We start from the raw sequence: 71280 nt of genomic DNA on the forward strand, positions 1-71280 counted from the left end.
AGCCTGGTGTTCAAGGCCAGCGTGGACATCGCCTTTCTCTATGTGTTCCACTCATTCTACCCTAAATATATGCTCCCTCCTGTGGTCAAGTGCCACGCAGATCCATGTCCCAATATAGTGGACTGCTTCATCTCCAAGCCCTCAGAGAAGAACATCTTCACCCTCTTCATGGTAGCCACAGCGGCCGTCTGCATCCTGCTCAACCTTGTGGAGCTGATCTACCTGGTGAGCAAGAGGTGCCACGAGTGCCTGGCAGCAAGGAGAGCCCGAGCCATGTGCACAGGCCATCACCCACACGGCGCTACCTCTCCCTGCAAACAGGATGACCTCCTTTCAGGCGACCTCATCTTTCTGGCTTCAGACAGTCATCCTCCTCTCTTACCAGACCGCCCTCGAGACCACGTGAAGAAAACCATCCTGTGAGGGGCTGCCTGGACCGGGTTGGCAGGTTGGGCCTGGATGGGGAGGCTCTAGCATCTCTTACAGGTTCAACCTGAGAGTGGGGACGCTAACCCGTGAGGTGGGGGCAGGCAAGAGACAGGATTCTGACAGTCTGGAATCCAACTCCTAGTCCTCCCCTCCAGCCACCTGCCCCAGCTGGACAGCCATGGACCAGCTCCCCTCCGCTCTATAGCTCAGTTTCCTTTTCTGTAGAATGGAGATCGTGAGGGCTACTGCACAGGGCTGGAGGAAGGAGGAGGGGGCATTCATAGAAGAACACACATGTAGGCACCTTCGAGTGTGTGGCCCACTGTCAGGGCTTAATAAAAGTCAACCCGTTTGCTGATTCCAGGTGCTCTGTAGTTGTGCGGACTTTGTGACCCCCATGCATTCATTGAGTCAGTCTCTCTGCCCCTGCAAAGGGCTGCACCTGATCCAGCCTGAGGAGGGGCCTCCTCTCCTCCAGAAAGGGGGCCCTCCAGTACTCCAGGGGACATGCTACTTGCTCATGCTCCCATCGAGCCTTTATCCCCCGTGGCAAGTTTAGGCCTGTGAGTTGTCTGCAGAGAGAATGGTGCTCGGTCCTTGGGGAGCTGCATGTTGCAGTGGGAAGTCATGGACTCAGAATGCCTGCGTCAAGTCCAAGTTCCACTGCGACTCTGGGAAAGTCACTTCCGATTCTCTCCAAAATGGGTTAATAGGTATTATTAATAGGTATTATTAACCCATTTTGGAGAGAAGCGGAAGTGACTTTCCCATAGCCTGTGGGCTGTGCTGAGGACTGATGAGCTCCTGGCTGGGACAGGGTTAGCCAGCTGGAAAAGGACACATAAATGTTAATCATTGGTATTAGGAAGTGCCCGATAAATGCCTGTAGGAAACGAAGCAGAAGGCCCCTCCCTAGCTGCACAGTAAATGTCATCATCCCAGCCGGGACACAGGTCCCAGGCCACCCACCAGCATCTGCACGGTCACACTCCAGCTTCCCTGGAGGCCTTCCTCAGGACCCCAGAGGCCCCAGCCCACAGAGGACCAACAGCAACGCTGTGCCTGGCCCCGTGCCAACTGGAGCATTTCATGCTGCCAACCTGCATTCCTTGCTCCACCAGGGCTGTGGGTGCCCTGTTCTGGAAAAGTCATAGCTGACCGCTCCCAGCCCCTACACAATCCAAGAGCTTCCCCGGCTCCAGTCCCCAGAAATATCCCCATGACCAGAGTGGGATCCATTCCTGCACTAAATTAAGGTTGCCCCTTTCCACAGATGTCAGCTGCTGAGGACCGCAGAATCAGGCTTCCCAGGAAAAGGCCAGGAGAGAGGCTTAAGGACAGGGAGGTGGGGCAAGGAGGCAACGGGAAGAGGATGGGGTCAATCCCACTGGTGCTGTCCTAGGCCCAGGCATGATATCAGGCTCCTGAGCCCCACAGAGCAGTCTCACCCACATACCTGCCTGCCTGGGAGCCAGGCCCAGCCATGCCCAGCCAGGCTAGAGAGGAGGCGTGGGCCAGGAGAGAAGAGCCACAGGTGTTTGCTCTGAATATGTGCCCGGGGAAGTCCGCCCTCCTGCCTGCCCACCACAATCACTCTCGCTTGGCTCATTGGCCCAGAAAGCCCCACCCAGCAGGAGAGTGAGTAACAAAAGCTGCCTCCGGGAAGTCCTGGGGCAGACGGACAAGCCCAAGGACAAGGGAGCAGCTACTGGACCCAACAAGGGTGAGGACCAAATAGGGCAGGAGGCTAGCCAGGAAGCCAGCAGCCAGCTGAGCTGAGGATATCCAGCGGACCTCAGGCTGTGGGCTGGGCTTTAGGGAGGGAGCCAGAGTGTGGGGGTCCCTAGAGGATGCCAGGGAAGTGCCAAGGAGGAGAAGGAATGTCCTGCCTGACCTAAGGGAGGACAGAAGTCCAGGGAAGAGGAGTGATCAGGAAGAAATGGATTTCAGTTCAGTTTCACAAACATCTATTTTGTGTTCACTGGGCCAGGCTAGTGCTAGGTCCTAGGGAGACAGAGGTAAAGGGTCTGCCCTCTAGAACCTGACAGTCTGTCAAAAAAATAAGACGGGTAAATAGATTATTTGGGAACAGGCAATGCCTCTTTCTCTGAAAATGTGCCAGGCACACAATGTCTAAAGAGGCTGAGAGCAGAGTCAGGGCTTGGGGTTGGGGAAGGAGAAGGGGAGGAGGAGGGGAGGGTTGCAGGTGGGACCTGATGGGGACTCCAGACAAGGGGGTGTGGAGGTCGGAGTCCATAGGACAGGGACCTGGAAGGAAATAATGGAAATTTGGCTAGCAAAAAGCCACTAAGTGGACAGAGGAGGGGGTGCCCCTGAGAGAAAGTAAATGGGGGGTGCAGACCATGCCAGAATCAATCCTCAGTCCCTTCCCCAGTCCCTTCCTAAAGCTGGAATTGTTGGAATTCCAGAGGAACCCACTGTGGTCAGGACAGTCAGCCCTCAGGCCCTAGTACCAATACATGGGTTAGCAGGGAGGATGTCAGGTCCTCGTGATTCCAAAGCACCTCCGTTTAGTTTGGGCAGGAATGCCAGGGCTGAGAACCTTCCTGAAGCCAGAGCCAAGGAGTAAGGATGAAGATTGTTACGGGATCTACCAAGGGACTGATGTAAGCGTGCCCAGTACAGGGCCAGGCTCCCGTTGGTGTTCAGTAAAAGTGGGATGGATCTGACAACTGATAAGGATACGCTCCTACCCCTCCTGCCCTGGCCCAGCCCTGGCAGCCGACGGCAGAGCAGATCGTCCAATTCAAACCTTCCTACGACCTCTCTAGAAGTCGTGGGCTGAAACTTGGGGGAAGAGAGGTTGGCTAGCAGGTCCATGCAGGATGCTTGTCTTCACATGTATCTATTACTTTGTAGAATAAAATAGACCCTAATTCTGGAAGCTGAAGACAAAAGTGCAAGACTAGCTCTGCGACTTCCATCTGTGGAGCCTTGGGCGGGTATCTCCGGGCCTTCACTTACTCTTTGTGAAACGGGGACAAGGGCAATCCCTACCTTACCAAGTCAATGGGAGTGAGGAAATGAAGACACGGTGATTGTGAAACGCTTTTGTCAATCACACCGGCATTCAGGGTGCCCATCTCCAGGTCCCCCCACACCTCAAGGCTCCCAAGGCCTGAGTGGGTGGGTGGCACCCAGGTGTAGACCGTCCACGTGCAGTACCCAGGACACAGCCAGCATGAACTGGGCATTTCTGCAGGGCCTCCTGAGTGGCGTGAACAAGTACTCCACGGCGCTAAGTCGCATCTGGCTGTCTGTGGTCTTCATCTTTCGCGTGCTGGTGTACGTGGTGGCAGCCGAGGAGGTGTGGGACGACGAGCAGAAGGACTTTGTCTGCAACACCAAGCAGCCTGGCTGCCCCAATGTCTGCTACGACGAGTTCTTCCCTGTGTCCCACGTGCGCCTCTGGGCCCTGCAGCTCATCCTGGTCACGTGCCCCTCACTGCTCGTGGTCATGCACGTGGCCTACCGCGAGGAACGTGAGCGCAGGTACCGCCTGAAACATGGGCCCAATGCCCCTTCCCTGTATGACAACCCGAGCAAGAAGCGGGGCGGGCTGTGGTGGACGTACTTGCTAAGCCTCATCTTCAAGGCCGCCGTGGACACCGGCTTCCTCTATATTTTCCACCGCCTCTACAAGGATTACGACATGCCCCGCGTGGTGGCCTGCTCCGTGGAGCCTTGCCCCCACACTGTGGACTGTTACATCTCCCGGCCCACAGAGAAGAAGGTCTTCACCTACTTCATGGTGACCACAGCTGCCATCTGCATCCTGCTCAACCTCAGTGAGGTCTTCTACTTGGTGGGCAAGAGGTGCATGGAGATCTTCGGCCCCAGGCACCGGCGGTCTCGGCGCCGGGAGCGCCTACCTGATACGTGCCCACCATATGTCCTCTCCCAGGGAGGGCACCCTGAGGATGGGAACTCTGTCCTCATGAAGGCCGGGTCAGCCCCAATGGATGCAGGTGGGTATCCGTAACCTGCGAGATCACCAGATAGGATCACCAGGTGCCCCCCACCCCATACATGAGGCCACCCAGGAAAACAGGAAAGGGCAGTGGCATCCTTGCTATAGCAGGGTGGTGAGGAAGGTGGCTGTGGGGGCTCAGGAAGCTCACCCAGGGGTCAATGCGGGAGGTGGGGGTAGTTTGGTCCCTAGGTCCTAAGCCTCAGGGGAGGGAGGTTGATGGCTAGTGAAGATTTTGTATATGGCGATAGTGTATGTCAAACCTCTTAATAAATATGATTTTCTCAGTACTTTGCAGACCAGGTGGGGAGTTGCAGATAGGAAAACGGGGGATGGGGGGTTAGATGGACCTCAGAGAGGATGCTGAGACTACTTGGTGAGCACCTGAGCACCAGAACCTCAGATCCAGGCTCACCCATCACCCCCCAATACACACAGAGTATGCCCCCAGGATGCGGTGGGGAGTGCCCAAAAGCAGAGGCTACTCCAGGGGCCTCTGGGTTCTGCAACCAGCTGACCAAACTGGGAGGAGAGAAACCCCAGGAGACCCTGTGCCCAGCAGGAGTCGGTTCTCAATGAGCGTCCATCACAGGAATGAGTGTGGGTCAGGCCTCTCTAGCCCTGCCCAGCACAGGTCCCAAATAGGTGAGTCCCCTATGACAGTGGGAGGGGCGGAGCTGAGAGCAAGCCAGGGATGGAAGTCTGTCAAGGTGCCTAGGAGGCACATCCTCCAGGCCAGGGTCCATTGAGAGTGTCTGAGCTGACACTCTCCTGGAGTCTATGGAATTTCACGTTCTTTTTCACTGATACCACTTCCCCAAGCAACTTCATCCCATACTCCCCCACCCCACCACCACTCAGACTTCAGCAACTCCCAGAGCCACACCTCCACCCTAACATGCCTCCAAGGCCCCCAAATGCCCACTAGACAACTCCCTGGGAAGCCCCCAGGCATCTCATACTTGGCCACTCCCAAGCCGACCTCATCACCTCCTCCCTGACCTGCTTCCTGGAAGATGCCCCACCCCATCTCATACAGGGCACAGCTACTCACCCAGCTGCCCAAGCCAGGAGAAGGCCTGTCATCCTTGTCTCTCACACCCCACATCCCCACTGGCACCAAATCCCACTGACTCCAGACCCTAAATGCCACCTGAATCTGTTCTTCCTCTCCTTACAACTTCACCACCTACTGGACCTCCCTCATCTCCCCTCCACTACAGGATGGAGTGATTCATCTGTCTATGCAACTGACCATGTCATTCCTCCTGCTTTAAAAATTCTTCCACCATCGGCCGGGTGGGGTGACTCATGCCTGTAATCCCAGCACTTTGGGAGGTCAAGGCGGAAAGATCAGCTAAGGTCGGGAGTTCATGACCAGCCTGACCAACATGGAGAAACCCATCTTTACTAAAAATACAAAATTAGTCGGGGGTGGTTGTGCATGCCTGTAATCCCAGCTACTTGGGAGGCTAAGGCAGGAGAATTGCTTGAACCTGGGATGCAGAGATTGCGATGAGCCAAGATCATGCCATTGCATTCCAGCCTGGGCAACAAGAGCGAAAATCCATCTCAAAAAAAAAAAAATTATTCCACCATCACCAGCCCCATGCCCTGAACTTGGCCCCCGCTGACCTCCCCACCTCATTCGAGTTTCCTCCCTCCTTTCTACCTGCCAATAATATCAAAGGGCTCGTAGGTCCTCCAGGCAGACACATCACATGGTGTCATTCTTCGTGCCTTTGTCACGAGATTCCCTCTGGCTAGAATGCCCTTCCCACCTCCTCTGGTGACCCTCCCTTGAACCTCTAGGACAACTTTACCCATCTCTCCAAGTACCAGCCTCGCTTGTTCCTCTGCCATTCTCCCCAAATTGGAATTGTCACCTCCCCTGAGTGTCTTCCTCTCAGTCTGTGAGCCCTTTATGGGCAGGTCACTGAGTCATCCAGGTCCCTGTTGCCTTCAATAAATGTTTGTGAGATGAGTAGTCTGTGAGCTGCTTTGGGGAAGGAACCCCGTCTCCTTTATCTGAATCTTCCACCACACCTAGCCTGCGGAGTTCAGCAAAGCATCTGTTTGTTCGTTTTGTTTTTGTTGTTGCTTTAACTAGAGCTAGCATAAAGGTCTCACCTTTAGGTAAGCAAATTTGGATCTAGAAAGGGGAAGAGACCCTTCCAGCCCACACAGATCTGCTGAGGCTGTCAGGAGCTGTGTCCCCTGTGGTCCACAGGTAGCCTCCATGCCCACGCCTGATTATGACATAAGATCGAAGTCACCCATCTTTAGGGCAGGCTCCCTGGAAGCAGAGCCAGAGGCAGGGGTTTGCGTGCATGTGAAGGAAGGAGCAAGAGGAGTGGGGGAGGGAGGGGCTAGGCTGAGCAGGGATGGAGACTCAGGGAGATGCAGCCTTGGCCCAGTCCCTGTGGGATGAGGGGCTTCAGATCGTAAGTCTCACCAGAGTTCAGTCCATCATTACGTCAAGCACCCCCAGTGGCAGGAGGGCTGACAGGAAGGGGTAGGTGGCTCTGACTCAGTCAAAATCAACTCTTCAGGGCAGCCATAAGCCATAATCAGCCAATATTCACAGTAGCTGGGGAATGGATGTCCCCCAGTAAAGAGGACATGGGCAGGGCACCAATACCATCTACTAAACTCCTGACTCCAGGAAACAAGAGCTCCCACCTCCAACCCAAACTAGAGCTGTGACCAGCAGCCTGAGAGAATAGGGTGGCACTCCTGACCAGTTCAGAGCCAGAGAGCCCTACGCTGCTCAGACCACAGTAGCTCCCAAGTCCAGGCCAGGGAACCCCCCCATAGCCAACACCCTGAGATTCCAGATCCATTGTCCAGTGGCAGCTGCTGGGTCCAGCTTATGGTGAGCTCACTCCAGGACCTGACATCTCCCATGGCAACCTCTCCTTGGATGCTGCTCCCAAAGGTCTCAAGTCCGAGCCACTGAGCCAAGTGAAGACCTTCAGAGGAGGCAGGGACTAAGAACCACTTCAGCCATCAGGATGTCTTATCCTCAATCCCACCCACAATCTCAAGACTCACACTGCTCTCACCGCCACTCACAACTGTCCACCTTCACCTTCCTGAAAAATCCCCGCTTTGCTTCCTCTTCTGCCCTCTGTCCTGCCCACATCATTGCCACCTACTTCTCCTAATTTGTCAAAGACCAAGTCCATAGCCCAAGGTCTTCTCCTCTTGCTATTCTCCCATAACCCAAGGACTTAGGGGTCACCTGTGCATCACCCTGTCCTTTTCATCCCATAACCACCTTTGCCACATTTAGCTACCCACTAGCAGGTGGGTAGCTAGTGGGTAGCTAGCTACCCCCCAACCCAGACCTGGTCATCACCCAGAACTGTTCCACCTCCAGAACCTTCCATTCCTGGAAATATTTGTTATTTATTATTCCCTTTATCTGAAAGTTTCACATGAGATGCTAAGGAATTATCTGGGAAAAATCAGACATGGTCCCTGATCTCGTGAAGCATACATTCTAGAGAAGAGGACAGCTACCAAACTCATGGCGCACTGGGGAAGCTGGGGAAAGAAGGAGGGGGATCTAACATCCAGGCATCCAGAAAAAGTCTCCCTGAGACATCTAGAGGAGGATTTTGCCAAGCGACAGGGGTGGAATTCCAGACAGAGGGGACAGCCTATGCAAAGGGAGAGCATACCTGGTGAAAAAGATGGAAAGAACTCAAGAGGGCTTGAGGAGTGAGGGGTTCAGGTAGGAGTCAGGCTGGAGTGGACACAGGCCGGATCCTTGCAGTGCTTTCTTTGTGAATCTCTACTAATGATTTTGGACTTTATCCTGAGGACAATGACAAGACCCTAGAAAGATGTAGCACAGAAGTGACAAGATCCAATTTGCACTGTCTCTGGGTACAGTGTGGCGAGGCCAAGGCAGGGCTTCCTGTTTGGAATCTGGCGCAATCATCCAAGCAAGAAACAGCAATGGCCTGAACTAGAGTGTGCACCTTGAGGATGGAAAAAAGTAGATGGATTCAAGAAATGTTTCCAAGACAGAATCCAAACGATGTAGTAATTTAATTGGGTGTGGGGATCAAAGTGACACCCAAGTTCCTGGCTGTGAACAGTGGTGCCATTTACTTGAGTAGGGAGATGTGGATGACTTCAGTTTCAGACATGTTGAATTTGAGATACAAATAACATGTCCAGGTTTTTCCCTCTCCTTCATGGATGACTCAGCTCCTGGTCCACTGTCTTCCATCTGCTTCTACATCTACATTTATTACCATTCTTAATGACTCCATTTTCAACACCTTGACCTCTCAGTTCCTTGACTTCCTTGTTTTCAACAATCTTTTTCTCCACCCTTCCAGCCCACCCACCTGTGTGTTCACACCCTAGGCCTGTCTACACCAAGAGCTGCATCATCTCCCGTCTATGCGGCTCACCCAACCTAGTTCCCATTCCAGCAATCCTTCTGGCCCATCTACTCACCCACCACTATGTTCCCCAACTCCTTCCCATTCTCCCTGCCTTCCTCTCTAAGCTTAGACTCCACAGAGCCCCACACAATCACCAGCTTGCAGATGTCCTCCACTCCCTCCCCTTTCCATGCCTCTCCAGTACTCACCTGGCAAGACCCGAACTCCAGTTAAACCCAACTCTCCATTTAAACTTCTGGCCACAAAGTTCAAGTGGACACTCAGCGCCTCTAAGAAATTCTGTATTTTCCTAAAACATTATCACTACTCTCCAAAATGACTCTATCATCCTTCTCTTTCTTCAAACCTCCAGCCCCCATTCTCCTAATCCTCCATTTAAGCTGATAGTCAGACATCATAGGGTGCTGGGAATAGAAGCAACAGGCCAGCTCGGCTCCGCCCACCACCACCACATCTGCCAAACTCACACATTAGTGGCTACGGCCTTGTCTCCTCCCCCGTAACGTGGACAAAGCATCCCTGCTCCTGGAGCACCCCCTCCACTTGGACACTGGATCCCTTCTCCCCTCACCTACTGTAGACTGTGCCCCAAAGTTGGGGCCTCTCTCTCCTATCTCACCACTTCCCTTTCTACAAATATGCTACAATATTTTCATATCTCTCTTTTTTTTTAAATTCTCTCTTGACATCCCATTTTCCTCCAGCTGCTACCTTATTGCCAAAACAATGAAATCCTCTAAAAGTTGTCTATCTTTGCTGCCTCCACTTCCTTAATTTGTTCCAATCAGGACTGCTCTTGTCAATATCCCCAAGGGCCTCCAAGCTGCCACATCCAATGGCCCATTCTTCAGCTTGGTCTAACTCCCTCAGCATCATCCAGTCATGGAGAGCTCCCTCCTCAAACACTGTCTTCCCTTGGCTTCCAGGCAGCAGCCTCTCCTGGATTTCCTCCCACCTCACTGATGGTTCTTTCTTGATGTCCTTCATTGCGTCTCTTTACTCTTCCTAAGCTCTAAATGCAAGATGCCCCAGGACCAAGTTCTATACCTTCTTTCCTCCTCTCTATACATTTCCCCTTCAGTGACCTGATCCAGTACCACCCATAAAACCACTCATAAGCCTCCCACACTGACGTGTTCAGACCTAACTGTTCCCATGAGGGTCAGACTCCTGTATTCAACTTCTTATTGGTCATCTAAAATATAACTCCTAATTCCCCCTAATCAAAACAGATTCAGTCTTCTCCACCTGTTCCCCACCTTGGAAAATGTCATCCCCATCCATCCAGATGCTCAATTCAAAAACCTGGAGTCTCTTACCTCATAATCACATTGGCACCATTAGCAAGTCATGTTGGCTATAATTCCAAAATACTATATTCAAAATCCAAGCACTTGGTGACTTCATATCCAACACCCTAGTCTGTCCAAGTGCTTCAGTCCCAGGCGAGTCACTTCATTTCTAGACCTGAACACCTGCAGCAACTGGTCTCCCTGCATCCACTCTTGTTCCCCTAAAATTCTTCTTCCACATAGCAGCCTGAAAGATCTTTCTAGCATGTCAGTCAGACCAGTTGAGTCACTCCCTGACTTAAAATCCTTAAAGCGGCTTCCCATCATGGCCAGAAAAATAAATTTAAGCCAAACTCTACCATCGCCTGAAAGGTCTTAAAGGGCCAGGCACTGGCTACTGCTCCAAACTGACCTCCCTTCACTCCTCCCTCTTGCCACGCTCCACCCACACTGGCCTTCTATCTTGGGGTATCTGCACCTGCCTCACTGACAGAGTTCCTTTCCCCCCAGCTTGACATGTCTGTCTCCCCAGCATTCACATCTCAACTCAGACATCCCCTCTTCCAAGAGGCCCTTGCTGACCCACCCTCCCCAGAAGAAGCAGGCACACAGTTACTCTTCATTATGTGACCTCATTTTATCTGCTTTGTAGCATTTACTAGTATATTAAATTTTCTTACTTTTTTTACATATTTATTCTCTTTATTGTCTCACTGGGATGAGCTCCTCAAGAAGTGGGACTCTGTTGTCATCACCCTTTTATCCCCCAGCCCCTAGAACAGTGCTTGACACATAGTAGGCACTCAATGAAAATGGATTGACTGACTGGTGATGAGCACCCAGGAGGAGATGTTTAGTAGGCTGTTGACGTAAGAGGGAAAAGGACTAGTCAGGAAATATCTATTTAAGAGTTGTCAGCATAAATGCCTGAATATAAGACATGAATTTGCTCCAAAATTACCCTTTAGGTTGGAAGGCTTTGTCTTACATTCAAGTCCTTACAAAGTCCCCTGCATTTGGGGGGCATGCTCTCAATTATTGCATTTTGAACAACAAAACACTCTTTGGAGAAAACTCATTAGCCCGAAATAACCTCAATCAATGAAGTTTTGGATAGTCATGGAGGTTGCTTGGCAGAATCAGGAAAAAAAAAGTGAAGGCAAAGGCATTTCACATAGATTGAATCATTATTCCCAAGGGCAGGATTCTACAATTGCAAGTATTATCTATGTAAGCAAGTCCTTTTTTAAAAATTACTTTAAAACAATAAAAGAAGTGGTTATGTTATGGAGATGACAAATAGACGCCTACTGGAAGATATTTTTTAAATTTATGCAGCCTAATATTATGCAGCCAGACTTTCATGGCAAAGAATAAAATCTCCAGCATCATACACAGATCCAAAAAGTACTATGTCACAAACAACTCAGGCAGAAATAAAGTCTTTATGTTTCGTAAAATGTTGACAACAACCAAAGCACTAAAAATATGAACTCAGATGTTAGAGAAAAATGTTAAAAATGTAAATAAAATTACTTCATAAAGCATGAGGAGAGAAAAACTAAGTAATACTTCTTAATACATTGTTTTATACAAAATTTGTGATTTTTAAAATATATAACAAAGTTAATAAAGTACATTTTATTTTAACCACACTAAAAGTTTATATATCCAAATTGGCCCCCACACATTTCTGAGGCCCTTCTCAATGGGAATATGGGGGGTCACTTTTTGTCTGGAGGCGTAACGGGGACTCTACAGTAGTTAGAAGCTTGTGCCTGGGGAGTGGGTAAGACCATACAGAGACTAGGGGAGAGATGAGAAGATATCCAAGGATGGAGACCTGCAGGGCAAATCACATGGGGGAAACACAGCTACAGGCAGGGTAAGCAGAGGCCATAGAAGTCACAGGAGTATGACATCGTAGAAGAGGAAGATGGTGTCAACAGAAGCCAGAAGAGTGTTTCTATAAGGAGAAAGTGATCATCAGAGCCAAACACTGACACGGGCCAAATCAAATGAGAACTGAAAAGTGTTCATTCAATTCACAAGATGGTCATGGGTGCCTGTGCAGGGGAATGGGGTGCAGAAACCAGGTCCCAGGGCAGCAAAGGGACAGTGAGGGCTGGGTACATGGAGACAGGTGTGAGCAGCTGGCTGGTGAATGTGGCCGTGAAAAGATGAAGAAATGAACGGGTGTTTGTTGGCAAGAGAATCAGGGACCAGCGAAGAGTTTTTAATGATGGGAGAGGTGTGAGAATGTTTTTAAGAATTATTGAGAATTATTTAGCGGTGGAATGAGTCCAGTAGAGGAGGGTCAAGATCCCAAAGAGAGATGGAAGGAATGAGATCCAGAACAAGAAGGAGGCTCAGACTTAGACTAGGGAAGGACGGGTCAGCTATTGTGTCAAGAGGGAAGGAGGAAATGGTGAGACAGGGCCAGGTCTTCCCATGCTCTGACCACCGCCTCCACCCCAATCCCCTCACTTAGCTCCTCCTTCACCATCTGTTCATGACCCCATAGGGACTTCCAGACTTGACCCTATGACCTTCTCCCAATCTACCGGACTCCCTGCCCTACATTCCCTTCCTTCTGCACCCAGCCTAGGCCTGAGCTCCACACTGTCTTTATCATCACCCTCATCTCACGTGGGAGCTGCCTTCCCTACTAGACCGCAGGCTCTCTGAGGGCAGGAACAGTATCTGTCTGGTCTGGTAATGTATCCTCAGGCCTCTCGCTGTGGCCAGCACACAGTAAAAGGGTAATGAGTGTTTGCTGAGATGGTGACTGGAATGAATTGCTGTCACACAGCATTCCCACTACCCTCTGTCCCTCCTTAGCAGAACTCCAGGCCCCGATCAATCCAATGGGGCTTTTCTATCTCTCCACCCTGTGCTGGACTCTGCTAGAGTAAACCACACAACCAGAGTGAGGCCACTGCAAATTCTTGCTATCCAGCCTAACCTGGGTGCTCGGTGCCACCTGACGAATTCTGCTTTGGTCTCTCTGTTGTTGTACACGGTGGCAGCTTCCTCAATTTCTCCTCAAACTTTCTAGCACATTCCATCTTATTTACATACTATTTCTTAAATAAAGTAGAAGCTATCTGAGGAGAATGCTCTTCTCTCGACTGCCACCAAACCTACAGACCAATGCTCATCCACAACCTCCCTCTCTCCTTTCCAGTAGCATAAAGGGGTGGGCCCACTAATCCTCTAAACCCTGGACCTTTGCACAAAATCCTCTTTCTCCCCACCTCCTTGCTTTCTTCTGTATCTTTACACCTACTTCTCTCCTGTATCTCTCAGCATTTAAGCATGCTCACATCTTTCCCATCCAAAGACAAAAGCAAAACCCTTCCTTGACCCCACGTTCCCTGCAGCTGCCTCCTATCTCTCTCCTGGCTTTCACAGCTGTGCCTCATGAAACGGATGTCTGACTTACTGTCTCTACTTCGTCACCTCCCACTCAGTCACCCACCAGCTATGATCTGTCTCTGTCCTCACCATCCACTCAAACTGCCCTGCCTTTGCCAAGTTCACCTACGATTCCTTTGTCACTAAGCGCAGTGGATGATTTCCAGCCCTTGTCTTGTGTGATGAGGCATTTAGCAGGGTAGATGGCCTTCCTTTTGCAGCCTCTCCCCCACACCATGGAGTCCTTATTTGTTCTGCTCACTCAGCATTTCTCCTCTTCCTCTAAACTGGGGTTCTAAAGGCACCTGCCAGGCTGATGCCCAGGCCCCTTGCCCTCAGGGTGTCCTCTAGGAGAGGCCAATCAGAATTCTTCCACAGATGATTTCAACCGTTTCTGAGAGAAGAGTACCATGGCAAAACTTGGGAAGCTAATAGTAACCTGAAAGCCAACAGTCAGAGAGGGCAGGAGAGGGGCTCCAGATGCACCCCAGACCTAATTCCAGATACCCCTGGGGCCCCAAGATCCCCCTGGCCTTCCCATGTTTCTATAAACCGATGAATTGCCCTCTGTGCCTGCAACTAGTTCAAGCTGCATTTCTGTCATTTGCAGTTAAGGGTGCTGACTAATACGCCTGGGCTTCTGGGACAGCACTCAGCTGCTCTTCCTCCCACTGCTCCAGCCACTCCCTTTCAATCTTCTTCAGCCCCTCTCTAATTAGGACGGTCCTGGGGCTCCGTCTCAGGCCACCTTCTCTCCTCAGTCTCCATGACCTCCCTGGGCGATTACATCCTCTCCCATGGCCTTGACTACCATCTCAACACTATTGACTCCAAAATCTGTATTTCCACTCTTCTTTTTTTTAAAATTTTTATATTGTGATAGAATATAGTTATCATAAAGATGACCATTTTAACTGTTTTAAGTGCACGGTTTAGTAGTGTTAATTACATTCACAATGTTGTACAAACATCACCACTATTTATTTCCAGAGCTTTTTTTTATCACCCTTCACCCCCAACAAGAGTTCTGTCTGTACCCATTAAACAATAACCTCCACTCACCCACCTACCTCTGGTACCCCTGGTAACCTCTAACCTACTTCCTGTCTCTATGAATTTGCCTATTCTCAATACTTCAAAAAAGTGGAATTATACACTATTTGCCTTTTGGTGTATGGCTTATTTCGCTTATAATGTTTTCAAGAGTCATCCACGTATCAGAACTTCATTCACTTTTATGATTGGATAACAGTTCATTGTGTGGATAGACCACATTTTATTTACCCATTCATCCACTGATGGACATCTGGGTTGTCTCCACCTTTTGACTATTGAGAACAGCGCTGCTAAGAACATTCATGTACACGTATGTCTTTACGTTTCTGTTTTCAGTCCTTCTGCATGTATATCTAGGAGTGACTTGCTGGGTCCTATGGTAATTCTGTGTTTAAGTGCTTGAGGAACTGCCACACTGTTTCCCAAAAAGGCTGCACCATTTTACATTTGCACCAACTCGCACGAGGGTTCCAATTCCTCTTCTCTTTCCTGAGACCCAGTCTCATGCATACAGCTTTCTCTGGACATCCAAACACACATGTCTCTTGGGAAACTCAGACCCAACGATGGCAGGACATCTGGAGGCAGAAGACAATTTGGCTGTGTGAAAACAACTGGTCCTGAGCCATACCCTACCCGAGGCTTTGGGATGGGTTAAGTGCTGGCGTGAGGCTTGGGGATGCGTGTGGGATGGGGTGAAGCTTCTGTTGTGCACTTTGATCATAATAAGAAATGGTTTGTTAAGGTCATGACAGAATGTTCCAATGGCTTTGTCAAAAATGGCTGCACCCACTATTTACAAATGCAAACACTTGGGACCAACCCAAATGCCTGTCAATGATAGACTGGATAAAGAAAATGTGGCACATACACACCATGGAATACTATGCAGCCATAAAAAAGGATGAGTTCATGTCCTTTGCAGGGACATGGATGAAGCTGGAAACCATGATTCTCAGCAAACTGACACAAGAACAGAAAACCAAACACTGCATGTTTTCACTCATAAGTGGGAGTTGAACAATGAAAACACACGGACACAAGGAGGGGAACATCACACACTGGGGCCTGTTGTGGGGTGAGGGGCAAGGGAAGAGAGACCATTAGGACAAATACGTAATGGATGCAGGGCTTAAAACCTAGAAGACAGGTTGATATGTGCAGCAAACCACCATGGCACATAGATACCTATGTAACAAACATACACATTCTTCACATGTATCCCAGAGTTTAAAGTAAAATTCTAAAAATTAAAAAAATTTTAAAATGGCTGCACCAGCAACTTGGATGGAGTGGAGGCCATTATTCTAAGTGAAATAACTCAGGTATGGAAAACAGAATAGCATATGTTCTCACTTACAAGTGGGAGCTAAGTTATGAGGAAGTAAAGGCATAGGAGTGATAGAATGGACTTTGGGGACTTGTGGGGATGGAGGAGGGGGTGAGGGATAAAAGACTACACAAGGGGTACAGTGTACACTGCTCAGGTGATAGGTGCACCAAATCTCAAAAATCATCACTAAAGAACTTATCCATGTAACCCATGTAACCAAAAACCACCTGTTCCCCAAAATCTATTGAAATAAAAATTTAAAAAAAGAAAAAAATGGTTGCACCAGAATACATTTACAAACATATAGATCATTTAGCAAACTCCAGGCACGATGACCCTGTTGTTCTCTTCTGCCCCTCCCAATATGCTCCTTTCCTCATGCTTCACATCTCAGGTCACGGCAAACCATCTTATCAGGTGCTTATGTCAGGGTGTCTCTAATTTGTGGAGACAGTGAGGCCAGGAACAATGGCCCTACAGCCCAGATACAATCTAAGCTCTATGCATAAGTCCATCGCCATCGCCTCTTCAGGATCAAGGCACCAAACGCCCCCAGATGACAGGTTGCAGGCTGATTTCAGGGCCTGCTGCACACACCTCACCCTGAGCTGGCTTCCCCAACCACTCTGGTGCCCCACACCCTTGCAGCTGGAAGCACAGCCCAAGAAGAGAGCTTCCTCCCATCAGGAAGGAGGGAAGAATCTGGATGAGGACAGACAGATTCCAGCCAGGCACACAACCCACTTGACCCCTGAGCACCGGGGATTCTGACCTGGTGGCAGGAAGGAGAGAGGAAAAATCAGGCTCAGCCAAAAAAGGCTTCCTGGAGGAGGGCAGCTGATCAGGGAGGAACTTTTGACAGCTAGGAGGCGGCAATGCTGAGCTAGAAGGGAACGGATGACACAACTGCCATTCACTGGCCTGGGACAGGAGCTTACCATGCTTTGGGGGTTTTCTTCACTCACACTTTGTGTCTACTAAGTGGCAGGCACTGTTTTAGGTGCTGGGAATATAGCAGTGAACACAACAGAAAGAAAATTGCTATCCTCAAAGATTTCTAGTCATATGAAAACATAAAACACAAACAAATATAGTATATGTCAGATGGGTATGCTGCTACAGAGAAAAATAAAACAGACAGGGGAGTAGGGAAGGTTGGGAAGGAAACTATGATTTTCAATGGGGAGGCCAGGGAAGGTCAGTAAGTCTGTTTCAGAGAGAAGAAAGAGCAAGTGCAGGGACACTGAGACCCGGAAACACGTGGCACAGACCCAGGACACAAGGAAGGCAATGAGGCAGGGCCGCCAGTGAGCCAAGAGACACGGAAATGAGGCCAAGGCCTCTGAGTGAGGCCTGAAAAGGACCCAATTGTGTAGAGTCTGACAGGCCATCCTGACGCCCTCGGCTGTCAGTCTGAGTGAGTCGGAAGCCGGTGCAGCATTTTTAAGCAAACAGGAGCATGATCCCTCTGGCGGCTGTGCTAGCAGCAGATGGATAGGGGCAAAGGCTAATGCAAGAAGACCAGTTACAAGGCTACTGCAATGATCCAGGAAAGAAATGGTTCTCGATTTCATGTTACCCCAATTACATTAATGGAGTCAGCGAGAAGGGGCCAGATCCTGAAAATATTTTGAGAGTCGCACCAAAATGATTCACAGACATTGAATGTGGGATATGGGAAAAGAGGATCAATGAAGACTCTAAGGTTTGGGGCCGGAGTGCATTGATGAGTAAAACTGCCATTTACTAGAAGAACAAGTGAGAGAAAAGGTCAGAGAGGAAGAAAATGAGTAAGTACGTTGCCATAAATGCAAATTTCAGATAAACCATTTTTTCATGTGTGTCCCATGTACTAGCTGAAATTCAGAATTAACTGGGTGTCCTGCTTGTGTTTTTGCTTTGTTCCGAAATCTGGCAATCCTAGTGGGTAAGGAGCTTAACACAGGTTTGTGATACCTACGAAACATCGTAGGGGAAAGTTGACTAACAACTGGAAACATGAGTACAGAGTTTAGAGGAACAGTCTGGGCTAAGGATACGTATTTCGGGGTTGTCAGCTGAATTTTGATATTTTTAACCCTGAGACTGGATGATGTCACCAAGAGAGTGAGGGAGGACAGAGAAGAGAAGGAGTGCAAGAACTGAGCCCCAAGGTACCCCAGTATTTAAAAGTCAGGGAGATCTGGAGGAACCAACAAAGGAGAATGAATGAGAAGGAAAGTGCAGAAAGAGAAGTCAGGAGAGTGTGACATCTCTGAAGCCAATGAAGAGTGTCAAGGCGAGAGGAATCAATCTCATTCAACGCTGCTCAGGGTTCGGGGAAAGATGAGGATTGAAATTCGGCCGTGAGGTTTAACTATAGGGACTTTGACAAGAGCAGTTTTGGTGTCATATAGAAAGCAAAACCCTGATTAGAATAAGTTCAAGAGAAGATGAAAGAAAAAAAAATGGAGATAATGAATCAGGACAAGTCTTTTGAGAAATTTAGCTGAAAAGGAGTGGAAAGAAATGAGGCAGATGTTGGAAGGAGACGTGGGGGTCAGGTTAAGGTGTTTTGTTGTTAAGATGGAGAAATACCCACGTTTATTGTAACAGGAAAGATCCAGTAAAGAGCAAAAGATCAATGATGAAGGAGAAAGAGGAGGTGGCGGGAGGTGCATGGTGGGAAAGAAAGTGTACATGCACGTTAGCACGGTTGGCTCCCAACAGCAGCTCAACAATGTCACGTATTACCTCCATTTGAGGAGCAAGGTGTGTGGGCAGAAGTTTCGAGCAACTCTAAGTGTCTTGGAAAGTAAGCAACACTCCAGCCCAGGGCCTGGAAGATCGCCTCCTCCCTGCCTACAGCCCCAGACATGCCTGAGCAGGGCTTGAAAGCCCCCATCCCTCTGCCTGACCTGTTTTTCCATGGCTTCTGCCTGCCCCACCTCTCCACGAAATGGAGGAAAGGGCCTTCATGCCTCTGCTGCAGATACACAAAGACATGGAAAACTTTAGTCTGAGAGGTGAGGGCCCTGCCCATCCCAGGAAGCACCTGCCTGAGGCCTGGGCACAGCTCTAGGTGAAGAGGGCGGCCTAGGAACAATACCACCTGGGCCAAGGCCAGGGTAGGGAGAGATGCAAGCTCAAGCCCTGCCACCCCCAGAGAGCAGGTGTAGACCCTGAGGGCGGCTGCCAAGCCCTGGTGCAACCCAGCTTTGTCCTGAGGCAGGGGGAAGGCCTAGATGGCCTCCTACAGATTCCCCTACTCAGGGAGCAGAAATTTAGTGTGGGACCACAAGGCCTTAAGGTCCTCAGAGCCATTCTCTCTGGAATGGGAAACTCTGCTAGCTCACTCCAGAAAAAACCAAGGCCAGTTGTTGGAGGCATTACCTCATGTCAAGAGTGAAGAGCCAGCATCTGGCAGGGTCAGAATGACAGGCCTAGCTGATAAAATTACCTGGTCACCAGAGAAGAGTAGCCCAACCACACACATAGACACCACTACACACCACCACCTGACACACAGCCACATATGCACACAGCCTCCCAAACCATCCCAGTCATCTCCACCATCACACACATTCACAACCATACACATCAAAGCCTACACACACGTGGCCCACATACCACCCTTAACACCCGGCTCTCCAGGCTGACACACACAGAAATAGTTTTTGTACATAACCTTATGCCCACCCAGTGTTTACAAATAGTGACTGAGAGTCTGTACACTCTCGGCCCTGGTAATGTGGCGGGAACCCGACCAGCGAGTTCCCTGCTCTCCTGGAGATAATTTCAGAGATGGCTGTGAAGGGTGTCTGCTGAGGAAGTGGGGCAAGGAACCTTTGGAGGCGGGGACCAAGGAACACCTCCATAAGAAGGTGAGACCTGAATAAGGAGGAGGAAGATTCCCGGTGAAGAGTCAGAAGAAGGCAGTCCCAGCAGAGGGAACAGCCAAAGCAAAAAACAGAAGGCTGCCCTGAATGTAGCTTGTTCAAGGACCAGAAAGAAGACCACTAAAGTGACCAAGCAGATGAGAGATAGGGAGAGAGGTAGGGCTAGGTTGCCTGGTGCCTTGGGAGTCAACATTGAGAGAGTTGCTATCAGTCTAAGGTTAATGCTAAGTCACTGTAAGGTTTTCATACAGAAGTGGCATGATCTATTAGGTTGGTGCAAAAGTAATTGCGGTTTTTGACATTGAAAGTAATGGCAAAAGCTGCAATTGCTTTTGCACCAACCTAATAGATCATTAAAATACTACTTCAACTAGAAGCAACCATGGGAAAAAATGTGATTGCCATTCTCACAACAAAATCACAACAAACCCAAAGGCCATAAAAGATAAGATTAACACACTGGACTACATAAAACATGTTTAACTACGTATGGCAAAACCCCCATCTATAAAGTCAAATTACAGGTGTCAAACAGCAGAGACGGAGGGAATCCTTCCTATTTGTAACACAGGCAGAGGAGGGCTTATTTCTTTAGAGCTCCTGAGAAATAAATAATAAACCTCAACCATCCAATAGAAAAATGAGCAAAGGACAGTTCACAGAATAACAAACAAAAGCAGCTCTTAAATATATGAAAAGATGCTCAATCTCATTCATACCAAGAGAAATGCAAAATAAAGTAAAACGAGATATCACCGAAAAAGATCATAAAGTTTGATAATGCTCTCTATTGTTAAGTACATGGGAATACAGGCACTCCCTTGTCTCATGGAGTGTAAACTGAAACACCTATAAAGATGATTGGACAACATCTATCAAAATTTTAAATGTACATACAACTTTAAGGCAAAAATTCCACTTGCAGGAATATATCCTGTAAATATAATTTTCAAATGTGTTAAATAATGATTATCCAAGGATAGTCACTGCCATTGTATTTGCAATCGAATAAAATAAAAGACTAGAAACAGCCTTAATTTTCATCAGAATAGGACTATATATTATAGTAAATATACTATTCTGCTGTTTTTGAAATGAGAGAGCAAGACAGCTCTATAGTGACTGATGGGGAATGTCTAATATTTTGCTAAATGAAAAAAGCAGGCCGGGCGTGATAGCTCACACCTGTAATCCCAGCACTTTGGGAGGCCAAGGCAGGCGGATCATGAGGTCACAAGTTCGAGACCAGCCTGGCCAACATGGTGAAACCCTGTCTCTACTAAAACTGCAAAAATTAGGTGGGTGTGGTGGTGCACGCCTGTAGTCCCAGCTACTTGGGAGGCTGAGGCAGGAGAATCGCTTGAACCCGGCAGGCGGAGGTTGCAGTGAGCCAAGATTGCACCACTGCACTCCAGCCTAGGCAGCAGGGCAAGACTCCGTCTAAAAAAAAAAAAAAGGAAAAGGAAAAAGCAAAGTGCAGAAGAGTGTAGATAGCATAGCATACTTCCATAGGTCAAATGTAAAAAGAATATATAGTTGAGCATGAACAGGTGATTTGGGAATGAAAACAAGAAACTAGGGACCCTGGTACTCAGGTAGACAACTCTGGATGCAGTCTGGTGTTCAGGGAGTAGTCACATCCAGCGTTGAATGAATAGTATCTAGAGCCCCAGGTGAGCACAGCTGAGAAGAAAGAGACTGGGCCCTGGGACATGCCCCATTTAGAGACCAGGATGTGAGGCCTGTGGTGTCAAGGAAGCGCAGGGAAGAAAGTATTTCTAGAAGGACAGAGTGGTCCATTGTGCCAGGTGCTTCTGAAGGTCAAGGGGCATGGGGACAGAGGTGTGATTGCTGGATTTAGCATTGTGGAGATCCATGGAGACCTTGACAGGCAGTTTTTAGTGACATGGTAGCGATAGGAACATTGTTCAAAGAAGCCAAACAGTGACAAGGAGGGGAGGTAGAGCGGAGCGAGTCTTGCTCTGACAGGGAGCAAAGCAGCAGATGGCAGAGTCCGGGGCCCCACACCATCAGGCTCACTCTGCCGTCACCCATGCACAGAACACGACATGGGCACCTGGGCCACCCGGCACTGATCAGTTTCAGCAAAGATGTTCAAGGACCATGACCCCAGTGAGTGCAAGGGAGCCTCTGCCCTGTGGCTTTGATGTATCTGGAAACAACACTGCTAAGGCCTCCAGAGCTGGCTCTGTTGCTTAGTAGCTGTGTGATCCTGAGCAAGTCACCTCACCCCTGTGTGCCTCAGCTTTCTCATTCCTAAAAGCAGGAAGGATCGGACCTTCCTCCTCTGGATGCTGCAAGGATGAAATAAAGCATCTGGGACATTGTCGGGTGCAAAGATGCCTCGGGGCTCCCAACTCAGTGCTCGTTCTCTATCAAAATGAGTAAGAGGAGGGTGACCATAGTTGATGCTCCTAACTTTGGGGCATTTTTGAAAGTAAAAGAGGGCATTGTTAATGATGCCAGCACTGCAGGCATAAACCAGTACAGTCCCGGGCAAACGCCATGCGGAGCCACCACATGTGGAGAGAGGACTCGGGCCCCACCCTAAGATCCAGGGACTCCCAGGGAGACTGGGAACCCTCGGGTTTTCCAAAAAAGGCTGGGGTGCCGCGGGCTCTTATGAGCTTCCGGTCATGACACACTAGTAAATAGCACAATGGTCTTATCTCCCCCCCCCCACCCCCCGCACAGCCCTGCCCCGCCCCAGCCGCAGACCCACCTGCTTTGGCAGGGGATATTTTACTGCGATGGTATTTGTAATAAAATGAAATAAAAGACTAGAAACAGCCTTCGTTTTTATCAGAATAGGACTTATTAAACATATTACAGTACGTATTCTATTCAGCTGTTTTTAAAGCGAGAGAGCAAGACAGCTCTATATAGACTAATGGGGGAAATGACATATTTTGCAAAATGAAAAAAGCAAGGTGCAGAAGAGTGTAGATAGCATTCTTCCATAGGTTCAACATAAAAAGAATATATAGTTGAATATGAACAGGTTGATTCGGCAATGAAAACAAGAAACTAGGGACCCTGGTGTTCAGGTAGACAGCTCGGGTCGCAGTCTGCCCCTCGGAGTCCCTCCAGGCCGTGACGCCCCCCACCCGGCCCTCACTCCTGGACGTCTCTCCTGGTACAGGACTCGCTGTGCCCCTTCCTCCTGTGGGCACAAGGTTTGCCCCCCACCCCGGCTCTCCAAAACGCACCGGCCTCCCCGGAGGAGTGCCCCACGCGGGGTCAAGGTCCCGCGCCTGGCGGGGACCGGGCTGGGCCGGAAGCAGGCAAGGTACCCGCGGTAAACAAGCGTGGGCGAGTCCTGATTGCAGTCGGACCTGCAGCCGAGGCACTCAACAGTTTGCAGAATGCCTCCCGCCCCTGATCTCATTGGAGCCTTCGGACAGCCCTGCCCATGGCCACCGATGCCCCCATTTCACGCCTGAGGAAGCCGAGGCTCAGACAGGCCTCCAGCCCCTCGGGAGGCTGCCCCGGGAGCGCGTGGCAGTGTCGGGTCTAGGAGCCGGCTCCCTCCGTCTCCCTCCGTCTCCCTCCGTCTCCCTCCGTCTCCCTCCTCCGCGCCGCCCCGGGGTGCGCCCGCCGCCGCCTGCACCACTGCCGAGCCCGGCTCCTGCGCCCTCGCCTCTGCTGCGGGCCCCGGGGTCGCAGGGGTCAGGGTTCCGCGTCGGCCGCGCTGTTGCTGGTAAGTGCTGGACCCGGCGGGGCGGGACCCCCAGCGCGTTGAGCGCTCGCGGCGACCCCCAGCGGCAGGGCTGGGGCTTGAGCCTGCCTGCGCGGCTGGGATGGGGCACGAAGAGGGATTGCGGGGACATCCCCCCGCCCCTCCCAATCCGCCCTCTCGCCTCTCAGTCCTGGGCCCAGAAGGGGTCCTGGCTTTGGAAAGGTTCCGAGACACCCCCTTCCCAAGTCCACAAGCTCCCAAACTGCCTGGAATGGAGGGAAACTGGGGAGGAAGGGAAGCTTTATCCTTGGGGGACACTGTGGGGCTGGAGGCAAGGCTGGGCAGAGTACAATCTGGGGGTCTGGGAGAAAACGGTTGCGCTGGGAGCTGGCTTTGCGGGGAGCAGGGGGAATCAGAACCGGCTCCACCAGTGCCTAGCCTAGACTTGGAAGGAAATTCTTTGCCAGTGAGTCTCCTTTCTGGGGTGTGTCAGGAGGGACTGGGCAGACAGCACCCGAGGGTGGAAGGCGGAGGCCCAGGAGGGAGCTGCACCCCGGCGGGCAGCCATGGGAGGGTGTCAAGTGGACGCAGCCGTCAGGGTCCGTCTCTGCTCTCTGTCCTGGGAGACAGGGCTCCCACATCCACTTGGGTTCTTGAGAACTCCCACCAGGTGAGTGGGGGGCCTGGGAGGAAACAGTCTCAAGATTCTTACAACGGCCCCAGAAAGTAGAAATTATTTCCCTTTGGAGATAAGTAAATGGGGTCAATGAGATTAGGGAATTCTTGGAAATCGCCCAGCTACTAAATGGCGGAGCTGAGGTTTGAATCCAAGTGGGACTCCCTGTTCAGGGCTATGCCACTGCCTTCCCCCACCACCGGGACTTAGAAGGAGCAGAGTAGGGGAGAAGAGGAGGCTTTCCAGGAATGAGGTCTTCCCAATTGCCCCATCCTGCCCAGACTGTGATTCCCCAAGGAAATGCATGCAGGAGGGCGAAGGTGCTGAGAAGGAACTGTGCTCTCTCCCTCTCGCCAGGGTAGGGAAGTCTTTCGCCCAAGCCCCCTGTCTAGGCTGCACCCCCCACCAGGATCCTGCCCTCCCCTCCTGTCCCCTCCTTCTAAGCTGCCTCCCGAGAACTTAGTGTTCATTTTTTACCCATTCAGCATTGAGAGCCTACTATGTGCCAAGCACTGGGCATTAAATATAAAGCAGTGAGCAAGACCAAGTTGACATTCTAGAGGGGGAGCCAGATGATAAATAAGACCCCAAAATAGGACAAATTCTTTAATAGTGACTAAGTGGTATAAAGAAAACAAAGGGGGCTGGGAAAGTTAGCCGGGCATGGTGGCGCACACCTGTGGTCCCGGCTACTCGGGAGGCTGAGGTAGGAGGATCCCTTGAGCCTGGGAGGCGGAGGTTGCAATAAGCCAAAGTCGAACCACCACGCTTCAGCCTGGGTGACAGAGCAAGACCTTGTCTCAAAAAATAAAAAAGAAAAGAAAGGAGACAGGCACAGAGTGACAGGGGCAGGGGCTCTTTGAGAGCCAGGGTAATCTGGGGAGTCCTCTAAAGAGATGAGGTTTGAGCAGAGGCCTCTGTGATGAGAAGGGTCAGCCATGTGAGGTTCTGGAGGAAGAGCATTCCAGGCAGAAGGAATCAACAAAAAGCCCCCAGGGCCCTTATTCCAGTGTGGCAGGGTGGGAATGTTGAATCTGGGGTTTCCCTAAGCCAAGTGAGAAACTAGTAGAGTCTTAAACAATGGAGTGGCGTGAACTGATTTAATGGACTCTAAGGGCACAGGAGGGAAGGTGAAAGGCCAGTAAAGAGGCCATAACCACAGGCCAGAATGATGGCGGTTTGGGGCAGGGTGGTGGCCTCACAGGCATCACACATGCTCAGAGGTACAAATCAGCTCCAGTGGGACTCACACACATAGGCCCACACACACACACATGGACAGGCCGGCGGGTGCTCTCACACCCACAACAGGGCAGAAACAAGTCACACTCAGGCAGACCCACCCATCCACACCCTCTGAGTCACTCCAGGACTGGGAGGGAGATGTGAGTTGAGGCCTGAACAAGGCACATCTTTCCACCACAAAGACCTGGCCACCAGCAGAAACAAGCATGGCTGGGGGTGGCTGGGCTCCCCCAGGCCCAGCACAGGGAGCAGGGAGTGGTCTCTAGATATTCCCTGGATCTAGTATCCTCCCAGGAGTCAGATCAGAAGCCCTCATGCACCCCCCACCTAAGCTGGTTTCCTCTCTTCGCCACCTAGCAGCTGTAAGACCTTGGACTGCTTACTTCCCCTCTCTGAGCCTCAGTTCCCCTCTGTAGAATGGGACTCATAATCACAACTTCAAGGACAGTAGTGAGGCATCCACAAAGTAACACTTTCAAGAATCTGGTCTGGGGCAGGAGTCCAGCGGGGAAGGGAAGAGGAGGTGGAGAAGAGCACAGGCTCTAGCACCCCAGTCCAGCCTTGAGTCCACCTCTTGTTTTAAGTGAGTGACTTGACCTCTCTAAATTTCACAGTAATAAGTAGCCAGCATTTATGAGGCACTTACTACATACTACTTGTTTTGAAATCGTTCGACTGCAGAGTGAGCAAGACCAAGATGACATTCTAGAGGGGAAGCCAGATGCTAAATAAGACCAATAAAAAGGACATATTCTTTAATTTCAATATGTGAAATTAATCTTCAAATATCTTCAAAAATCACTAATCTTCAAATAGTGACTACGTACTATAAAGAAAAAAAGGGGGCTGGAAAAATTAGCTGGGCATGGCGGTGCACACCTGTAGTCCCAGCTACTCAGGAGGCTGAGGTAGGAGGATCCCTTGAGCCTGGTAGGTGGAGATTGACAGGCTCAGAGGGGATCAGTTTCATCTGTAAGTGAGGAACATGAGATTCTGCTTATGTATTTAGCTTCATGCCTGGCTCAGAGTAAATGCTCAATAAATGGTGACTGTTATTATCAGCAAAGGCACATTTGCTTCCTTCCAGCATACTAGCTCTGTGCCTTTGGGTAGGTTACCTAACCTTGCTGTGCCTCAGTTTCCTATCTGCAGCTTGGGAAGAATAACATTTCTGATCTCAAAGGTTCGTTGTGAGGACTGCACAAGTCAGGTCTCTGAACACTGCATGGTGTACAGTAAATGCTCAATAAAGTCACCTATTCATTCACACGATGGTTTTCCCTCTCATTCTCTCAGGTAGGCACAGCCCCAGCCAGGCACCATGGACTGGAAGACACTCCAGGCCCTACTGAGCGGCGTGAACAAGTACTCCACAGCGTTCGGGCGCATCTGGCTGTCCGTGGTGTTTGTCTTCCGGGTGCTGGTGTACGTGGTGGCTGCAGAGCGCGTGTGGGGGGACGAGCAGAAGGACTTTGACTGCAACACCAAGCAGCCCGGCTGCACCAACGTCTGCTACGACAACTTCTTCCCCATCTCCAACATCCGCCTCTGGGCCCTGCAGCTCATCTTTGTCACGTGCCCCTCACTGCTGGTCATCCTGCATGTGGCGTACCGTGAGGAGCGGGAGCGTCGGCACCGCCAGAAGCATGGGGACCAGTGCACCAAGCTGTACGACAACGCAGGCAAGAAGCACGGGGGCCTGTGGTGGACCTACCTGTTCAGCCTCATCTTCAAGCTCATCATCGAGTTCCTCTTCCTCTACCTGCTGCACACTCTCTGGCATGGCTTCGATATGCCGCGCCTGGTGCAGTGTGCCAACGTGGCCCCCTGCCCCAACACTGTGGACTGCTACATCGCCCGGCCCACCGAGAAGAAAATCTTCACCTACTTCATGGTGGGCGCCTCCGCTGTCTGCATTGTGCTCACCATCTGCGAGCTCTGCTACCTCATCTGCCACAGGGTCTTGCGAGCCGTGCGCAAGGACAAGCCTCAAGGGGGCCGCACCCCCTCATCCTTCGCCAGTCGGGCTTCCACCTGCCGCTGCCACCACAAGCTGGTGGAGGCAGGTGAGCTGGATCCAGACCCAGGCAATAACAAGCTGCAGGCTTCCGCACCCAACATGACCCCCATCTGACCACAGGCCAGGGGCGGGGCAACACGGGGGCTGCCCGTGGGACAGGCAGGGTGGTGTGGCAGAGTGGAGAGGTCCTACGAGGGCTGAGTGGCCCCACTTTGAATTCACTAAGCTATGCAACCTTCATTTTTGGCAGATATGTTTTGACAGTTGGCACTGGGCTCTCTACCTGGGTATAGGTAACCCACAGACCAGTGGCAGCCCTCAAAGGATGCAGACTTTGAAACAAGCGAATTAACTGTCTACGCATGCAAGGGGCCACTTAGGCTGCTGCTAGCAGGGCTTCTAGCTAACCCAGGAAGGGGCTTCTCTGAGGACATAATGTGTAAGAGAGGTGAGGAGTGCTCCCAAGCAGAGACAGCAGCAGCCACAGAACCCTGGAGCCCACGCAAACAGAGACGCTCGCCCTGGGGTAGACTCGGTGGATCTAAGGCATCTCCACTCCCTCCAGAGGAGCCGCCCAGATTCCTGCAGTGGAGAGGAGGTCTTCTCCCAGCAGCAGGTCTGGGGGCCTGAGAGTGAGCCTGACAAGAGGTGCTGGAGATACCCAGGGGTCCCCCAGGTCATCACTTGGCTCAGTGGAAGCCCCCTTCCTCCAAATCCTACTCCCTCAGCCTCAGGCAGTGGATACTGCCATCCTCCTCCCCACAACTGTGCTCAGCCTGGTGCCAGCCTTTCAGACCCTGCTCCCAAGGACTCGGGGTGGATGCATTGATAGGACATCCTCCAGACAGCTTCCTTGAAATCAATAAAGGCTGTGTTTTATACAGGTTGGCTCTGTCCCTGGTTCTCCCACACTCCCACCCACAGGACCCTGAAGGTAGGGAAGGTAGCCCTCAGAAAGAGAAAGAGTTCCATGGCTCGGGGTGGAGCTAGGGTGGGTGCTTGTGGCTGTGGCTGCAGCTGGAGCTGGAGCTGGAGCTGGGCTAGGCTGGCACTGAGGTTGACAGCCGGGAGCGGGGTTTCTATTAGAGGAGGAGGCTGGGGTGGAAGCTACGGATATGTATGTTGAGATTCTAGTTGTGGCCACAAGAGAGCACTGGGCTCCCTCTGCAACGGCGCTTCCAGCCTTCATAATAAGACCCCGCCCTGAGTACACACACAATCACTGCCACTCTCATTATAGACAAACCACACTCCCTCCTCTGTCACCCGGTCACTGCCATCACAACACACATCCCCACCCTGTGTGCACACAATCTCTGTTATTCATACTCTCACTCCTTATGTGCACTCAACAGGGCAGGTAGTCTGCCCTCAAGCATGTGGTCCCAGCCTCACCCACATTTTATTCGGCTCATCCCATTTTCCCTGAGCATTTTCGCTGCACCAGGGCCGTGGCAGGATGCTGGGACTGTACAGGGAGGTAGGACCTGTGCCCGCAGAGCTAAGAGACAGGAACACAGGCTCATCTCGCGCACGAACCAACCCCTGAGGTGGCTCACAGCCCTGCTCCGGTGCTCTGTCATGACCTGAAATTTAGGGGACACCAATACCCAAGGCCAGACCAGAATGGGAAGCAAAACGGGGTGCAAGGCTATATTAACCCAGAGGAACACTTAGTGACTATCAGAGCCGAGGCTGGGAGCCAGCAATTCAGGAGCCAGTGAGCCAAGTGCCACAGCGAGCAAGGAGAGGTGAAGTCGTCGCAGAGACAGAATAGCCAGTGGGTCACCTGTGCCCTCATGGGTGGCCATTAGAGGGTAGATAAGCCAGCCAAATTTAAAGAGCCCAGGGCTGGCTGACACTGTTCCCACACCCCCATGATGGATTCATGGCTTGACCACTTCCTGAGCACAGCTTCAGCATACTACATCTTGGGCAGGCCTTCAGAACCTCAGTCTTGCCATCAGTACAATGGGAATTGTACCAATCAGGGTCCTGGCAGAAAACAGATGGCACATTTAAACCAAGTAACTTCAAAGGGAGTTTCCTAGAAAGACCGTTTTCAACCGTATGGACACTGTAGCACCCTGAGGTTAGTACCAGGTAACAATGAACAGGAGCTATGGGATGCAGCCAATGCCAGCAACCAGGTAAATCCCCCAAATTCACTTTCCCATCTCCTGCTTGCCGGCCAGTGGCTCCCACTTACTTAACCAAACCAGAAGTCAGAGGGCAATTCAGCCTCCCAGCGCACAGGGCAGGGTGGAGAGCACAGGAGAACAGAGTCAGCATGGCACCCAGTTCTTCCTACACAGAGGACTGTTGTGAGGTAGAAGGAAGCACTGTAGGTAAAACTTTAGCACAGCACCAATGTATCTAACAAATTCCCAGGTATGACTGTGCTCAAGAACGTCTCTGCCTGATGCACTGGAGGTCGGCCTCTGCTCAGGCTGGAGGGTTGCAAAGGTCTCAGGGAGGGGTGATCTCCACCTAGTTGCCGATATGCATTCCAGCATCTCCCTGGGTGGTTCTGGCTGCCTGGTCAAGGGTGGCTTGGAGGTCAGAGCAACCAGAGAACATCACGGGCTATTCCTGCAAAGAATTAATGCTCAGCAAGGACTGAGCGTTTAGTCCTGGCCCCATTTCTCCAGGCTATGGGCCAGGACCATGGAGGAGGGGACATTCCAGCCCTGCACAGCCTGCCTTTGACCTGGAGCTGTTCCGAGCAGTGCAGTTCACTGATCTCATCCAGTATGTGTTGGGTGACTACTGTTCACCACCAAGTCGCAGGACACATCGTGTCGCCACAAGGTGGCCCTCACGTCCCCTTGGCCTTCTCAGGGTACATGCCTCTACATCTTCCTTCCCCACCACATGAGTATTCACTGCAAACTCCCTTCAATCATGCATATGACAGATTGGGATTTCATATAGTCTTCAAATCTACACCTACTGTATAATGTCACAGCCACCCCGCAGCCCAAGATAAACAGGAGATTCCTTTGTATTCATTCATTCACCCTGATCCAAGTCCCCATATGGACTGAATGTTTGCGTCTTCCCAAAGTTCATATGCTGAATTTCTACCCAAAGTTCATAAGCTGAATTCTACCACCCAGTGTGATGGCATCAGGAGGTGGGGCCTTCAGGGGTCACTAGGTCATGGGATGGAGCCTCCTGAATGGGATTAGTGCCCTTATAAGAAGACACAGGAAAGAGATGGTCCCTCTCTCTCTCCTCCATGTGAGAATGCAAACAGAAAATGGCCCTCACCAAGAACTTTGCCATGCTGGCACCTGAATCTCCGACTTCTATGCTTCCCAACTATGAGAAATAAATGTCTGTTGTTTAAGCTACTCAGTCTTACAGCAGCCCAAACTGACATCCCATCATCTCTCACTGAGATGACTGCTTCCATCTCTCACTTCCTGCCTCTGACTCTGGGACGTGGACTCTGAGGAAGGGTTAAGAGGGTACACTGGGGAGTGGCTTCTATAAGCGGAAAAGGGCAGGAAGTAGGATTGACAGCAAGACGTGTCCCAGGGAGCTCAGAAGCAGAGACTGGTACGTGGGGAGCTCTGCATCGAACAGCAAAGGCGAGGCCTTGGCCATCCCCTGGCCTAGTCATGGCCTGAGGCCATCCCAGGAAGAACATGGCCATCTAGACAGCAGAAGCACCCCTGGAAGTCCTAATAGGTGGAGGCAGTCAGCTGGCTAGGCTTCACACAGCTGGACAGCAAGTCCTACATTGAAGGCGGTTGCCTGTCACCCACCACCATAGTCTATTCCCGGCACAGCAGCTGGGGTGATCCTGTCAAAACCTAAGTCAGGCCACATCACTCCTCGGTCCGAAATCTCCAAAGGCAACCTACACAGGCCTTCAAGAGCCCGCAAGATCTGCCCCACCTGCATCTTGCCTGTTGCCTTGCTAAACGCCTCTCTTTGCTCACCTGTTGCAACCACGTGACTTCCTGCTGTCCCCAAGCCAGGAAGCACCAGGCACACTCCCTCCCCAGGACCTTTGCATACTAGGTTCCCTCTATGTGGAATGCTATGCCCGCAAGTAGCCATAGGGCTCCCTCCCTGCCTTCAGGGCTGGCATCAAATGTCAACTGCTGAGTGAGACATCCTCTCCTCTTCTATTAGAAATTGAAACTTGCCACCCCTGCACTGTCACTCCTCCCTACTTTATTTCCCTCACAGCATTCATCACCATCTAACATGTTCTACATTTTATTATCTGTCTTCTGGCCAGCTAGAATGTAAAACCCCCGAGGACGGGGATTTTTTGTTGTTGTTCCTTGGTTATTTCTAATGTGTAGGACAGCGTCACAGTGCACAGGAGGTGCTCAGCTTACTTTTGCACCAAACTACTTGTTGAATTAACAAATTTACATACAGGCCTGGTGCACTGCTAAGTGGTGGAGATATAAAGACCCAGCTGCCTGCCCTCAAGGGGCTCAAGTAGACCATGCACCAGGGAATGGGGAAAGGGGGGAGAGGGGAGTGGCTTCCTAGAGACAGAGTTTCAGTTTTGCAAGATGACAAAGCTCTGGAGATATGTTGCACAACAACATGAATATACTCAACACTACTGAACTGTACGCTTAAAACCCTTAAGATGATGCATTTTATGGTAGGTGCTTTTTAACACAAATAAAAATGTTTAAATAACAACAAAAACAATGCACCATGGGTAGTAGCTGAGCCACTGAGAGCACAAAGGTACAGCTAGCCCAGAGGAGGACAGCACGGGGACTTCTGGGAGAAGGCAACAACTGAGAAAGGTCCTGATTCACAGGGGTCGGCATGTGAGGGTGCTCCATGCAGAGGGAACAGCACGGACGAAGGCAAGAGTGCACAGAGAACCCCAGCAGTGAGATATGGTTGGGTCACAGAGAGAAGGGTGAGGAGTAAGGCTGGAGAAGTGGCCAAGGACTGGAGGTTGGTGAGCCTAGGGCTTACCCAGAAGGTGATAGGGAGCTATAGATGGCTTTTCAGCAGAGCAATGTTGGTCAGATTCCTAGGGAAGTGTGGAGGCTTGGTTGAAGGGGTGGGGCCAGAGGCCAGGAGACCAGCTGGGAGGCCACTGAGGTGGCGGCAGCCTGAACAGGTCCAGGGCAGTGGGAATGCAGGGAAGTGTGGGGTTCCCGGGACGTTTCCCAGGTGGAAAGGCCAGGTTGTGGTAACTGTTGTCTTGGTTGATCCCAGCTTCTTCATCCTCTGGGGAAGAGGCTGAGTTATTCGAACCTCCTAATTTGAGGAAGAGGTCAGAGCAGGGTGAGGGCAGCCTTGACGTCACTCCCCAGCTCTCCCCTCGCTCCTGCCTCTTCCCAATAGACCGAATCAGAAAGGCTTTGGGAGAGCTGGGGCCAGCCCCAGGAGAGGAACTCGGGAGTGAGCAGAGCTGCAGTGGGGGCGTGGTGAGAACCAGCCTCCAGGAGCCTTGGTTCTCATGCCCTCAAGGGTCAGAACTAAATGGGGCAGTTGTCAGCTTCAGAAATCCAGGAGACTCAGTTCAGCCTGGCCCTGAGGGAGAAGCCTAGAGGGGAAGCCAGCTCAGCCGGACCCCCCCAGGGGCAGCCATCCCTGAAGTTCTCAGGTCTGAATGTCCCCACTCGCCACCAAAGATGTCCTCCTGCTGGGCCCAAAGACAGAACCCTTAGGGACCCAGTCCTGGGGCCCAGGGAATCCAAGGATTGAATCCTGTTGTGGAGGAACAGGGACTTTTGCGCCACCAGCCCCCCCTCCCCCCCGCCAGTAGCCCCCTGCCACCTTCCCTTTCCTCAGCTGCACCAGCCCCTACCACCCTCCAAGAACAACCCACAGGCCCTTTTTGTTATAGTATCACAATGTTTTTAGCCTCTACTCGCTTGAAAAACTTTATCTACCACCATTACACTATGTGCTTTGATGATGGTACACACTATATGCCATCAACCCTACAGAGTAGATTCTATTACTATCCTCATTCTGCAGAGGAAGAAATTGAGGCACAGGGATTTGAGTCACTTGCCTAAAGGTACAGTAGTCAATAGCAAAGTCTCAACTCCTGGGCTCAGCCACCAACAAAGTCTCAGCACTGAGGGTAGTGGCCACCGTCTCAGGGCCCCACAGCTCCAGGCCCTCTAGCCATGCTCCTGCTGCCTCTCTACCTAGAATGCTCATCCCCTCCACTTGGCTAATGGAGGGGAAAGAGCATTTCCTCTCCTCCGGGAAATGTTCCTAACCAAGTCCCCTGGGAATCATCCAGTGCCTCTCAGGAGAGCTTTCCACATTTATCATTTTACCATTATCCAAGTGCTGATATGCTCAATCCCTGCACCAGCAGCCAGTGAGGGAGAAGGCCAGACAGCAGGTTTGGCTGGTTCATCATGGCATTCCCAGGTCCCCAGGCAGCATCTGCAGCACAGCAGACCCTCATCGATGTTCACCCACCTGTGATGCCTGAATGCAAGGTCTATGTAGCCCTTTCATTCCTAGGGATGTCCCCACATCACCAGGCCACCATTTACAGGCATGAGAACTGAGTCTAAGCTAACGGTCAGACGGTTCCCCGACCCCGTCTCAAGGAGTCTATGGCAGTTGCTTAACGGTCTCTGATTGTGTAGCCTGCCCAGGCATGGAGATGTTTGAGAATTCTGGAAGAACAAGGGTTAGGTGTAGGCAGACCCCAGCTCTACCACTGATGCTGGAAGTGTGGATTACAACCCCTGTCCCCCGTTGTGGCTCTCCACACCGTAATCAGCCTGGATCACCTCATCCTGGCACACTAGGGCCACCTAGCAAATGAGGGGTCCCCACACCCCAGTCCCATCTGCCCACCCTCACAGGCCCCCAGGCCAGTAGCCCAGATCAACAGCTCTTCCTGCAGCCCTTTCAAAACCAGCCACCCTGAGAGAGCCTGGCCTGGGAGAACTCCCCTTCCCCCACCAAAGAAACTACAGAAGGAGAGTTTGCCGTCTGGAATACCTGATGGAGAAAGAACGGAGAGGAGAGGTAGGTCAGCCCCTCTTGCCTCCACCCCAAATCACAGGGCCACCTCCCCGAAGTGGGTTTAGGGAGTCTGCACCTCCCAGTCCCCGCCCCCGCCCTCTCTCCAGCGCCCGCCGCCCTCCCCGTCGCGTTTCCTGCCCCCACCCCGCCCCTCTGCGCTATTTAAGGCGCCCCCGCCGCCCTCGCGGTCCAGCAGGGCTCCCGCGGGCGCCGTTCCGGCCATCGTCCCCACCTCCACCTGGGCCGCCCGGCAGGCAGGCGGTGAGTCGCGAGGTAGGAGGGGACCGGGGACGCCACCTGCTCGCAGGAGGCCGGGAGGAGTCTTGGGTCCTCCGAGGCCCGGACCGGGGTTACTGCGGAACGCAGCAGCGACAGAGCCGCGCTCACCCAGGTGGCCTTGGCCAGGCTCCCACCCTCTTTCCATGGAATCCTTATAACAACCGGAGGCGGTGGGAATACTATTGTTTCCACGCTACTGTGGAGGAGACTGAGGCGCCCAGAGGTTTGTTCCTTATCCAAGGGGCCGCAAATTTGAACCCAGGGCCGCTTCCAGAGCCTGGCTAGAAACAGCTTTGCACCTGGGAAGAGGCACTTCCCCCTTGGGAACTTTGTGGCCTGTGCCTCACCCTGCAGTGAACGATTCCTTTCAAGAGTCTAGAATTTGGCAGCATCAGCTTTAGGAGTGGGAGGGGGTGGGAGTGGAGGTGGAGGAAGAAGTCCATGGTCATTATTGCTGACAGGTGGAGCTAAAGGATGCTGCTGCCTTCAGCTTCTAAAAGCTCTCCCTCCTCCCAGCCCCTGTGGCTCAAAGATTAGAATGACGCCAGCTGGGTAAGATATGAAGCGGGGAGCAAGGACCTGAGGCTTTGAGCCCCCTAAGAAGCAGAAGATAACACTTTTACCAACAGCACCATCCCCCGCGCTCTGTGGGTAGCCAACTTTGGGCAAAAGGGAGGAAGGGCATAGCCCAGCTGCACAGCCTTGGATAAGTTCCTCAAATTCTGTTCCCACAGGCGAAGGAGCCTCAACTCCACCCAGATTTCCTTGGCCTGTGGCCATCCTGGGGCGATGGCTCGGGGACAAGAGGGACATAGATGTGTGATTAGGTAGAGCCCTTAGCCATAGCAGAATGAGACCATGCAAAGAGGTTGGCAGCCAACATCCAAAAATCTGCTTTGGGTCCTGCCTGCACTGCTGAGTGGGAGCCCCCAGGCTGGTCCTTCCCCTTCCTGAGCCTGGGTTTCTTTGTAGGTAGGATGGGCAAGGCAGACGTCCCTGCAGACTTGTTGCTGGACGAACGAGAAGGATGCCATGCTGACATGCTGACATGCTGACACACTCTGTCTCCTTGCAGACGGAGGCCCGGGAGCCATGGGTGACTGGGGCTTCCTCGAGAAGCTGCTAGACCAGGTCCAGGAGCACTCCACCGTGGTGGGCAAGATCTGGCTGACAGTGCTCTTCATCTTCCGCATCCTTATCCTGGGACTTGCTGGCGAGTCAGTGTGGGGTGATGAGCAGTCAGATTTCGAGTGTAACACGGCCCAGCCGGGCTGCACCAACGTCTGCTATGACCAGGCCTTCCCCATCTCCCACATCCGCTACTGGGTGCTGCAGTTCCTCTTCGTCAGCACGCCCACCCTGGTCTACCTGGGCCATGTAATTTACCTCTCTCGGAGAGAAGAGCGGCTGCGGCAGAAGGAGGGAGAGCTGCGGGCACTGCCGGCCAAGGACCCACAGGTGGAGCGGGCGCTGGCGGCTGTAGAGCGTCAGATGGCCAAGATCTCGGTGGCAGAAGATGGTCGCCTGCGCATCCGTGGAGCACTGATGGGCACCTATGTGGCCAGCGTGCTCTGCAAGAGCGTGCTAGAGGCAGGCTTCCTCTATGGCCAGTGGCGCCTATACGGCTGGACCATGGAGCCTGTGTTTGTGTGCCAGCGAGCGCCCTGCCCCTACCTCGTGGACTGCTTTGTCTCTCGCCCCACGGAGAAGACTATCTTCATCATCTTCATGCTGGTGGTCGGACTCATCTCCCTGGTGCTTAACCTGCTGGAGTTGGTGCACCTGCTGTGTCGCTGCCTCAGCCGGGGGATGAAGGCACCGCAGGGCCAAGACGCACCCCCAACCCAGGGCACCTCCTCAGACCCTTACACGGACCAGGTCTTCTTCTACCTCCCCATGGGCCAGGGGCCCTCATCCCCGCCATGCCCCACCTACAATGGGCTCTCATCCAGCGAGCAGAACTGGGCCAACCTGACTACGGAGGAGAGGCTGGCTTCTTCTAGGCCCCCTCTCTTCCTGGACCCACCCCCTCAGAATGGCCGAAAATCCCCCAGTCGCCCCAGCAGCTCTGCTTCTAAGAAGCAGTATGTATAGAGGCCTGGGGCTTATGTCACCCAACAGAGGGGTCCTGAGAAGTATGGCTGCCTGGGATGCCCCCGCCTTGAAGGCTCTGCATTGATGACTGGGCCAGGGAAGCAGATGCCTGCTGGCCACAGAGCCGCATTGCAAGTTGTTCTTGAACACCTGAGGCCTTCCTGGTGCCCACCAGGCACTATGGCTTCCTCTCCAGTATGTGGCTTTGCCTAAGCACAGACAGAGTCAGCATGGGAGGCTCCTGGCCAAGGGTATTGGGGGCCCTCTGGCCTTTTGCAACTGATCCAGAGGGACCCAGAGCCAACTTACCCCAACCTCACCCTACGGAAGAGTCACCCATGCGCAGGTTGGCCTCACAACCTCACCTCACAGAAAAAGGCAGATTGAGGCTGCTGGGTCAGCCTTGATCTCACAGACAGAGCCTATGCCGGATCTGGCCCTGTCAAGGGAACTGGAGCCTTGTTTTCATCACTCCTTCCTAGTTCTGCTGTTCATGCTTCTAAAATAAACAGGACTTGATCACAAGCTAGGTGTGTATTTATACAATCATATGTGCTGGGGGTGGGAGGGATTGAGTTATTTTGCCCAGGCTTCCTTTTCTTTTTGGTCCATAATCTCTTTGGTCTCTGCAACCCCCAACTCCAGCCAGCACCTTGAATCCTCAAACTCATACCTTCTGGCCCCAACAGCCCTGATTCCTAAATGCTCTGCCTTTTGAAAAGCCTCAGACACTATCTTCTTTTCGTCCCCACTGCTCCAGCCCATTAAGCATAAGTGTGCTTGCCCTGCCTCCCCCATGCCCGTCGCTAATCTGGCCACACTGCCCCCTGCAAAGTGCTTCCATACTGGATGGTTTGCTCCCCAAGCATGCCTGCCAGCCAAACCCTTCACGGTCCAGTTCAGGCGGGCCCTGCGCTCACCCCACCTCATCCTCATCCTTGGTATTTGGGAAGGGAGGCTTAGGTCACTTGTCCTTCCTACCTTGGCCCTTTCTAGTCTGCCCACCAGGAGGAGCAACTTAAGGATCTGCTTTTTATCTGCTCTCCATGCACCCAGACCTCAGCAAGGACAATGGCAATGTACAGAAGTGGAAGAGGTTGAATCTTGCCAATGAGTCACCAAGGCTGCAGAAACAAAATGAACAATTGAACTGGGTCTTGACTAGGAGTTCACTGGGGAGGGAAAGAGAACACTGAGGATTCCAGCAGAGAACACTGCTTGTGCAAAGTCAGAGGAGGGACTGACAGGCTGAGGGGGCACTTAGGTCCTGATGAGCCATCGAGATACAGGAGGCGTGGCTGAGGATGGGTCCACTGCTGGCAGAATTGACCTATGTGGAAGGTGACCCAGGCAGGGGAGAGCACTAGGTAGTGACCCTCAGAAGCAAGCTGGTTGTCCTCCCTTTCCAGGGGGACCTCTTGGGCTAGGGCTGAAGAAGGGAAGGGGGCCTATCTGATACGGCCACATCCTTCTTGAAAGCCATGATGCCTTTACAGCAGGTTGGCAAGTTGGCCCCTCTCCCATCAGGATATGTGTTGAAAACACCAGCTCTGTACCCCTCATCCACAGCTCACTCACTCACTTGCTGCTTACCCAGCGAGTCTGAATGCTCAGCCTAATAAATTACCACCCTCTTCCTCTTCCAGCTGTGGTTTGCATTGTTCCCTCTGAATCCCTGAAATCGATCAGGCCAGTTTCCTCCTGGCTCCCCAGATTCACCCAGCACATTCCCACCCTGCTCCTGTGTCAGCATGCCGTGTCCCTGTCCCCATACCTCAAAATTCCGCCAATCCTTTAAATACTACTGGACCCTGGAAAAGGCCTTAGTGCAGAATAATGAGATGAGCTTTAGCATCAGAGGGCCCTGAGTTTAAATGCTGTGGTCTGGAGTCAATTATTTCGCTTCTCTAAGTCTCAGTTTTCTATTCCCTAAAATGCAAATAGCATCACCTGCCTCACAAGTGATAGGAAACCAAATAAGTGAAAGTACATGACTGTGCCTGGCTCAGGAATCATGCAGTAAAATTAAGCTCACACCTTTCAGCCAGGCTAACAGAGGTTCCAGGAAGCCCTCCTGACTTCTCCAGCTAGTCTCCAGCAATCGCCACTACCTCTCAGGGATCTGAACCACTGCTGGATTGAGTAAGGCTGGGCTCAATCCTGAAAGCCTCAAAAAGGAGGCTGTTCGCACATTGGAAGTCCATGACCCCAGGAAGTTGAGGTCCTTGTCTAAGAGATTCTCCTCTGGCCAGGGTGAGAGGCTAGAGACTACAGGTTAGAAGTTGTTCTTTTACTTTGGGAGGCTGAGGCGGGTGGATCACCTGAGGTCAGGAGTTTGAGACCAACCTGATCAACACGGAGAAACCCCATCTCTATTAAAAATACAACATTAGCCAGACATGGTAGAACATGCCTGTAATCCAGCTACTCAGGAGGCTGAGGCAGGAGAATCATTTGAACACGAGAGGCAGAGGTTGCAGTGAGCCAAGACTGTGCCATTGCACTCCAGCCTGGGTGACAAAAGCGAAACTCTGTCTCAAGGGGAAAAAAAAAAGTTGTCCTTTTAGAGCCAGCATTAGCCAAGGGGCCTGAGAACCCTTGTTTGGTGTTTCTGTTATCCCCAAACTTTCCTAGTTTGGAAAGGTAGGAGAAGAAAGGTTTTGGTAAGCAGAGATGGCATCCTTCCCTTCCCTCAAAGCTCACCCACTTTGAGCTTAGTGTCAGAGCTGGGATCAGGCTGGGGCTCAGGAACTCAGACCTTTGGCAAGACGAGTTGGGTCCTAGACCGGTGGCCACACAAACACAAGGACATATGGGCTGGGGGTTTAAGAGTGAGGACAGTGTTGTGGGGCTGGGATCATACCATTTGGGGTGGGGGTATGGTGAAGGCTACGCAGTGAAGAGCGGCTGTAAGCTCTGTCCCACCTGTATTCCCTTGCCAGGTACTGTACCAAAGCGACACAAACTGCAAGGCTTAAGCAACAGAAACTGATTCTCAGTCTGGAGGCCAGAAGTCTGAGATCAAGCTATCCAAAGGGCTAGTTCCTTCCGAGGGCTGTGAGGGAGACTGCTCCATGTGTCTCTCTTAGCTCTGGTGTTTTGCTGGCAATCTTCGGCACTCCTTGGCTTTTAGACGCATCACTCCCATCTCTGCCTTCATCTTCACCTGGTGTTCTCCCTTTACCTGTGTCTGTCCCTGTGTCTAAATTTCCCTTTTATAAGGACATCACCCATATTGGATTAGGACCCACCCTAATGACTTCAATTTAACTTGATTACCCCTCAAAAGACCTTATTTCCAAATAAGGTTACATTCTGCGGTATTAGGGGTTAAAACTTCCATGTAACTGGCAGGAGGCACGATTCAACCCAGACGACCACCCTCATGGCCCCACCTCACCTCTAAGCACTGGCTCACTGTAACCTTTGCCTCCCAGGTTCAAGCAATTATTGCGCCTCAGCCTCCCCAGTAGCTAGGATTACAGGTGTGTACCACTGTGCCTGGCTAATTTTTGTATTTTTAGTAGAGATGGGGTTTCACCATGAAACCCTCTCAGGCAGGAGCTCTGGAAAATGCTAGGTTTGTTGGATGCAGGCATCTCCCTGGTGATGTGGCTGTGTTCATCTCCCTGTGAACACAGCAGGTTCACACCTTTCTTTTCCTTTGCTTCCTTCTTACCTCTCACCAGTCTCTCCCTTGCTGCCACCAACCAAAATCTAGGTTGACAGCTGGTGGTTCTCAGTTACAGAAAGAGCCGCCGTTTGCAGTTAGGAGACTCGGCTCCTACCTCACACTCGCTTGACTGTGGCTGTTTCCCTTCTCCAGGCCTCAATTTCCCCATTGTGAAATGAAAGAGTTGGATGAGAAACATGTATGTGACAATTAGGTATGAGGAGCGTTGCATGGGGTAACTTGTCACTCATCATTGATCTGAAACTCACGAGTGATGTTGCTACTTTGCATGAATCAGAAAAAAGTCAAGGTTGTTTCTGTAATAAGATTAATTCCAGTCACTTAGATTCACATTGCCTTCCTGAATAGGAAAGACAAGGATGGGGTTATGTGGAGTGCACTGGGAATTTTGCATAACCCAAGGTCACCTTATCTATGACCCATGGGAGCATGAGGACATCACAAGCTGCACATAAACAAAGTAGAGGGCTGTCAAGCTGGGTGATGTCAAAACTTCTTCCCAATCTAACACATTGGCTCACTGGCCACTGGCTTTCCGGCCTTATGGTTCTATCATTGACCTCCAGTTTTTTGACTAGGGATTCTTCCTTTTCACACCAACTTCAGCATGACCATTGACATTTGCAGGAAGAGGTATCATCACAGCATTGTCAGAACATCTCTCTCCACCTCTAAGAATCTCTCTCCAGCCTTGGCTCTGATCCCAGAGCCATGGGACACTCAGTTCTGTCCTTCCCAAATAGTACTACAGCCACATACAGACAGCCACCAGGTCCAGCCTGAGCCTGCCTTTCCCTCCCATTCCTCCAGATAATCCTGATTTCCAGAAGTCTCTGGCCAACCTGCAATTTGTTTACTTTCTTTTTTTTTTTTTCTGAGGTGAAGTCTCACTCTGTTGCCCAGGCTGGAGTGCAGTGGCATGATCTCGGCTCAATGCAATCTCTGCCCCCCGGGTTTAAGCAATTTTTGTGCCTCAGCCTTCCCAGTAGCTAGGATTGCAGGTGTGTACCACCAGGCCTGGCTAATTCTTATCTTTTTAGTGGAGACTAAAATAGTTGTATTTTCTTTTAACAATTGTATTTTTCACTATGTTGGCTAGGCTGGTCTTGAACTCCTAACCTCAGATGATCCACCCACCTTGCCTCCCAAAGTGCTGGGATTATAGGCATGAGTCACTGCGCCCAGCCTACTTTCCCCTTACCGTGTGCCACCCTCCCTGTATGCTAGACATGACACTCTGGTTGGTCAGAATCCAGATTATTGCCTCTCTTGCCCTAAAAAACTTCTACTTCTATTAATGCTGCCTAAGATTACATTTTTTAATTTTCTCCTCCTTTACATATATAAAAATTCTTTTGAATTATAAAGATAATGCATGATCATTGAAGACAGTGAATGAGACCCCACCACCCAGAGGTAACAACTGTTAATATTCAGCAGTAATTCCCTCCAGCCTTCTTCCATGTATATTTTAAAATAAAATCTTAGTAAAGATATACCTACAATTTTATATTGTGCTTTTTTTTCATTTTACAACAAATCATAAGTTTTTTCTCATGTCATTAAGAATATATTTTTGGAAATACCACTTAAAGGCTTTATTAATGCCTATTTAAACCATGACCCTGATATTGGATTTTTAGAATGTTCGCAGCTAATCACACTCTATTATAAACTGTACTGTGATGCAGATGTTTATACCTAAATGTTTTCCAACTTTCTGTTTCCTTAAAAAAAAAAAAGACATTCCAAGAAGTGAAATTACTGGGTCAAAAGGTAGGAAATTTTAATTAAAGAAAATTTAGGGGTTTTTTTCTGATTGTGGAAGTGATTCATTGTAGATGATTCAGAAACACAGAAAGCACAAATTACAAGAAATGAAGCCACAGACTGCCTCTGAGTAGGAATGGAGGTGGAGCTAAAAACAAGAGAGTTCATTGAAAGCAGCTAGGCCCCAGGGATTCCCTCCCTTCACTGAGCAGCGAGGTGACCACACCTTCCCAACTCTATGAAGGGGTGGACGTTTATTCTCTGGATAGGATAAAATCGAGAAATGCAGCCTGGTGCAGTGGCTCATGCCTATAATCCCAGCACTTTGGGAGGCCGAGACAGGTGGATCTCTTGAGGTCAGGAGTTCGAGACCAGCCTGGTCAACATGGTGAAAGCCCCATCTCTACTAAAAAACTAGCCGGGCGTGGTGGTGCACGCCTGTAGTCCCAGCTACTCGCACTCCAGCTTGGGTGATAGAGCGAGATTCTGTCTCAAAAAAAAAAAATCGAGAAATGCCAGGCATAATTGAGGGTAGGAGCACCATAAATAAAAGGAATTAAGTGGAAGTTTACATACTGAACAGTGGGTCCTTCTGCCTTCTCCCCGAAACTGACTCCCAAAACACTGGCTGATGGATGAGGCTAAAAAAAAAAAGAATCTGATCTAGCCTGAGGTCATGAAAGCCTGCCTGGAGGAGCTGGGCTTCACAGCCTGAACAGAATGATCTAGGAAGAGATGGGGAAGAGCATTCCAGGCAGACGGAATAGCATTTTCAAGGCTCTGAAGAAGGAGGAAGGGGCTTGAGATATTTGTTGCTCGTGGATGTTTTGATACAGACTGCCAAGTTGCTTTCCAGAAAAAAAAATTACTCATACATTCAGTGGCATTTTATGAAAGTGCTCATTTCAAGGTATACATAAGATGCATTATTATAATTTTTAAATTCCTTTGCCTATTATTAATTAAACAGGGGAAAAATGGTATCACCTTTCAATGGTGAGGCCTGATTACTAGTGAGTGTAGACTTTTTTTTTTTTTTTTTCCAGGCTGGAGTGTAGTGGTGCAATCTGGACTCATTACAGCCTCCTCCTCCCAGGCCTAAGCAATTCTTGTGCCACAGCCTCCCTAGTCGCTGGGATTACAGGTGTGTGCCACCATGCCTGGCTAATTTTTGCATTTTTTTATTTGTAGAGATGGAATTTCATCATGTTGCCTAGGCTGGTCCCTAATTCCTGGACTCAAGCAATACACCTGCCTCAGCCTCCCAAAGTGCTGGGATTACAGGCATAAGCTACCATGGCTGGCTAGTGAGGGTAGAGTTTTTAACGTATACTTCTTCAGCACTTTCGTTCCTTCTACGAATGTATTTTGCCCATTTTTCTATCAGGTTTTACTATTTTCTGATCAATTTGTATAAGCTCTTTGTAGATAGAGGATATAGACCCTTTACCCGGCATATTTGTTATAAAAAATTTTTCTGTATTATTTTGTTCTTTTGTCTGCAGATGTTTTTAATTTGTATGTAGTCAAATTTATGGATGTTTTTCCTTTCCAGTTATTTTGGGCTTACACTGTTATCCTCTTTCTAATATTATTTTTAATTTTATACTTTAATCTGCCTTGAACATAATACGAGACAAATAATTATTGAACAAAATAAGACAAAGCATGAACAATTAACCTAATTTTAGCATAAAAGGTGAAGTGCTAACTTTACCCCCCAAATAATCAATGGTTTTGGCAGCACTTATTGGATATTCCTTCCTATACTAATTTGTGGTAACAGCTTCACTATACTACATTTCACACTACATTTTATAGACTACCTATAATTCTGTTCCATTAATCTGTCAATTTATATGATACCACCATGCTTTTCATCAGTGTTGCTTTCTAACACAATCTTTCTGGTGTTTTTTTGGTTTGTTTTGCTTGTTTTATTTTGTTTTGAGACAGGATCTAGCTCTGCTGCCCAGGCTGGAGCGCAGTGGTGTGATCTTGGCTCACTACAGCATCCACCTCGTGTACTCAAGCATCCTCCCACTTCAACCTCCCGAGTAACTGGGATCACAGGCACACATCACCATGCCTGGCTAATTTTTGTATTTTTTTTGTGGAGACAGGGCCTCACTATGTTGTCCAGGCTGATCTGCCAGGCTGGAATGCAGTGGCACAATCTTGACTCACTGTAACCTCCTCCACCCGCCGGGTTGAAGTGTTTCTTCTGACTCAGCCTGCAGAGTAGCTGGGATTACAGGTGTGTGCCACCACACCCAGCTAATTTTTGTATTTTTAGTCGAGATGGGGTTTCACCATGTTGGCCAGGCTGGTCTCGAACTCCTGACCTCGTGATCCACTCGCCTTCCAAAGTGCTGGAATTACAGGGGTGAGCCACCACACCTGGCTAATACAGTCTTAATATCTGGTAGAATCCATTTTCCTTTTGTTATTTTTACTTTTCTTGAGACTCCTGGAAGCCAGGTATATATTTTCTATGCAAGTGTTTGGAAGAGTCTTGTCAGTGGATCTGACAGATCCAAAACAAAAAACCTAAAGACATGGGCACCAGGGGCTCCCCAAGAAATAGACAGCTAGATGGCCACACAGTGAAAATCACAGTCAGGAAGTCCTAATCATGCACACAGATAGTCCAAACACCTTTTTTTTCCCCATTAAGTTGAGTTTTTCTTTGCCTACTGCAATGGTTAGAGTGTCCAAAACAAATGTTTTGTTTTTGTTTGTTGAACAGACTTTATCTTCTGAATATTCAAAAATGCTCTTTTAGAATATTTTTAGGTTAACAGCAAAACTGAGCAGAAGATAAAGAGATTTTCCTCATATCCTCTGCCCACTTCCCACATGCACAGCCTCCTCACGTCAACATCCCCCACCAGAGAGGTACATTGCTACACTTGATTAACCTACATTGACGCATCCTTATTACCCAAAGTCCATAGTTTACAGTAGTGTTCTCTCTTGGTCAGACAGCTTTTTAGTGACCCTCTTTTAAATATAAGCACATGGCTAAGGATCCCAGGCATTTGAGAAAATCATCTAATATGAAAGAGTCTAAAATAATCAGAATAAAGCTCTCCAGAGAAAAGAGAGATTATGCATGGAGAATACAACATTTTTAACTATTATTACTTTATTCAGAAAAATATGATAATGTCTTTCTTATATGATAAAGAGGGTATTACAGCCAAGGAATAAGATAATACTCTAAGAAACAGATACGTAGACAACAATGACAAAACCAAGTTATTGGAAAGTAAAAGTATAATAGCAGAATTGAAAACTTCAATAGAAAGGCTGAAAGATAATGAAGTTCCCTAGAAACTAGAGTAAAAGACAAAGATACAGACATATATGAGGCCAACAAACATATGAAAAAATGCTCATCATCACTGGTCATTAGAGATATGCAAATCAAAACCACATTGGGATACCAGCTCACGCCAGTTAGAATGGCAATCATTAAAAAATCTGGAAACAACAGATGCTGGAGACGATGTGGAGAAATAGGAACACTTTTACACTGTTGGTGGGAGTGTAAATTAGTTTATCCATTGTGGAAGACAGTGTGGCAATTCCTCAAGGATCTAGAAACAGAAATTCCATTTGACCCAGCAATCCCGTTACTGGGTATATACCCAAAGGATTATAAATCATTCTGTTATAAAGACAACATGCACACATATGATCATTGTGACACTGTTTACAATAGCAAAGACGTGGAACAAACCCAAATGCCCATCAATGATAAACTGGACAAGGAAAATGTGGCACATATACACCATGGAATACTATGCAGCCATAAAAAACAATGAGTTTATGTCCTTTGTAGGGACATGGATGAATCTGGAAATCATCATTCTCAGCAAACTGACGCAAGAACAGAAAACCAAACACCGCATGTTCTCACTCATAGATGGGTGTTGAACAATGAGAATACATGGACACAGGAGGAAAGCATCGCATGCTGGGTTCTGTTGGGGGGCTGTGGGAGGGAAAGCACGGGGGGAGGTTGGGGAGAGATAATATGGGGAGAAATGCCAGATATAAGTGACGGGGGGATAGAGGCAGTAAATCATCATGCCATGTATGTACCTATGCAACAATCCTGCATGATCTGCACATGTACCCCAGAACCTAAAGTACAATTAAAAAATAAATAAATAGGCCGGGCGCGGTGGCTCAAGCCTGTAATCCCAGCACTTTGGGAGGCCGAGGCGGGTAGATCACAAGGTCAAGAGATCGAGACCATCCTGGTCAACATGGTGAAACCCCGTCTCTACTAAAACTACAAAAAATTAGCTGGGCATGGTGGCGCATGCCTGTAGTCCCAGCTACTCAGGAGGCTGAGGCAGGAGAATTGCTTGAACCCGGGAGGCGGAGGTTGCGGTGAGCCGAGATCGCGCCATTGCACTCCAGCCTGGGTAACAAGAGCAAAACTCCATCTCAAAATAAATAAATAAATAAATAAATAAATAAATAAATAATAAATAAAAATTTTAAAAGAAAAGATATAGAAATGATTCAAGGACAAATCTAGAAGTTCTAACAAAAATTTCAGAAAAGAGGAGTAGAAAAAAAATGGGAATGAAAGTAATGAAAAAAAAATCAATAATCTCTAGATTGAGAGAGCCACTGAGTGCCTAGCCCAGTGGATAAGTATAGGTCCACTCTACTGAAAATTTTCAGAGACAAAGAGATGAGTCTACAAGTTTCCAGAGAAGAACAGAGTTTCACACACAGGCTCAAGAATCAGAATGACATTAGACTTTGCAGTAATAATACTGGAAGCTACAAGACACTGGAACAATGCCTTCAAAATCCTGAGAAACAAAATTTTCCACCCAGAATCCTATACTCAGGCCTATAATCATTTTAATAGTATAATTCCTTGAAAGTTTGGATACTTCACTTGCCTGTAAAGCCAATTGGATTTAGTGCCTTTTTTATATGTCATTCTTCAAAAACTTTTTAACTATCTTCAGCAACTAGCTGTCTGTTCAAATTCTCTTTGTCATAAATCTCTCTTAGTAATTTATACTTCTTCACCAAAAAATGCCTATTTGAATTAAGTGTTCAGGAATCCTTATCTCATCACACCACATATTCTCATTTTATATTTTACATTTTTACCAAAAGCCCTAAGTAAAATTGTTCCTTGACAGCTGTGTGTGCCAACGTGAAGATGTTTTATAACTAGGGTTATGCTAGTTTTAGAGTAAATTGGAAAGATTTCCAACTAAAACCCCTGAGCCTTTTATAAGTGGGCTGCCACTAAGCTATTACTAAATATGAGTTTATGTAATTGGGAATTTGGGCAATGAAAGTGACAAATATGACATCTGCACCAATTAAATGCCATCATATCTACTTCAGCTCATTGATCCAACTAACAAGCACTATCCTCTTAAATCTGGATTTTGTCAACCAGAATATTAGTCACTCCTGGTTTTGATAAATCAGATTTATCCTTAATCTGATAAATCTAAGAAGCTTAATGCAATTAAGTGGCATTCCCTGGTGGAGATTATGCTTATTCCTGGGTTTGAAGTCTTTGTTAAGTGAAAAATACTATTTCTAAATGACCATATCCTTTGCTCCACCCAACCCCACAGGATGGGAAACAGAAAAGCAAAGTATCGCAGAGGGCTGAGGTTAGGAGGCCTGATTATCTAGGTCATTTGCCAATTTCAGGGAACCTCCATCAGTTCAGCTCAGCAATGACCCAGAGGAATCTCTAAAACCAAAAATAGGAACTCTTGTGTAAAGGGAGGGTAAATTCCCAAGAAGGACAGACACAGGAAGTCAATTCCAGCACAGGGTCCATAAAGCTTTCCAAGAGGTGACATCCAGGTATTAGGTTAGGATAACAGGTGCAAAAGCCAAGCTTTAGCCATGGGAAGAACCAGCCTTATCCTATGGCGGTCAGTCCTGCCAAGACAGAATCAAGGATAGGGAGCCCAGATGGCTTCCCATCTCTAGAGAGGACTCCAGAAGGACCAAGCAGATGATAGCAGGGTATGTCAGAGCCAGACATATCTAGAATCGAGATAACAAGGGACAGGCCAAGACCAAGAACTTTACCAGTCCAACAGCAACATCAATGGGATTTTTGATATTATTTACAAATAAGGTTATATATACAATTGTGTTTTATCACATCTGCTAAAAGAGCACTTAACATGCACATATTTGAAACATACCACAATGTTTGTAACTCTGTCTATACAATTCTTTAATATTTACTATGGCGGCTGGGTGTGGTGGCTTACACCTGCAATCCCAGCACTTTGGGAGGCCAAGGCAGGTGCATTACTTGAGGTCAGAAGTTCGAGACCAGCCTGGCCAACATGGTGAAACACCGTCTCTACTAAAAATACAAAAATTAGTTGGGCATGGTGGCTCACGCATGTAATCCCAGCTACTCAGGAGGCTGAGGCAGGAGAATCACTTGAACCCAGGAGGCAGAGGTTGCAGTGAGCTGAGACCACACCACCACACTCCAGCCTAGGCAACAGAAAGAGACTCTGTCTTAAAAACATATAATAATAGGCTGGGCTCGGTGGCTCACAGCTGTAATCCCAAAACTTTGGGAGGCCAAGGAGGGTGGATCACAAGGTCAGGAGTTCAAGACCAGCCTGGCCAAGATGGTAAAACCCCATCTCTACAAAAAATACAAAAATTAGTCAGGAGCAGTGGCAGGTGTCTGTAATCCCAGCTACTCAGGAGCCTGAGGCTGGAGAATCACTTGAACCTGGGCAGCAGAGGTTGCAGTGAGCCAAGATCATGCCACTGCATCCCAGCCTGGGAAACAGAGTGAGACTCTATAAAAAAAAAACAAATAAATAAAAAATAAAATTATACACATATGCATATATATATATACATATAATATTTACTATGCCAAAAAGTGAAAATGTCCCAAACTTCTCAACATCTGAAAGGCTTTACAAAGAGTCAAAAAACTGGATCAAGGAATTTTATATTATGAGTATCTAGGTCTTTCTAGGGTGTGAACTATGCATCTCCAGTGCTCAGAATCAGGGAATTCCTACAAAGAGCAACTATTTTTTGAACCAGGGAAATAAGTTCATTAAAATTTATAGAATGTAATCAAACTGGATTCAGAGATTCTCACAGGACTCAGCAGGAGTAAAGTCCATGAGATTTTTGCTTTTGTTTTTGTTTTTTAAAGAATATGAAAAAGTAAAGAACATGGGAGATCTACCCTATCCACAGCCACATTAGAATTGAATTCCAAAATACTGCATGAGAGGCTGGCAAGAAACACAAAAAGGAAAGTACATCCCTGGACCTGGAGTGGGGACAGGCTGGCGGCAGCAGGGCAGGTGTTGGGTGTTATAATAAAACGGAGCAAATAGGAATCCAGTTCAATAAGAGAATTATCTTCCTTGGGGTTAGCAGCTATCTCTGAACAGGCATATGAATCCCTTCCTATTGAGGAGAGTCCTAAGATCATTTCAAGGCAGCTTCTGTCTTCCATTACGGTAGCCAAAGTGAAGAGACAGTACCTTTCTCCTGGAACCTAACAAGCAGGGCAAACAGCCCATGACTTAAGTTCAGCCAACCAGATGCTTCCAGCCAGGACTCTCCAGAAAGTGCTGCAAAGGCACAAGGAAGGTAAAGATAAGCCAAGTAGTATGATAGTGAGTGCCCAGGGACTACAGAATCTAAAAACAGAACAGGACATGTCCAGTGACAGCATCATCAGACAGAGAATTCTAAGCAAACTATGTCCATGATGGTGTGAATCTTGGCTGCTGTCGTAGCCAAAACACCTGCAAGTGGATAATTTATTTAAAAAAAATTATTTCTCACAGTTTGGGAGGCTGGGAAGGCAAGATCAAGGCACCAATAGGTTCAACATCTGATGAGGGCCTGGTCTCTGCTTCCAAGATGACTCCTTGCTGCTGTAACCTTCAGAGGGGATGAATGCTGTATTCTCTCACGCTGAAAGGGATGGAATGGCAAAAAGGAGGTCCTAGCCAGTTCTATCCAGCCCTTTATAAAGTCACTAATCCCATAAATGAGGGCTCTGCTCTCATGACTTAATTACCTCCTAAAAGCCCTACCCCACATCTTAATACAACATTGGCAATTTAAGTTTTAACATGAATTTTAGAGGGTATGTAAACATTCAAACCATAGCATTCTGCCCCTGACTCCCAAAATTCATGTCCTTCTCACATGCAAAATATTTGTCATTAAAATTAATAGCAAAAACCACAATTACTTTTGCACCAACCTAATATATTCCTTCCATTCCAGTAGCTCCAAAAGTCTTAACTCATTTCAGCATCAACTCAAAAGTCTAAAGTCTAAATCAGATATGGGTGAGACTCAAAAAAATGATTCATCCTAAGGTAAATTCTCCCCTAGCTGTGAGCCTGTGAAATTGAACAAGTTATGTGCTTCCAAAATACAATGGCATAATAGGCACAGGACAGACATTCCCATTCCAAAAGGGAGTAACAGAAAAGAAGAAAGGGGTAACAGTCCCAGGTAAGTCCAAAACCCAGCAAGGCAAACAGCATTCAGTCTTGGGGCTTAAGAATAATCCTTGACTCCAACTCTGTCCCACCTTCTAGACACAGTAAAATGGGGGTTGGACCCCAAGGCCCCAGGCAGCCCCACCCCATGGCTTCTCTGAGCACAGCCCAAACAGAAGCTCTCAAGGGTTGAAGTCAGGTGCCTGTGGCTCTCCTTGGTTGACGTTGCATGCTGGTGGCTCTACAGGTCTGGGATCTTGGGGGGGCGGCCTTGCCTCCAAAACTGTACTAAGCATTGCCCAAGTGGGGGCTATCTGCAGTATCTCTGACCTCATAGCTCTGTTCTGCTATCTATTACCCTAGTGGGGACCCTCGGCAGCTCCACTCCCATGGTCATTAGGCATTGGCAAGGCTCTTTGAAGCATCCTTTGATATCTAGGTGGAAGTAGCCACGCCTCCATAGCTCGTGCACGCTGTGCACCTGCAGAGTTAGCACCAGAGGAACATTGCCAAGTTTTGCCATTTGTGCCCTCCAGAGCAGTAGCTCAAGCCATACCTAGGCCCACTTGAGCCCCAGCTCAGATGGTTAAGGAACACTGTACCAGAATTTGGGGAGCAGAAACTGAAGGCAGAGCTGGGCAGTGAGTCCTGAGGTCCCATGGGTGCCCTGGGCCCTTCCCTTGAAACCATTCAGTTCTCAAGGCCCTGGTGCTCTGGAACTATAATGGGAGTGGCAGCCTCAAAAATCTCCAAAATGCCTTTGGGGTCATTCTTTCTTTATCCTGATGAATAGCATCTGACTCCCCTTCATCCATGCTAATCTCCTTACCAAACATTCACTTGGCTACCCGCTTGGTATTCTCTCCTGAACATGCTTTTTTATTCTGTACATAGCAAGGCTAAAAATTTTCCAAAGGCTTAAATTCTGCTTGCCTTTTGATTATAAATTCCATCTTTCATTCATTTCTCTCTTCTTACATTTTACTATAAGCATTCAAGAGAAATCATCTAGCACCCTGAACACTTAGATTTCTTCTGCCAAATATCCTAGTTCACGGCTCCTATGTTCTGTCTTCTACAAAGCAGTAGTACATGAATACAATTCAGCTCAATTCTTTGCCACTTTGTAACAAAAATAGTCTTTCCTCCAGTTTCCAATAACACGTTTCCTCATTTCCATCTGAGACTTCATCAGGATTGTCTTTACCACTCATATTTTACCTTTTTTTTTTTTTTTTTTTTTGAGACAGAGTCTTGATCTGTCGCCAGGCAATCTTGGCTCACTGCAATCTCCACCTCCCTGGTTCACGCGAGTTCCCTGTCTTAGCCTCCTGAGTAGCTGGGATTACAGGCACGCGTCACCATGCCTGGCTAACTTTTTGAATTTTTAGTAGAGATGGGGTTTTACTGTGTTGGCCAGGCTGGTCTTGAACTTCTGACCTTAGGTGATCCACCTACCTCGGCCTCCCAAAGTGCTGGGATTACAGGCATGAGATACTGCACCTGCCTACTTTATTTTTCATATACAGATTCTTGCTCTGTTACCCAGGCTGGAGTGCAGTGATGCAATCCTGACTCACCACCACCTCAAGTTCCCAGGCCCAAGTGATCCTCCCACCTCAGCCTCCCAAGTAGCTGGGACCACAGACATGCACCATCAAGACTGGCAAATTTTTTTATTTTTGTAGAGATAGGGTCTCCCTATGTTGCTTAGGCTGATCTCAAACTCCTGAGCTCAAGTGAGCCTCCTGCCTTGGCCTCCCAAAGTGCTGAGATTATAGGCGTGAGTCACGGCACCCAGCATACGACCCATATTTTTACCAACATTCTGTTCACAACCACTCAGTCTCTAGGAAGATGTGGCTTTCTCTACAGCTCTCTTCTTCTGAGCTCTCACCAGAATTACCATGCATGGTGATTAATGGAGCGACATTAATGCTCTGTTCACGATCATCTAGGCTTTTTCCGGCATACACCTCCAGCCTCTTCCTTCTAGCCTCTACCCATTTCTCAGTTCCAACACTGCTTCCACACTTTTGGGGACTTGTTATCATAATGCCCCACTTCTCATACCAACTTCTGTCATAGTCCATTTGTGTTGTCATAACAAAATACTTGAGTGTAGGTAATTTACAAGGAATAGAAATTCATTTCTCATAGTTCTGGAGGATGAGAAGTCTAACATCAAAATCCTGGCAGGTTTGGTGTCTGGCAAGGCCCTGTCTCTGCTTTCAAGATGGTACCTTGCTGCTGCACCCTTTAGAAAGGACAAACACTGTGCCTTTAAGGGGCAGAGGGGATAGAAGGGCATAAGTGGGGAAGGCACTATTTCCCTTCTGCCATTTATAAGGCATTATATGCCATTCATGAGGGCTCTGCTTTCCTGACTTAATTACCTTAATTGCTACCTCTTACTGTTATCACATTAATGATTAAGTTTTAACATAAACTTTATGGTCATTTAGATATTTCTAAATATCATGACATTCAAACGATAGCAACTGGGTTTTTCCTTTCTTTGATCTTGTTCAAATCTAATTCCATCTATCCATCAGTTGTACAAGTTATATAATACCCTTTCAGTTAAATTCCTTTTCTGTTTAAATTAATCGGAGTCCATTTCTACTGCTTTCAACCAAGAGTCTTGACTGGTAAAAAACCTGTATAATTCTCTGACACAGCCCATAAATGTCATTATCCAATCATTCATTAAAAAGTTGACTGGAACAGAGACTAGAACAGAGTCTTAAAGCAGGCAAGTAGCAAGCTTTTGAAAACCATACTTGATTAAAACTTCTAGGCCGGGCACAGTAGCTCACGCCTACAATCCCAGAACTTTGGGAGGCCAAGGCAGGCGGATCACCGAAGTCGGGAGTTCAAGACCAGCCTGACCAACATGGAGAAGTCTGTCTCTACTAAAGAAATACAAAATTAACTGGGCGTGGTGGTGCATGCCTGTAATCCCAGCTACTCAGGAGGCTGAGGCAGAAGAATCACTTGAATCCAGGAGGCGGAGGTTGCAATGAGCTAAGATCATGCCATTGCACTCCAGCCTGGGTGACAAGAGTGAAACTCCATTTCAAAAAAAAACAACTTCTAAAAGTACTTTGACTAACATAATATCACATACACGGCTGTAATGATGTGGTATTTCTAAATATCATGACTCATTCAACAAATACAGAGGGCCTGTCATGTTCTAAGCATTATACTAAGCTTTGGGAATTAGTAGAAGACAAAACAGGTCTGGTCTCTGTCTATCAGGAGCTTAGAGTTTAACGGGGAAGGCAGAAGTTAAATAAGCATGTAAGATCACAAAATGTAAAAATGCTATGAAGGAAAATAATATCCCCATGAGGGAGAATAAGAAGAATATCTCATTTACCAGAGGATTCAGAAGAAATGGAGCCTAAAGTATAAGTGGACATCGGGAGTAATCCAGGAAAAGAAAAGAGCATGTACAAAATAGCTAATGCAGGAACCTAAGAAACCTCACCATGCAAAACAGATAGAAATACTGAGTAAACAGCAATTCCATTACTGGGTATACACCCAAAGAAATAGAAATCGTTCCATTATGAAGATATATGCACATGCATGTTCACTGTAGCACTATTCATAATAGCAAAGACATACAATCAACCTAAACGCCAATCAATGATAGACCGAATTTTAAAAATGTGGCATGTATACAACATGGAATACTATGCAGCCATAAAAAGGAATGAGATCATGTCCTTTGCAGGAACATGGATGGAGTTAGAAGCCATTATCCTCAGCAAACTATCACAGAAACAGAAAACCAAACACCACATGTTCTCACTTATAAGTGGAGGCTGAATGATGAGAACACATGGACATCCAAGCGGGGAACAATGCACACTGCGGCCTGTGAGGGGTGCTGGGAAACGAAAACATCAGGAAGAACAGCTAATGGACACTGGGCTAACTACCTAGGTAATGGATGATCTGTGCAGCAAACCACCATGGCACATGCTTACCTATGTAACAAACCACGACCTGCACATGTAACACTGAACTTAAAATAAGTTGAAGAAAAAAAAGAAAGAAAGAAATGTTGGGTACATTTTTACAAGCAATTTTTCAAGTGTAGAGTCAAGCTAAAAATAAAGACAATAAAAATTTCCTAAAGAGGAAATTACAACTAAAATGAATATGTGGGTACCAGTGCTTTTTTTTTTTTTTTGGTTGTTTATGTGTTTTTGTGTGAGACAGAGTCTCACTCTGTCACCCAGGCTGGAGTGCAGTGGTACCAACTTGGCTCACTACAACTTCTACCTTTCAGGTTCAAGTGATTCTCGTGCCTCAACCTCCCGAGTAGCTAGGATTACAGGCGTGTACCACCACACTCGGCTAATTTTTTGTATTTTTAGTAGAGATGGGGTTTCATCATGTTGGCCACGCTGGTCTCAAATTCCTGTCCTCAAGGGATCTGCCCACCTCAGCCTCCCAGAGTGCTGGGATTACAGGCGTGAGCCACTGTACCTGGCCTATCAATGCTTTTTGTTGTCCTGATTTTGGTAACAAGGGATGGCTTTTAATGATGATGTAGGAATAAGGCACAAGGCTTTGGGGCCCTCCCAGGGAGGTTAAACTGAGACTCCTGCATAAAGCCAGTATACTCTCTATCTGTCTCTCTCAGCCCTGGTTCTAGTAGGAGGAAAAATGCCTCGCCTAAGATTCAGTAACCACAGACCTGCTTCACATGACAGAGTTCAATTTTCTTTTGCTTTCTTTTTTTTTTTTTAACTGAGTCTTGCTCCATTGCCCAGGCTGGAGTGCAATGGCATGATCTCAGCTCACTGCAACCTCTGCCTCCTGGGTTCAAGCGATTCTGCCACCTCAGCCTCCCACATAGCTGGGATTACAGGCACCCGCCATTATGCCTGGTTACTTTTTGTATTTTTGTAGAGACAGAGTTTCGCCATGTTGGCCAGGCTGCTCTTAAACTCCTGACCTCAGGTAATCTGCCCCACTTGGCCTCCCAAAGTGCTGGGATTACAGGCATGAGCCACTGTGCCCGGCCTAGGGTTTAATTTTCTACTTCTTGCAATGTCCACATACCTCCAATAAGGAATTCTTGTTTACTATGAACCTTAGGGTACCTGGAAGAGACCCACAAAAAATCATTCTTGAGGGATGGTTCCTCAAGCCAGGCCACATGGAAGTTCCATTTCTAAAAGCCCTACCATATCTGAGCACCAATCCAAAAATGACAAAATACACCAGAAAACAATGCACCATGAATGAGAGTATGCAAAAACAATATGCAGAAGAATTTCACTTCCAAACACTTCAAATCATTGAACTATTGGTCAGAATTTCAAATTCATGTAATAAGCCAGGCCTGGTGGCTCATGCCTGCAATCCAAGCAGTTTGGGAGGCCAAGGCAGGTGGATCGCTTGAGGTTAGAAGTTTCAGACCAGCATAGCCAATATGGTGAAACTGCGTCTCTACTAAAAATACAAAAATTAGCCAGGCCTGGTGGCATACACCTGTAATCCCAGCTACTCGGGAGGCTAAAGCACAAGATCACTTGAACCTGGGAGGCAGAATTTGCAGTGAGCCAAGATCACACCACTGTACTCCAGCCTGGGCAACAGAGAGAGACTCTGTCTCAAAACTAATTAATATTAATTAATTAAAATAAAATTTAAGTAATAGTTTGAATTACTGGCTCTATCCTTCCCTGCATGCCCACCCTTGCCCTGGCCCCACTGTAGGCAGAGGGTACTTTCATGCCTTTCAACTTAGAGCTTGGCTAGGTACCTTGTTTTGGCAAGTCACTTGAAGAGGAAGTGGCCATAGATGATTCCCAGACTCAGCCTTAAGAAGCCTGAATGTTTCTGTTTGTTCTTTTGTGCCTCTGCGATTATCACAAGAAGAACTTCCTCTGGGTGGCTGCTGCCTTTCAGCCAGGGCCCTGAATGAACACTAGAAACAGAGCTGCACAACTGACCACAGATCTACAGTGAAAAGTGGAACCACATCAGCCGCCCCAGTTTTAGGCAGAGACCCCCACCTGAGCCTAGCCTAGTTCCAGTCAGTCAACAGATTCATAAAATATGTGATTTTTTGTTTTAGGCCATGAGTTTTGGATTGATGTGTTATATAACACTATTATGAAAACATCCATGTGACATGAATAAGTATGCTCTATATTATTGAGAAAAACAACAAAAAGTTATCAAAAGTGAAAAAAAGGTGTTTTTTTAAAGTCCATGTAGAAAGAAAATGAAATCAAACACAGAAATATTTTAGAAGTTATTGAATTTAAAAGCTAGTGGAGAATTCTGCTTCTATTCACAAATGACACTGCTATGCAAACTTTCTTCTCCCCATACACAACTAGAAATCCAGGCAAAATATATGAAACAACTCCTTTTGGACATTGAACAATAGGCAGCGAAGAACTCTGAGAAAAGAGAAATAAAGTAAGCCCGACCATGCCCCAGTGAAACTTGTGAAAACAGTTTCCAGGCTGCAGAGCAGGGAGATAAACCCAGAGACCCACAGTCTGGCTGAATTAAAGAGAAAGAGTTCAGAATTCCAGAAGGCAAAATGTCTAGACTTTCTGGGGCAGAATACCACAGAAGATGGAGCTGCACCGAGAAAGAGAGTTCCAGGGATCTTCAGAAGGGTACCCTTGAGTGTTTACCCAAGTAACAATCACTACATGTGTAAGGTGAAACTCCTAAGGCAATAATCAATGGAAAACTATAAGCTGAACAAATCCTGAAGCTCCACAAGGCTAAGAATAGTTCATGTTTGCATCTTCCAGAGTGGAAAAATCACAGAACACACAAGGCACTGGATAAAGTCCTGATATTAGCATTACATAGGAGCAGGCTAAATTAGCCCCACACTAAATGATCCTCTGGACTCACCCTAACAAAACTTAAAAGCAAGCCTCAAGAGGATCTAATATCTCCAGTGGCTCAATTGCATGGCAGAGCAATTTCAATATTCTCTAAAGGAATACAACAAAACCCAGCAACCAAAAATTGCAACTTATAATGTCCAACACACAATAAAAAATTACCAGACATGCAAAGAAGCAAAAAAAGTTACCCAAAACCAAGAGATAATTTACAAACAGGCCCCTGAATGACAAAAATGATGGAATTAGCAGAAAATGAATTAAAAGGGTTACTTTGTAAATATAAAAATATATTCTCGCTGATACAAAGGAAAACATGAACATGCTGAAGAAAAAAAAGGAAAATATATTTTAAAGACCAAAATGGGATTTGTAGAGAGAATAAAATGCAATTATCAGAAGAAAAAAGTACATTGGATGAGATTTACATCAGAAGATACACTACAGTAAAGATGAAGACATACCAACAGAAACTATTCAAAATGAAGTCCAGAAAAAAAATCATTCAAAAAGATTGAGCAGAGCATCAGTGTCCTACGAAACAATATCAAGCAGTCTAACAATTAATGAGAAAGTCAAAGAAGTAAAAAGAGAAAAGAGGGAATGGGAAATAGGAACAGCATTAAAAAAATGACCAAAAAAAATTCAAATCTGATAAAAATAATAAACTCACAGATCTCAGCTAAGAAGCTCAATAGAGCCAAGGCAAAATAAATATAAAGAAAACCACACCAAGGCACATCATAATCAAAACTTGAAAATCAGAAATCCTAAAAGCATCCAGAGGAAAAAAATATTACATACAGAGGAACAAAGATAAGAATAAAAGAAAACTTTTCATCAGAAACTAAGCAAGCCAAAATAAAGTGGAAAATTTTTAAAGCTAAAAATAAAAATAAAATCTATCAGGCTACAACTCTAAACCCAGGGAAAATATATTCCAAAAATAAAAGGGACTGATATATGCTACCACATGTATAAAAACATTATGCTAAATGAAGGAAGCCAATCACAAAGACAACATATTGTGTAATGTTTTATATTAAATGTCTAGAACAGACAAATCTATAGAGATGGAAAGTAGTAAGTTAGTGATTACCTACTGCTGGGATCTTGGGGGCAATGGGAAGTGATTGCTAATGGGTACAGGGTTTCTTTCAAATATGAAAAAAATGTTTTAAAATTGGTTGTGGTGATTGATTACATTGCTCTATGCATATACTATGAACCACTGAATTGCATACTTTAAATTAGTGAATTGTATGTTATGTGAATTATATCTAACAAAGACATTTTCAAATAAGCAAAAACTAAGGGAATTCATGCCAGCAGATGTGCACTACAAAACAGGTTAAATGAAGTTCTTCAGGAAGAAGTAAAATGACACAGATGGAAATTTGGATCTACATAAATGAATGAAAGAGAAAATATTGTAAATATGTAGGTAAACATAAAGGATACTTTAAAAATCTCATTAAAAGATAATTGTGGCTGGGCACTGTGGCTCATGCCTGTAATTCCAGCACTTTCAGAGGATTCCTGAGTTTGAGACTAGCCTTGGCAACATAGGGAGACCCCCATATCTACAAAAAAAAAAAAAAAATTAGTCAGGCTTGGTGACATACACCTGTAGTCCCAGCTACTCAGGAGGCTGAAGCAGTAGGGTCACTCAAGCCCTTTGAGTTTGAGGCTGCAGAAAGCCATATATTCACCACCTCACTCTAGTCTGGATGACAGAACAAGACCCTGTCTCAAAAAAAATAAAAATAAAAAAGACAATTGACTGACACAAAAAATAACATGATATTGTGATGTTTATATTATATATAGGAATAAAACATGACAGTAAGAGTTCATAGGCTAGGAGGGGAAAAATAGAAATATGCTGTTATATGGTTCTCATATGTGAAGCAGTATAACATTGCTTGAAGGTGGACTGTGATAATAAGTTGAAGATTAATATTGTAAAACCTATAGAAACCACTTTAAAAACATTTTTTAAAAGAGATATAGCTTATAAGCTAACAGTGGAGCTAAACATAATCAGGTAGCTTCCACTTCCATAAAGATTAGCCAGGGACCTTAGGACCAGAGACATGACATGAGATGACAAAGTTCACTGGATCTTCTTTTGGCCTCAAAAATCCCAAATTTGGAGGTGAAGAAGCTGGCAACCTTTAAATGCCAACAGGCACAGACCAAAAATAAAGCTCCAACAAAAGCGTACCCTCTTTAGCAAAAGGACAAGAAAAGAGCAGCATAGAAAGAAAGAAAACCTTTAGACAATAACCACTTGACTCCGGGAAAACACCAAGAAAAACTGAATAACTCACAATGTTGTATATGTGTACATTTGTACACAATGTTGTAAACTGTAGCCACACTCCCATCTACACCAGCAAAGACTAAGTGAGGAGCCTAGACGTTCACCTTCATTAGGCTGTAACAAGGTGCTCCCAATACTCCTGCCAGTATGATGTAGAGAAAGCCAAGTAGGGAGCCAGGACATAAAAGATGTACGTATTTGAAAGGAAGAAATAAAATGTCCCTATTTGCAGCTGACATAATTGTATATGTAGACAACTATCTATACGTCTATATAACAGTACTGAACTTAACATTAAAGTTAAAAATACAACACCACTTACAATCACTCAAAAAAATTGAGGTGTAAATCTAACAAAACAGGTGCAGGACTTGTTTGCTTAAAACTACACAATGCTTCTGAGGGTGGTGGCTCATACCTGTAATCCCAGCACTTTGGGAGGCCAAGATGGGCAGATCACCTGAGGTCAGGAGTTCAAGACCAGCCTAGTCAAAATGGTGAAACCCCATCTCTACTAAAACTACAAAAATTAGCCAGGTATCATGGTGCATGCCTGTAATCCCAGCTGCTTGGGAGGCTGAGTCAGGAGAATCACTTGAACCCGGGAGGCAGAGGTTGCGGTGAGCCAAGATCACCCCACTGCACTCCATCCTGGGGAACAGAGTGAGATTCTATCTCAAAAAAAAAAAAAAAACCCACAATGCTCATGAAAACAATTTTAAAAAGAGTTAAATAAGTGGAGAGACACATTATATTCATGGATTGGAAGATTCAACATAGTAAAGATGACGATTTTCCCCAAATTACAGAATTAATGCAATTCCTATTAAAACCTCTACAACTCTTTTTTATACATAGAGACAACATCATTCTAAAATTTATATGGAAAGACAAAGGAACTAGAATAGCTAATAAAAACACTGGGAAAAAATAATATAGTGAAAGAAATCAGTCAACCCAATTTTAAGACTTACTATATAGCTACATAATCAAGGCCACATGGTACCATGCAGTTACAGACAGATCAGTGGATCAGAATGTGTCTATCCAGAATTCAGAAACAGACACACACAAATATTCCCAACTAATTTTTAAGAAAAGCAATTCAATGAGGAAAATAGTCTTTTCAACAAGCAGTGCTATAGCCATTGAGCATTCATGGGCAAAAAAAAAAAAAATTAATGTACTTCAACCCAAGTCTCACACCTTATACACAGTGGATCATGGACTTAAATGTAAAATCATAAAATTTTATAGAATAAATCTAGGGCTTGACAAAAAAAGTTCTTAGGCTTGGCACAAAAAGCATGATGAGTGAAAGGAAAAACTGATGAATCAGATTTCATCAAAATTTTTAAAATGTGTGCTTTGTGAAAGACCCTGATAAGAGGATAAAAAGACAAGCTGCAGAGAAAACAAAATATTTGCAAACCATATGTCCATCAAATAAATAGTATCTAGAATATATAAAAACTCTCAAAACTCAACAGTGGACCAGATGCAGTGGCTCATGCCTGTAATCACTGCACTTTGGGAGCCTGAGGTGGAATGATCACTTGAGCCCAGGAGTTTGAGGCTGCAGTGAGCCATGATCACCCCACTGTACTACAGCATAGGCAACAGAGTGAAAGCCTGTCTCAAAAAAGAAAAAACTCAACAGTAAAAAATAAATCCAAACAATCCAATTAAAACATGGGCAAAAGACATGAAGAGACATTTTGACTGAAGAAGATATACAGATGGCAAATAAGAACTTGAGAATATGTAAGCCATTAGGAAAATGCAAACTAAAATCACAATGAGGCTGGACGTCGTGGCTCATGCCTCTAATCCCAGCACTTGGGAGGCCAAGGCAGGTGGATCACCTGAGGTCAGGAGTTCAAGACCAGCCTGGCCAATATGGTGAAACCCTGTCTCTACTAAAAATACAAAAAAACTTAACCAGGTGTGGTGGCATGCGCCTGTAATCTCAGTTACTCGGAGGCTGAGGCAGGAGAATCACCTGAACCCAGGAGGCAGAAGTTGCAGTGAGCCAAGATCATGCCACTGCACTACAGTCTGGGTGACCTAGCAAGACTTCATCTCTAAATAAATAAATGAAATCAAATCACTAAACACCTATGAGAGTGGCTAAAATAAAAAATAGTGTCAACACCAAATGCTGGTAATGATGCAGAGAAAATGGATCCCTCATACATTGCTGGTTGGAATATAAAATGGTACAACTTTTCTAGAAAAATAGTTTGGCAGTTTCTTTAAAAAGTAAAAACACAACTATTACATGACCCAGCAATTACACTCCTGACATTTATCCCAAAGAAATGAAAACTTCTGTTTTCATTTCTACCAAAAAAATCTGTAGACAAAAGTTTGTAACAGCTTTACTCAGAATAGCCAACAACTGAAAACAACTTTAATGAGGGAATGGTTAAATAAATAATAGTATATCCATTCTATGGAATACTACTCAGTAATAAAAAAAGGAACAAACTAATGATACATAAAACAACCTGGATAAATCTCCAGATAATTATGTTGAGTGAAGTAAGCCACTCCCAAAAGATTAAATACTATGTAATTTCATTCATACAACATCTTCAAAATAAGAAAATTATAGAAATGGGGAAAAAAGTAGTCGTTGCCAGGGGTTATGGAGAAGGTATAAATAGAAGGTAGGCAGGTTTGGCTATAAAAGGCAACATGAGGGGTCCTTATGGTGGTAGAAATATTCTATATCTTACCTGTATCAAAGTCAATAACTTGGTTACAATATTATGCCATAGTTTTGCAAGATGTTACCATTGGGAGTAATTAGATAAGAATTCACGAAATCTCTCTGCATTATTTCTTACAATTGTATGTGAATCCACAATTTTCTCAAAGTAAAAGGTTAATTTAAAAATATAATTATAAAAAATACTTAATTCAAAAGAAGGCCAACAAAAAAAAAAAAAGGAAAAAATAAAGGACATATGGGACAAAGAGAAAAAAAATAACAAGATGGTAGATTTAAATCCAACTATATCAGTGCTTACATTAAATGTAAATGATCTAAGTATTCCAACTGAAAGAAAGAAATTGTAGGCCGGGCGCGGTGGCTCAAGCCTGTAATCCCAGCACTTTGGGAGGCAGAGGCGGGTGGATCACGAGGTCAAGAGATCGAGACCATCCTGGTCAACATGGTGAAACCCCGTCTCTACTAAAAATACAAAAAATCAGCTGGGCATGGTGGCGTGTGCCTGTAATCCCAGCTACTCAGGAGGCTGAGGCAGGAGAATTGCCTGAACCCAGGAGGCGGAGGTTGCGGTGAGCCGAGATCGCGCTATTGCACTCCAGCCTGGGTAACAAGAGCGAAACTCCGTCTCAAAAAAAAAAAAAAAAAAGAAATTATAAAATTGGATAGGAAAGCAAGAGCCTACTATATGCTATCTACAAGATACTTCAAACATAAAGACATAAATGAATTAAAAGTAAAAAGAATGGAGAAAAATATGCCGTGCAAATACTAATAGATAACTGAGTGGCTATATTAACACCAGATCAGCTAGACTTTAGAACAAGGAATATGACTAGGTATAAGAGAGGCATCTCATAACATAAAGGGATAAATTCAAGAAGATATAGCAATCCTGAATCAATATGGACCTAGTTACAGCGTCTGAAAATACATGAAGCAAAACCTGATAGAACTGAAAGGAGAAACAGATCTGCAATTATAGCTGGAGATTTTAGCCCTCCCTCTTCAGTAATAGATGGAACAAGTAGACCCAAAAAAAAATTACTGAGGATTTAAAAGCCTCTGAGAATACTATTAAGCAACTCGACCCAATTGACATTTCTACAATTCTCTACTTATTAAGGACAGAGTATACATTTTTTTTATTCACATGGAACATCACCAAGATAGACCAAATATTAGACTATAAAACCAGTCTCAACAAATTTTAAAGATTTGGAATCATGCAAAATATGTTCTTTGACCACAATTAAACTGAATTTAAAACTAAGAAAGGTACCTGGGGAAAACAAAATATTTGAAAAATGACACACAGAAATAAATCAAGGGTCAAAGAAGTTACAAGAAAAATTAGGAAATATTTTAAACTAAATGAAAATGAAAACACACACAAAATTTGTGGAATGCAGCTCGAGCAATGTTTAGAGGCAAATTTATAGCTTTAAATGCTTATATTAGAAAATAAGAAAATTCTAAAGTCAATAATCTAAGTTTCTTCTTTTAGAAGCAAGAAAAAAAGTCAAACTGATCCTAAAATAAGAGAAAGAAATAATAAAAATAAGGACAGATGGCTTCTCCCTGTAACCCCAGCACTTTGGGAGACCACAGCAGGTGGATTGCTTGAGTCCAGGAGTTTGAGACCAGCCTAGGCAACACAGTGAGACCCTGTATCTATGAAGAATTTAAAAATTAGCAGGGCATGAGGGTGTGTGCCTGTAGTCCCAGCTAATCAAGAGGCTGAGGTAGGAGGATCTCTTGAGTCACGGAGGTTGAGGCTGCATTAAGCTATGATCATACAATTGCACTCCAGCCTGGGTGACAAAGACAGGCCCTGTCTGAAAAAAAACAAAAGGCAAAAACAAAAATGGAAGTCCATGAACTATATGAACAATAGAAAAAAATCAAACCAAGCTGACCCTAAAAATAAATATAAATATAAAGTAGATAATCCACCAGCCAGATTGATCAAGCCAAATAGAAAAAGACACAAATTACCAATATCAAGTATAAAAAGAGTACAGATCCTACAGGTAATAAAAGAATAATAAGGAAATATGAACAACTTCACGCCAACAAATTCAACAATATAGATAAAATGGGCACATTCTTTGAAAATACAATCAAAGCTCACTCAAGAAGACATAGATAACCTGGACAGTCTTAGATCTACTAAATAAAGTTCATAGTTCAAAACCTTCCCAGAAAGAGAACTCCAGGCCTACATGACATCACTGATGAATTCTATCAAACATGCAAAGAAGAAGCATTAACAATCCACACAAACTCTTCCAGAAAACAGAAAAAGAAGGAACATATCCCAACTTAATTTGCAAGCAAGCATCTGCCTAAGTAAATCACAGACATTCAAAACAAGAAAGAAATTACAGACTAATATCCTTTGTGAACATAGACATATAAAATCCTTAATAAAAGTTTAGTGATTTATTCCCTATGGTTGAAAAAATAAAAACAAAGAAAAAATAAATAAAAGTTTAGTGATATATAGAAAAGATAATACCTTATGACTAAGGGGGCTTATTTCTGGAACGTGGGATTGGTGTAACATTAGAATATTGGAACCACATGAACATCTCAAAGGATGCAAATTTTGACAAAATTTTGATGCAAAATTTTGACAAATTTGACAAAATTCAACACTTGATTATTATAAACTCAGTTTTCTAAGAATAGAACTTCCTCAATTTGATAAAGAGTATCTATAAAAAATCTACGACTAACATCATCCTTAGTGGTAAATTATGCAAGGATATCTGACCATACCACTTCTGTTTAATATTTTACTGTCCAGTGCAATGAGACAAGGAAAAGGAAATAAAGATATATATCTTATAAAGGAAAAAGTCAATTTGTTTTTATTCTCAGATGACATTATTATTTAGAAAATCCTAAGGAATCTACAAAAAGATACTAGAAATAGTAAGTGCATTTAGCAGGATCTCAATTTACAAGACTATACAAAAATTAACTATATTCTTATATACCACAAAGTATCATTGGAATTTGAATTTTTTAAAATACTACTTGCAATAGCTTAGAAACTATTTTTTAAAAACTAGGCATCAATTTAACAAAATGTACAAGATCTCTACTCTGAATACTATAACATATGGTAAAGAAAATTAAAGATCTACCTGGCCGGGCGCGGTGGCTCAAGCCTGTAATCCCAGCACTTTGGGAGGCCGAGGCGGGTGGATCACGAGGTCAAGAGATCGAGACCATCCTGGTCAACATGGTGAAACCCCGTCTCTACTAAAAATACAAAACATTAGCTGGGCATGGTGGCGCGTGCCTGTAATCCCAGCTACTCAGGAGGCTGAGGCAGGAGAATTGCCTGAACCCAGGGGGTGGAGGTTACGGTGAGCCGAGATCGCGCCATTGCACTCCAGCCTGGGTAACATGAGTGAAACTCCGTCTCAAAAAAAAAAAAAAAAAAAAAAAAAAAGAAAATTAAAGATCTAGATAAGTAAGATAGATACCATGTTCATGGATAACAAGACTCCATGTTTTTAAGATGTTGGTTCCCCTGAAATTAATTTATAAATTAAATATAACCTCAATGAAAAACTTATCAGGCCTTTGGATAAAAACTGACCTAGAAAAAGAACAAGATTGGCACATATACATTACCTGTTTTCAAGATTTACTGCTAAATTACTATGATCAAAAGGGTGTGGTATCAACACAAGGATAAACATATAGAGTAATGAAACAGAACAGAATCCAGAAATAGATGTGCACATATATAGTCAGTTGATTTTTGACAAAGATGCCAAAGTAAATGAGTGAGGTCAGGATTTTTTTTTCATTAAATGGTGTTAGAACAATTGGATATGGAGAAAAAAATTGTCAGCCTGTACATCACACCATACATAAAAATTAATTTTAAAATAGATTTAAAAACCTAAACATAAGAGCTAATAATATAAAACTTCCAAATAAATTCTTGATGTAGGTAAAGATTTGTGACATTGAGTTCTTACAACATAAAAAGCACAAACCATAAAAGAAAAAAATGATAAATGGAACTTCATTAAAAGTGTTAACTAAAAGACATGAAATGATGCTCAACAATACTAGTCGTGAAGGAAATGCAAGTCAAAACTACAATCAAATGCCACTAGGAAACCCACTAGACAAGCTAAAATGAAAAAAACCTGATCACATCAATAACACGGTTGAATCTCAAGAGTATGCTAAGTGAAAAAAGCCAAACACAAAAGATGCCACACTATATGATTACATTTATATGAAATTCTACAAAAGACAAAACTTTAGTGAGAGAAAGCAGATGAAGAGTTACCAGTTTCCTCATTGATAAAGTGGAGGAGTCATCTCTGTAAGTACCTACCTTCTTCGCAGGGTTGTTACAAATATTAAGTGATAATTAAATGAAATAACCTCTCTATAGCACAGTAGCATGCACATAAAAGAGTTCAATAATTGTTAGCTGTATTGTTAAATGATTATTACTGTGGTAGAGCCTGCTAGGATTTACTCATATCATGTTGCCCTCTTCTTCCTGACAATGCTGCTGGACCTCATCTCTAGACTCCTTGCATCTAGGAGAACTACGCAACCAGTTCTCACCAATAGAATGAAGGTGAAAATGACATGTGTTACCTCTAGACAAGGTAGTTAAGGTTGGGGTGCCTTCTCCACGCTGTTTGCTGGAGGATAAAGAGGATCCAATGCAGGACTCAGACTCTAGAAGACAATGGAACCACATGACAGGAGCCTGAGTCCCTGAATGACTGCCTGGAACAGAGCTGTCCCCATTGCACTGGACTCTGAAATAAGCAAAAACCAAACCTTTATTTTGTTAAGCCATAGAGAGCTGTTTTTATTTTTGTTATTGTTACAGCATTAGTCTAACTAATCCAATATACCCAGATACATGTATAACCATATACAATACTGCTCTATCCTTATCCTTCCTACTTTGAACACAACTCCTCAGAAGCCCTAGTTCATACCGAGCTCAGCTTCTTACTCTTCGGTTTCCATTCCTGGCCTTGTACCTGAACATATATCTTTACTTCCTGTTTCAATCCTAAGTCTACAATCATTGATGAACCAAATCTCCACCAACAGTCCAGGATGTTAAGTAGCACATCTTTATTGCTAGGCAGGGAGGCACAAGCAAATGAACTCAGCTTGGTGTTTCAAAGATCTAGACTGAAATCTCTGCTCTACAAATTACCAGTCACATGGCCTTGGCCGTATGATACCATCTCTCTGAGCCTCAGAGTCACCATCTATAAGATGGGGATAATAATGTCTTCTTCACAGAGTCATTGAGAAGATTAAACTAGATAACAGATGTGTAAGGACCCAGCACAGCCTCTGACACACATGAGTCTCTTGGTAGACCCAGAACTACTTTCCCAGTTCCCAAGGTCTACTAGAGCTGACCAGACTCCCAGGGGCCAGCATACCATACAGAGGCCTGTGGATGAATAGAGAGATGCCCTCTCAGCCCAGTAGAAGTGGCATCTGCCTGTATCCATGGAAACAAAAGTATAGGCTTCTTACTGGAAATACTGTAACAACCTCCTCTAAATCACACACTGTCAATACCACCACCAACAGCAACAGTCTAATGACAGCTAAAACGTATCGGGTTTATTGTGTTGTACACTCCCCGTGAGAAAGTTGAGATGATAGAAGCACATTTAATTTTCACAATAATTCCATAAGGTACATATTCTACGGATGAGGAAAACAAGGGTCAGAGAGGTTATATAACCTGCTGAAAGCCACACAGCCACCAGGTAGCAGAGCTAGAAATTAAACCTATTCATATGTTTAATCTTTCATTGATTGGGTCAAGTAATTGTTTCTGCCATGTGCCCTGTGCCATGTCATACACAAAGCCTAAAGACACAAAGATGCAGAGACGCAAAATCCTCAGGTGCCCCAGGGGAAACAGACCATGACTGGTTAGCAACAGTCCCATGCTGGCCCCTTACCCCAGCTCTGCTGCCTCCAAAAGCTACGGAACCCCAGCAACAGCCCAGAGACGCTTCCTGAGGCCGCTGTTTTCCTTGGCCCTGAGGTGGGAGACGGTGTGCCCAACAAGGTGGAAAACAAGGCAGAGGGTGGGGGAAGTAAGAGGAGAGCAAATCTCCCCACCCCATCAACCTGTCTCTGTCACTGGTGGAGGCAGGGATCAGAGGGGGCTGCCTTTCCACCCACCCACCCACCAGCCTGTCCAAGCCATTGTTCCCTTGTTGTGACAGGGGGTTCAACTGGGGCCCACAGACTGGGGGCTTCCTCCCCAGCTCACCGTGCTTGGACAGCTGGAGGAAACAGGCGGCTGGCGGGCCAGCTCTCTGCTCCAAAAACAACAGGCTGCCTGCCCACTGGCGGCCTCGCTGGGGGCCCAGCCTAAAGCCAGAGAGGCCACCCACTCCACCCCGCCACTGGCAAAACATGTTTTCTTGTTTTCCGAACGGGAGGAGGAGGACTGTACCCATGCTGAGCAAACACAGGCACTGATAAGCATGGACAGGCCGGGCTGCCAGGTAGGGCTGCAGAGGCAGGGCCAGGACCAGGCTCGCCCTGGAGGTCATTCTGGCCAGCCTGCCAGGTTCGGAGTTGCAGGACAGAAAGTGCCTGCCACTCTAGGGATAAAGCACCCAACCACAAGCCTTTCAGAGAAAGAGAAGAGACTGCCAGGCCACAGAGGCAATCACTGATCTCAGAAGCACGGCAGGCTAGCCTTCAAGAACTGGAATGCTCCATGGGGTGCCTGCCCCTTGGCCAGTCTCTATGCCGGTCCCTTTGCCAGCAATGTCCTTTTCAGTGCTTGTAGAGACCATGAGAAGTAGGAATCGCTGCCCATGGCCTTCTTCAGATAAGGAAACAGGTTGAGAGAGGTTGAGTGACTTGTTCAAAGTCACGCAGCAATTGGTACCCAATTGGGATATAAATTTATATCTGTCTGACCACAAAGTTTATGTTCTTTGACCATACCCTGACCAGTCCCAGAGCCCTTCATATTCATAGGAGTCTTTAGTTTACAAAGCACTTACCAGGTTACTGTATTCGTTTCCTAGAGAGCTGCTGCGAAAACCATCATCAACCTTCCAGAGCTATATTCTCTTAACAGGAAGCTCACAACAGACCAGTTAGCTTAATGTCTTAGTTTGTGTTCCCCACCCGCCAAAGCAGGAGGTAAGGATTTGAGTGCAAAATGGTTTATTTGGGGGTTGATCCCAGAAAGCTACCATAAGAGAAAAGAAATAAGGAGGAAACCAACACAGGGTGAGCAGGGACTTCTGTGGACAACTGGGGCTCAGCCCCACTAGGGACATCTTGGAAACAGCACAGAACAAAATTGTCCCCAAGAGATGCAAGGAAGCTGGAATATTCATCCGCCACTCCTACACATCGCTGACTGAGAGCGGTCCCCGGCATCTAAGCTCTCTAAGCTTCCAGACTGCTCCATGATTGAACTGAGCATGCACCTGAATCCAGAGAATGTCCTCAGGCAGAGAAATGCAAGTTGACAGCTGTGCGAGGATGGTCAGAACCGAGGAGGTATGGGTAGGACACCAACAGCCCCCCGCTACTGTCGGTAAAGCAGGGAGTATCACCCCCATCTTGTAGATGTAACCCTTGTTCCTCCGGGCCACACCATCCACATACTTTGTACACACAGACTCTGGCCCCCTTGGTCCCTCTTTAGCTCTAAGGAAAAGGATGACCTCTCTCCAAGGGTCACAGCCCCTGCAGCCAACCTCACAATTCTGAACACCACCAAGAGATTATGTCTTGCCGTCCTTGCCAGTTCTGACCCTGCCCAGAGACAGTCCCTGTCCTTTGACTCCACTTCACCTCTGTCTTCCATTCCTATTCGTGACCTTCCCCATTCAAAAAGCTGAGGGAGCATTTATTTTCCCTCCATTTGGGGGAAGGTCTTACTGTCCAGGAAGCCAATAATCAACTCTCAAATACCTTCCTTTCATGATTTCTCCAACTAGGCCCGGGGGTCTTGTACAAAAAAGACCCCTGGTGTCCATCAGCTCAGGGCCAGAGTGTTCCATGTATACCAGACTGCTCAAATGAGGCCACAACAGGTGTTTCATTGCACAGATGGAGAAACGCTCTAAAAGCCAAGTGATCTGTCCAACTAAACACAGCAACTGTCCTTCAATTCCAAGTCTTTGGAAAAAAGGCAGTGTGCATCCTGCCACTGGAGGCTTATAACAGGTGATAGAAAGGGGTGCTTTGCTTTTGATCTACCATCTGCATGTGTAAAGGGATGTGCAAAAGTGGAGGATAGGAGTGGTCAACCCAAGGTGTGGGCAATAGGGGGTGCACTGTCTGCAGTAAACTTAAAAATAATAATAAAGCTGCCTAAAACCCAGCCAGCTTTTTATCATCACCATGCACTGGCAATTCTAGAGGATATTCTTGATGAAGTATCCCCCAAAGGTGGGCTGCTCCCACCAATCCCCCAATGCACTAATG

General features: G+C 46.8%; 4 protein-coding genes across 8 annotated transcripts in view; all 4 read left to right on the forward strand.

The window, feature by feature from the left end:
* Nucleotides 1-792, forward strand: part of GJB5 (gap junction protein beta 5) — a 3464-nt gene extending 2672 nt beyond the window's left edge. For both annotated transcript variants that reach the window (XM_032246848.1, XM_032246849.1), the window contains exon 2: nucleotides 1-792. This exon is cut by the window's left edge. In XM_032246848.1, coding sequence (XP_032102739.1) covers nucleotides 1-423 — 423 coding nt within the window. In that variant the 3' untranslated portion in view covers nucleotides 424-792.
* Nucleotides 793-2051: 1259 nt separating this feature from the next.
* Nucleotides 2052-4710, forward strand: GJB4 (gap junction protein beta 4). The gene is made up of 2 exons (XM_032246853.1): nucleotides 2052-2152; nucleotides 3310-4710. The coding sequence occupies exon 2, from the start codon at nucleotides 3632-3634 to the stop codon at nucleotides 4430-4432; it is 801 nt and encodes a 266-aa protein (XP_032102744.1). The 5' UTR covers nucleotides 2052-2152; nucleotides 3310-3631; the 3' UTR covers nucleotides 4433-4710.
* Nucleotides 4711-23387: 18677 nt separating this feature from the next.
* Nucleotides 23388-28344, forward strand: GJB3 (gap junction protein beta 3). Of its 2 annotated transcripts, none has more exons than XM_032246851.1 (2): nucleotides 23388-23541; nucleotides 26738-28344. In XM_032246851.1, the coding sequence occupies exon 2, from the start codon at nucleotides 26763-26765 to the stop codon at nucleotides 27573-27575; it is 813 nt and encodes a 270-aa protein (XP_032102742.1). In that variant the 5' UTR covers nucleotides 23388-23541; nucleotides 26738-26762; the 3' UTR covers nucleotides 27576-28344. The 2 variants fall into 2 exon arrangements, with proteins under 2 accessions (XP_032102742.1, XP_032102743.1); XM_032246852.1 differs by lacking the exon at nucleotides 23388-23541 and adding an exon at nucleotides 24016-24190.
* Nucleotides 28345-34634: 6290 nt separating this feature from the next.
* Nucleotides 34635-37356, forward strand: GJA4 (gap junction protein alpha 4). Of its 3 annotated transcripts, none has more exons than XM_032246845.1 (2): nucleotides 34635-34730; nucleotides 35812-37356. In XM_032246845.1, exon 2 carries the CDS (start codon nucleotides 35829-35831, stop codon nucleotides 36828-36830), a length of 1002 nt encoding a protein of 333 aa, XP_032102736.1. In that variant the 5' UTR covers nucleotides 34635-34730; nucleotides 35812-35828; the 3' UTR covers nucleotides 36831-37356. The 3 variants fall into 3 exon arrangements, with proteins under 3 accessions (XP_032102736.1, XP_032102737.1, XP_032102738.1); XM_032246846.1 differs by having other exon boundaries at nucleotides 34636-34718; XM_032246847.1 differs by lacking the exon at nucleotides 34635-34730 and adding an exon at nucleotides 34763-34959.
* Nucleotides 37357-71280: the final 33924 nt, after the last annotated feature.

The sequence above is a fragment of the Sapajus apella genome, unplaced genomic scaffold (assembly GCF_009761245.1).
Source record: "Sapajus apella isolate SASKATOON/1434 unplaced genomic scaffold, GSC_monkey_1.0 scaffold62, whole genome shotgun sequence".
NCBI classification, from domain to species: Eukaryota; Metazoa; Chordata; class Mammalia; order Primates; family Cebidae; genus Sapajus; species Sapajus apella.

What these genes read in the sequence shown, in the direction of transcription:
- GJB4 (XM_032246853.1), top strand. Translation starts at nt 3,632, where the DNA reads ATGAACTGGGCATTTCTGCAGGGCCTCCTGAGTGGCGTGAACAAGTAC.
- GJB3 (XM_032246851.1), top strand. Translation starts at nt 26,763, where the DNA reads ATGGACTGGAAGACACTCCAGGCCCTACTGAGCGGCGTGAACAAGTAC.
- GJA4 (XM_032246845.1), top strand. Translation starts at nt 35,829, where the DNA reads ATGGGTGACTGGGGCTTCCTCGAGAAGCTGCTAGACCAGGTCCAGGAG.